The following is a 71,223-nucleotide window of genomic DNA, read 5'->3' as shown; positions in this document are numbered from 1 at the left end:
CAGAGAAAAATGTATTTCCCTGCCATGGAAAACTTGTGGAGCAAATGCTTTCTGTGCTCAGCCTAAGCACCAAGCTCTGGTACAAATGTTCCAACTGACTTCAGCAAGTGTTGCTCCCACACTGGCTGATTTCCTCTTAGGTTGAGCTGTGTCATATCCTTACTGCTCTACAGAGAACTCTTAACCTAGTTTTGGTATTTTCAAGCTAAGTTTGCAGCAATCTTCTAATTCTCTCCAAGCTAAGTGGAGTATGCCATCCAGAACTTCTTTCTGTGTTTTGTGAAAATTTATGTTACCCCTGGCTTGGGAAGTTCCTGTTTATCCCCAGCATGTTCTTCCAGCAGCATCAGGACACAGCTTTTCCTCATGACTGGCCTTAAACTGCCTCACACTGCTAGGGTGCCCTGCAAAGCCATTTTTGGAGTGCTTTATCAGCAGAGAGTGTGTTCCCTCCCATCCCTACACCTGCTTTCAGATCCACTGCAATGCACAGAAGGGCAGCTGTAAAAGTGCCCTGTTCTGAGCAATTTACTTCAAGATTTTCTTGAAACTGGAGCAGGTTCCCACTCCTGCAGAAAACACCATGAGGGTCCTAAAGGTTTGACTATCCCACTTCTTTTCACTTTAGGTCTAAACAGCTTGGGCAGCTTTGAAGGCCTTCATGCCACTGTTTCTCACCAAAAGTGGTGCTGGAGCAGCTGATTTCCCCATGCAGTTGCATTGCAGCAGTGATGTCTGTGCTGGTGGCATGAACACAGTCCTAAGGCTTGGGCTGGAAATGCCAGGACAGTCTGTCTGATCCTAACTGGAAACCTTGCTGGCATATCAATGAGCTCTGCTGCAGTCACAGGCTGTGACTGTGGATTTATAGGGGAAGGGATCAGATTAATTGAGCGGCAGTGGGAGTGTTCAATTACACTGGCTTCTGATTAATCACCCTTTGTTGAGCCATGTCAGCACACGTCCTGCTGCCAAAAGCATTGCCCGAGGTGTGTGGAGCAGCAAGGCCTTTAATCGATGGCAAAGCCGTGCACTCCTCAGCACCAACAGTTCCTCTCCTTCCTTGTTGGTTCTGTGGAGAAATTTGCAAAAGTCTCAGCCAAGAATTTGAAACCATTTTGCTTTTGATTCTAAAGAAGCTGGGGTGATGAGGGAGATCTTTAGGAAATCAGATGGCAACTTGGACTCGTCTCCTTGATACGGAGACATCAGCTTTCATCAGAGCAACACTGACACCTGAAAGTGATCCTGCTAGTGTTGCTGTGCTTTCCTTCCACACACATCACCCCAAGGGATGCTGATTTTAGGGGATCTCTGGGGACGACACTAAGCTGGCACCAGAGCCTCTCCAAGATGCTCCATCTCTTCAGCCTGTTTCTCATGGCATCCCTTCCCTTCTTTATAGGGCTGGAAGCGATATAAGCTTGTGTGTTGGGACTGAGGACTACTTGCCTTTCCCACCTTCAAAGGCATCTCCAGATGCCATGAAAGGTTTGGGCTGTTGAGAAGGTTCCATGAAAATTTTGGGCTGTGATTGTTGGAGGAGAGCCTGAAGGAAACATCAGAACACGTTTGTAGGCTCTCTACCCCTTAGTCCATGCAATAACCTCATCTTCCAATGTAAGCATCTCTACTTTTCTAAATGTTACTCCTTGTAATCACATTCCTTCTGAGCCCTCGTGTGTCCAGGTAAATAATCTCAGGCCTTTGAGTGGGAACCTCCCCATTCTTCTTCCAGCTGTGTGCACCAAGGCAAGTCACTGCCTTACACACTGCCCTGGTGCCTCCCTGCTCCACAGAAAGCTCTCAGCTGACTGTGTGGGATTTCTCTGGTATCCTGGTTTCTACAACCACTGGCTTGCTTCTGTTTATCCAGTCCTTTCCTCCCCCCTGGGAGCAATAGACCAGAGGTCAAGTTTTCACAGCAAAAATTCTAATTGCTCCCTAAAGAGCAGGGCTGGCTGCTGTTGACTTTCAGCCCTGTTAATTACTGAGGTGCTCTTTAATATCATGCTTGTGATATTCCTCTTCTAAGTGAGTACTCAGTGTCATCACCAGATCTGACTGCCTGGCTTCTCTTTCTGTCTGGGTCATCAGCTAAAGTGATTTAATTGCTTCCATTCCAATGGAATTCGATTCCGTTGTTCCTTCTTTCTCCTCACTTGTTAGATCCTGTCCTGTCAGCATGACCATGGCATAAAATTCTGGCTTCTGTGCAGATTCCTCTCAGGGGCTCACATCACTGAAGTTACTTTTCCACAAAATGTGTGTATGGACCAATCTCCTCACAAAAATATACACAAATCTTTCTGGGTGAAAGGGAGAACCTGCCTGGGAATGAGTGTGTGGGTGGCAGCCCACTGCATAAGCAGTGCTGCTCTTCCAGGCTCTGCAGTAGCTAAAGGATGTGCTTTCCTGTCCTCTAGACTCAGGTTTTACCTTCCTAATATTATGTGCCAATTAAAATAGATGCCTATAACTTATGAAATTTTATAAAACTCAATGCCTTTTGCTTTATAACAGGAAATTATATAAGCTGTAAGAAAAGTCAGAGATCTCTGTCCTCTTTTCTTCCCAATGTTTGAATATTTTTGCTTTGAGAAGTCCAAATTCCTCCTCCTTTTGATTACCAGTTGATGCCAAAATCACACAGTCCCTATTTGTTCTTCAGCTCTTACCCTTCTCCCTGTCCATGTTGCTTCTGGAACAACAGTTGTCCATGCTCTTCTGTGCCATCCAGTCTGAATACTGACTTCTGCAGGGGAGGGCTTGGTCCATAATCTGGAGGCATTTCCAGGTTACCAGCTCTGCTTTAGCTCTCATCTCTCTCAGGAGTTAAGACTGAGGCCCCAGGTTTTCCCACTTGCATGCAGCTTCCCAGCAATATGAGGATCCTCAGGGTCTTCACCACCCAGCTTAATTCTGTGCCTGAATCAAGCACTTTCTCTTTTTAGGTTGCACAAGAACAGATGCTGGGCAATCTCGACTTTCCCATCGGATTTTTTGGTCCAGTTCACATCTTTGTTGTGGCACAAGATCTCACATGTCATCTCCTCTTGCCACTGGCACATGTGAGGCAAGCCTGTCCTCTGCCATGGGTGGTTAAGCTCCCCTGAATTGCACAGTATTTTTTGCACAATAAGAACACACACAGACTATTACTGTGACTCCTCATGGTGAGTTGCTTCAATGCTTAAAGCCTGTGGCTGCATGTGGAAGATTTCCAATGCCACCAGTTACTCACAAACTGCACACAAACAGATCCCTTACGTTATGGTTTTGGAAATATTTCCCCCTTGGGCTTCTTCATTATCAGTTGAAGGCAGCAACAATACAGTCCTGTATCTGAATTATGAATGCCAGCCTCTGTCTGCTGCTGTGCAGCCTTTCAGCCTTGCTGGAGCTCCTTAGATGGCTTTAATCTCAAAATGAGTTTTGAGGAATGCTGCCAAACTTCTACAACAGCACCAAAGTCGATGGACTGCCCTTCCCTCCCTACTCTTGTAGCTTTTTATTATTTTTATTTGTCATGTGTTTTTTTTTTAATTCTGTTGAATAATTCAGCTAATAGGCTGGCACTGGAGCACTTGAGAGCTGTTCCCTAATGAGGGAAGCAGCTTGCCAGCTTTTTATCTTTCCAGTCATTTGACTGCAAACCCAACATTATTAACAAATCACCATGGAAGAGCCGTGGCAATACAGAACAAAATGTTGTCTTAACTTAAGGGCAAGGAAGAAAAAATAAACAAAATGAAAGAAATTCAAGCTCTGGGAAAACAAAGTGTGAAAGTGAAGCGTGCGTGGAAGGAAGTGATGGTAATAGAAATCTCTTTGCAGCCTCATTCTGTCTCAATATCTGCAAGCAGGAAAGCTGGATGGGAGAAAGGATGTTAACTTGCTGAGGAGACCGAATTCAGAGGATGAGTGTAGGTGTAGCTGTTGGCAGCTCTGTTTCTTGCCATGTTTTAATGAATAAAGGTTTGTATGGAAAGCTTTTTATTTTCATTGCCAACTTTATTATTTTTTAGAAAGCTGGATGATTTATGGTCCATGTGATAGAGATGGGACTAAAAAGAAATAAGTATGTGATGCCTTTTTTGCACATTGCTGAATCCCCTTTAAAATGACATTTACATCACTTTGCCCTGAGTTTGTTCAGATTAAGATCCACACTGACATGTTTCAGACAAACAATTTAACCTGTACTCCTCTCTGCATTTGTGCTTTCCTGGTTGCCCAGGGTTCAGCAGCTCTGGGTACCTGAGGAGTCCCACTAGGGAAGACTTTACAAGGTCCCTCATCTCCTTTGCAGGGCAGTAAGTGCCACAAGTGGGGAGCAGGCAGAAAGCCAGGCTGAGGTGGCTCAGATGAGTCCTCTCCCAAGCCAGCAGCTTGTCTGACACCAAAACTCCCATCTCAGACTCCTGCCCAGTGAAATTCTGCAGCAGAACTAAAATTACACTGAATGCTCCTTCTGAGTTTGATGTTGTTAAGGTTGTGCTGTTTTCTGCCACACAGGGAAGATATTAATCTTAGGTCTTGGGGTCAAATTCTCACCCATGGATGTAGGATAAGATGCTTAATTTGATAAGAGGATTTTATCTCAAATCCTGACCCAAAAATAAACATCTGAAAACCTCATAGATGGCAAGGTCCCAGTTTATACTGTACAAACATGGGTCCAAGAGATTGTTCTGATCTCGGGAAGTGTGTTCTTGTTTTCTCGTATCTTTCCTGTTATGTTGCCAGCATTTGCAAAAAATGCAGAACTCTAAGCTGAATGGCACAGATGGGTAAAATTTGGAAGTTCTGAATTGAGCTAACCTGGCTTGACTGGAAAATAAAATCCCACTCATCTGGCCTGTAATTGCTATTACAATTTGGTCCTTTGAAGACACAAGGCTGACTTAAATCAACCTTGCTGCATGGACATCCAGGGAATTGCATCAAATTAGAACAGTTAAAGATCTGACTTGTTGTGTTTGCACTCAAAGCCTGGAGAAGGGAAATTGAGATGAGAAAAAACGATGATGGTAAGGAAAACCAGGGGAAAACAGACAAAAAGAGTGATTGAGAGCTCACAGAGCATTGTTCAAAATGGGCCCTCAGGGAATGCAAACTCACAATTGTTGCTTCTGGAAGACAGATCCCCTTTTGTTTGCATGGATGTATTGCTGAGCACGCTCCCTCTGCTTCTTGCTTGGTTATAATCTGTCTTCTGTTTCACATCAGTCTTGCTCCTGTCTTGGTCCATCCTTCAGCTATTGGTGGCAGGAGATGAAATACCCTTTGCTTTGCCTGGCAGGGATGTGTGTGATGTGAAGCCAGATGGCTGCCAAGATGAGCATCTGAGAGTCTCCACATTATTAAGTTGCAGCTGCTGTATTTGCAGTCAGAGGTGATGGGAGGGTTCCCAGCAGCAACCAGGAGCAGATGGATGAAGAGGGACATGTCTTGGTGGGGTGTGATTAAAATCCTCTGGGATAGGGTGTGCTCAGTCCCACTGAGGCTTAGGCTTTCTGTCAGACAGTGGGATCATAGGAATGGGGTTATTCTTCCTGCCCTTAAAGGTGGTGACCAGGAGCTTGCTTTGATGCACCAGTGTGATCCCAGTGTAGCTGGTTGAAGTCAAACTGATTTCTGTTGTTTCTTGCTCTTTTTTCTCTCTTTTCCTCTTACTGCTGCATTACCTTACTAAAAATACCAAAAATAATATCATTTTCTGAGCTGCTTCCTCTGCTTGTTCTTGTTCCAGGCACAAACATCCATCTCTCTCTAAACACCTCTCTCCTCTGCCCAAATTAAGTCATTGCTTCAAAGCAGAACTTCATCTTCAGGAAATCATAGTCCTGACTTGCCTCCTCCTGAGCTAACAGGAGATTTGGCCCTCAAGATAGGGGTCTAGCTAGGTAATAGCTGAAGGGAAGGTTGATAATGCATCATCCTCACTTCTTGCTGAGAATTTGAGGGGCTGTTTTGGGTCAAGGTGAATCCTATGTAGCTCTGGATCCTTTTTCAGTCAGAGGCCAGGAGCACATGCTGAAAGACAAAATGTAATTACTGTACTTCTGCTGGTAGCCCCCAGCCTTTGGCAATCAGCAGCTTAAGGACTTCATGTGGGCTGTGCAGTCAGGAAAAGGCAGAGATGTTAGTTGCCTTTATGAAATTTTAAAAAGTCCTCCTATTCCATGTTTCCCTCCTGTCTGATTCCCCCATGGCACAGCCCCTCTGCAGTCTCATGGCTCGGAAGACAAGGCTGAATTTTAGCTGATGCTGTTCTTGAATCAGGATGTTTCAGGGTGGGTCCTGTTTTGCTGTGTCCTGTCTCCTGAAGTTCTAAGTTGGCAAGTTGCCCTCTAGATTTGGACTGATAGCAGAGGTGTCAGAATGTGGTGTTTTCTGACTGGGAAATTTTCATGGAAACTCCTGCTCTCAGGCAAAAGGAAATGACAACAAACCAAAAGCCAGCCCAAGAGTCATTGTAAAAGGAGCCTTTGATGAAACTAAGTTTATGTAAAACAATGGAGTTTTGTTGATGATGTCATGGAAACTATCTCAGTTCAGAGCAGGAGAGGATCTGGCTTGTGACTTTGGAAGCCAATAGTGGTGGCTGTGGCCTAAGGTGGAGCCTGACTGGTGACCACTGTCGTGGTTTAACCCCATTGTGAAGTGAAGCAAAGCTCCATGCAGCTGCTCACTCCCCCTGTACCACTGTACCACTATAGCAGACAGAACTGGAGGAGTAGAAGTGAGGAAACTCATGGGTTGAGATAAAAACAGTTTAATAGGCAAAGGAAAAAAGCCATGAACACAAGCAAAGCAACACGAGTAACATGTTCACCACATCCCATGGGCAGGCAGGTGTTCAGCCATCCCAGGAGAGCAGGGCTCCATCATGTGTGATGGTAACTGGGAAAGACAAACACCATCACCCCAAATATCTCCCCTTCCTTCCTCTTCCCCCAGCTTTATATGCTGATCATGACTCATGAGCATGATGTGGAATGTCCCTCTGGTCACTTGCGGACAGCTGTCCTGACTGTCCCCTCCCAGCTGTGCACCCCCAGCCTCTTTGCTTGTGGGGTGGTGGGGAAAGCAGAAAAGGCCCTGACTTAGTGTAAGCAGTGCTTGGCAACAACTAAAACATCAGTTAGCAACATTATTCTGGTATCAAATCCAAACCACAGCACTACATCAGCTACTTGGAAGAAAATTAACTCTATCCCAGCTGGAGAGAGATACCTGGATCCCAGGGAACATGCTTAAGGGATGATTTCAGAGCTCTTGCATTAGGACACAACTGAGTTTTCCCTGTGTTTCTTCTACAAAAGAAGCCTTGTTTCTGGAGTGGGATGGAGAATGAGCTGACAGGCTGTTCAGGATGGGGTAAGATCCTTCTTCAAAAGGAAGGTATGAAATCTGTACACTGTCCTTTCCCTAGGATGTCAATAGGCTCAGTTACACTGCACACAACAGCTGTGCATGGAGCTATCTGTGTTCTGTGTGTCTCTGAGATCACATCAGATTTGGTTCTATTTCCTCAAAAAGTGTATCCTCCATTTTAAAAGGTCTTTTTTTGACATTAGTTACAGCCACGTATGCAATTGCATGTTTTCCATGCATGTGTTTGCACATACAATCGCTCTAATTCTGAGCGTAGCTATTTCCTATCTGCTGTGATCTGACTACAGCAAAAATTAAAATAAAGATTAGATTAGTTACCGTGGTAACAGCTACCCTTACTTCATATGACGCACAGATTCTGTGAAGCAAAGGAGCACATATCAATTTGTGCTCTTAATTTTTGGGACACTCGGGGCTCAGCTCTCCCCAGGAGGTTCTCTGATGACAGCAAGTGATATCTTCCCATTCCCAGCAGGCTTATCCTCTTTGACGTTCAGCTCATGAAAGCTTCAGAGGTGCTGACACCATCTCTTGGTAGAAACAATCTCATTTTGGTTTCAATTTATTTCTTATGACAACAAAAACAAAAAGAGCAGGAGGATGAGGGAAGGAGTCTGGCCTAGGGGATAGTGAGGCTGTGAGAGGTGTATTTGCTCCCTTGGGAAAGGGAACAGCCAGGATCTCACAGGGCATCAGTGAGGAGGCTGAGAGAGCTCTGTGGCTAATAAGGAATTGTTAATGAGGGGGAGAATTGTCACATTACATCAACAGGCATGAATTAGCAAAGTGTGCAAAAGAGGGGAGCTGTCAGATGTGCTGGGCACGCAGTTCACTTGTTCTCATGGCTGCACATCAAGGTTTTGAATGTTTCTGCTTTGCATTGAAGAAAAATAAACAGCCTTGAGTGGATGCAGTCAGACAAATGGTGTCTTGTGGTGTGAGATGTCACTTGTTGCATCTCCCAGCTGTGGGATGTTTGAAGGTGTAGGATGAGATGAATTGTTGGGTCTGCAGGAGAGGAGCACATGAGGAGATAATACTCTGGGCTGCAGATAATGATTGCTGCTGTGTGTCTGCACACTCCATGGGGATAATGGCTCTTTTTGCTTCTTGCCCATCGGGCACATATTCATGTTGTCTTCCAACCTGCATCCTTGGTCCTTCCTCAGGATTTATTCCAGAGCTATCTGGTGCCAAGGTTGCATCTTGCAGCGCAAAGGGCACAGCTGTGAGCCTGCTGGTAATGAAAAGGTGAGAAAGGAAGGTCTGGGGGGTGCCTCTGCCTGCGCTCTTCACACATTTCCTATCCACTGTTCCTTGCCATTTTTGTCTCTGTCACCCTAACAAATGTATTTTAAGCCCCCCACTTCCAGGAAAAAACTGCTACCCTTGGGGACATCAGGTGTCTTGTCCAGGCACAGATTAAAAAACCCACCAACCTAAAAGCCCACAGGCCTTGGCAGGGTGTTTTGAAAAGGGAAGTGGAAAATAAGTTTAATAACTCTTCAGCTCTCTGTGTCTGGCTTGCTCATACAAATCAATCCCTGTTGATCTGTCTAGCAATGTGTGAACCTGCCTGATAGCACACCTCAGCCCTCTCAGCTGGAAGCCCAGCTCAGGGCTTCTTGCAGCTTTTTCCAGGGATGCAGACTGTGGCACCTGCTTGTCCACTTCAGGGAGTGGGAAACATCCTGGGGCTCCTCAGCAGCGTGGTCAGGACTGGATCTAACAAGGCTGTTCCTAAAGCTGGGATGGGGAACCAGAGGCTCTTGTGAAATGTTAAATCTTCCTGACTTTCCCTTGAAGAACATTTAGGAAGAACTTCCTTTGGGCAGTGGCATAACATGCTGAAAAAGGACAAAACGTCCCAGCTCACAGCACAGAGGCAGCAGTGTAGATCGAGGTGTCTCTGCTGTCACAGCTGTAAGAACAGAATATATTATGAGTGCTAATTATATTAATTAAAGTTGTGCTGCTGTTTGTGGGAACATTTCCAGAGAGGAATGCAGATTTCCCCCATTGTTTTATTTCCAGACAGAAGCTGGAGGCCTGACAGGGGCCGGGTCTGTACAGCACAAGAACATACGTGCTGCGATTTCTGAAATGTAATAAAATACCCAAAATGGTTTAAAAATGCAGTCACTGAAAGCAGAATTCCTTTCTTTTAGATTGATTCCCTAGAGATTTTGAGGCATGAAGCACGTTTGCTTTCTCTACCACCCTTAACTTGAGCTGTGCATGCATATGCCCGTCCTGGGAGCTGCTTTGTGCCTCAGTTTACCTCCAGTTTCGAGAGAGGAAATGCGATAATTAATCTTCCTCTTTGTTTTATTTGGGACATCCTCTCTTCAGCGCCTTAGCCCGTGTTTTTACACAGCCTGTCACAACGGGACTGTGGCTTTTTCACTCTGACAAGGCAATGTCAGCACTAAAGAGGTGTTCCTCTGTACGGTGTGGGAGAGACTGGCAGTGTGGAGAGCCCCTCCGGCTCCAGGGATGAGCTGTGATGTTCATTGACCTTGCGGTTCCTCCTCCCTTCAGCCTCTCCAGCTCAGCTCAGACCCCAGGAGCATCTCATGGGCAGCAGGTTTCACAAGCCCCCACCACTGTTTGTTCCTTTTTCCCCCTCCCCGCTCACCAGGGAAGCCGAAACAAGGCACCATCTCCAAGGGGCAAGGTCCTTCCTGCGCAGCGCTGTCGCCTTGGGGAGGAGTGGGAGGAATGGGCTGTCTCTCCGCATGTAAAGAGCTCTATTTTGGGGCTGTTAAGGGCTCTGGCAGCGCCGCAGAGCCCCGGCTGTCTCCTCACGGGAGAGAAAAGCATTGTCTCTGCCCTCGGCTGGCCGCCAGGTTAGCTGCGGTGGGGACTGCAGGCTCCCTGTGCCAGCTCCTGCCTCCTGCTGATGCCATCGCCTGGGCTGCCTCAGCTCCGGGCACTTCCCCAGCAGCCTCTGACCCGGCCGAGACTCGGCTCCCATCTGGATTCACTTCACAGGAGCCAACTCTTGCCCTTTCTTCAGCAAGAGAATTTCTCCCTCTCTGCCATGCAGCCTGTTTCCTTAAAACCTTGTAAGAACACAAGCTCTCTCCCAGACTGCCTGGGGGTCTAATGAGCTATCACAGAACCTCGTCCTTTTCTGTTCTGAGCATCTGGATAAGTTAATGCAAAAGGTGAAACAAGTGGAGGGGCCAGATCTAGTAAAACCTGAAAAAAAACCCAATATCTCAAATGTCATTTGTAAGACTGGCAAAGGAGGAAGGAAGATGTGTGTGCTGTGTGCAGGTCAGCAGTGCTTGCGTTTGCCTGGCCTTGAATTGGCATTCCCTCTTTGTCTCACCAGAATGAGAAAACCTGCTCAGCTCCCTCCCAGCTTCTGACTTAAGAAACAAGAGCAGAAATAGATTTTGGGACTGGAAAAATGGCTTTGTGAAGACTCTCCTGCTGCCCCAAGGTAAGCTTGGTGCATTATTAGGATCAGCACATGTACTTCTCTACATTACTAGATGCAATAATAGTTTTGTGTCTTTACAAGCTGCAGATACAGATCAATTAGTTGGTATATGGCTTGCTACACAGAGAGAAAATGAGGACTAAGACCTTACCAGTATGATCTGGCTGAGGGAAAATGGTTGGGAAAAGAGCAGTTTTAGTCCTTAGCCCTACTACAGCCAGATGATGAGATCCAACAAAAGCCATTTCATTTCAGCATGTGAAACAGGGCAGGGGGATTTCTTTTGTGGCACATCCGAGCTGCCTGTCAGCACCTCTTGGAGGGGCTGGATCCTGTCCTGAGGAGCAGATACAGCTGCACTGACCACACTGCTCGTGCCCACCCCAGGAATCTTTGCAAGGCCTCAATGTGGGACACAGACCTTGCTCATCAGAGGCAAGGGAGAGGGTAGCAAGGTGTTTAAGATGTCCCACATGCTGCAGCCCCTTGCTTCCACTCCCCCAGCAGCTCTGGCTTAGCAGTGTCTGAAAGATGTAGTGCAGCCACACTCGTCTCTGTTCTCCCTAATCTTCCCTGTTTCCAGGGACATCCAGCTCTCTCTTTGTTTTGCTGCTGTTTGGTATACCAAAGATTTGAGCCTTTCCATCTTTCAGCTTGATACCTTTCTGGGCAAATGTAATCTAATGCTTACAGCAGCTTTTCTGAGGCACAATGTGTTGTCCTCTCAGTACAAGCTGTCTCTGTTGGCTCAAAACTGCAATAACAATTATCTTTAATAGTCTTTCTTGTTCAGCTTGTATAAGGCAGCTTAACTACAGAAGATGAACTTGAGAATTTTCCTATCCCACATCTGATACGATCCCAGGCTGGCTTCTGTTTCCTACTCCTTTGTAATAATTAGTTGTTGGTGAAACCTGAGTGGAAGTTGTCTGGGCTCAGAGAGCTGATGCCTGCTTCCTATGACATATGAAAACAGGAGGACAGTGGGTAAAAAACCCCGGGTCACTCTGCTCTCACAAGACTTAGAGAGACAAACAGAAGCTCATCTTCATCCTGAAATAATCACTTGCAAAGTTAGAGCTTTACAGGTGGGATGTGTCAGCTGCAGTTTTGGCAAGAGTTCCTGACTTCTGAATCAGTGACCAAACAGTTCAGCTCAGCAGGTGATGAGTACCTGCTTCCATCTTCTGCTTTCTAGTTGCAGTTCTTCACCAAAACCCATCACAAAGTGTTCCTCTCCCTCGTGGCCCCCTTCCCCAGGCAGCCTTGCTCTGCTCTCACAGCCCAGAGACCCAGGATTGTGTCATCCATGCATGAAGCAGAGGTAGGAGACCAGTGTGGGGTTCTGGGAGGCTGTGGGTGGGGAAGAGAGGAGGGAATCACGCTGGTACCAAAGGCTGCTGGAGCCCCTGAGAGCTGTCAGGATGGGCTGGGATGGTGTTCTGGGGTGAATGCTCTTGGTAATGCCAGAACTGTTTCCCCCATCCTCACACCTACAGCTGAAGGGGTTGCTCTGGCTGGAGCTGATGGGAGCTGCTGGCCACAAAACTGTCTTGTGTCATTGAAAATCAGGAAGAAAGAGGTGACAAACAGCATTTCTCACACATCTGGAGAGTGCAGGCTCTGGGGACTGCACCTGGGCTATGGGAACATTACAGGATCCTGACTGATATAGGGCTTGCAGGCTGACCACAGGTTGCCTTTACTCCTTTGCTTTCTGTGTGTTCACCTGTGGGTGAGCTGAGCTGTGCTGTTTGACAGAAATTGTTTCTGACACAGTTTATGTCCCCTCTGGACCCAGGAGACCCGAGTGAGTGCCCACACAGCAGGGCTGGGGACGGGAGTGCAGCGGGGCTGGGAGCCTGCAGTGCTGGACACGTGGGACTGCTCTCCAAAAACCACAAAAAACAGCTAAAAGGGATGTCTTTAGAAGGGTCTAAAACACAGTAGCGCTGCCCAGACAAGGGAATTTTACAGAAAGGAAAAAAAACCCAAGGTTAAGTGTGGGCTTGGGCTCATTTTGCAAACTGGCCTGAAGTCAATCTGTGTCCTTCACATCCCAATGATTCGCCCCCAGGCTCTGGGTCTCTAACCTGTAACATTCACTGCTGTCCAGGGGCACTTGGCAGGGAAAACAAGGCTTCAGCAGGTGTCAGATACCTTTTTGTGGATTCCTTTTCCAAACAAACCGAGGGCTGTTCTGGTCTCAGCCATGCTGATTTCCTCCCACCACAAAACATCTAAGCAACCACACAGATCTTATTTATGTTGGGGGATTGCAGCTCTCCTTGAGAGTCTAAAGCAAGCTTAAAAATCCAATTTTTCTTCAGGATAGAAGACGTCAGCTTGGAGTCAGTTTTTGTGTGAGCTCGATGCTCTCAGGCCTGGTATCTGCTTGGGATGTCTGTGGGTTTTACAATGAGTGTGGCTTCCTTCAGCAGCTGCTGGAGCCTTTTAGGGGCTGATGCTTCTGTGGGATCTCTGTAGCCATCTCCAGGCTCTGAGGTCTCTGCTGGAAAGCTGGGAACTCTGCCCTGTTTAATCCACATTCCAGCAGGCTGTGGGACCTGGTGCCAGTCCTTGGGCAGTCTAGGAGGGGAGCAGGCATCCAGAGTCTGCAAAAAACCCAGCTGAGATTCATGAGATCCAAGATGTTTTGCATGGTTTTCTTGGTGCAACAAGGGGTTGAAAGGCCTCTGATCAGCTCTGCCTGGCTCTGCTCCTCACATCTCCACCTGGTATCCAGTGCTGCACTGCAAACACAGAGCAGAGAGCTTCCTGCCTTGAAAAACTGGGACTTTCTGGTGTGGGTTGGGCCTTCTGGGTCCCAGGTGGGTCCCCTGTGTGATCTGTATCTCTGCATTGCTCCTGTCATGTTTTAGCTTTGCTCTGTGGACTGTCCTGGCCGCATTGGGATTTTTAATGCTGCTGTTAGCAACAGGAAGCAGGACATGGCTTATGTTGAGTATTTTCTCAGTGAAATCAGCAGTTTTCTGGGCTGTGCCCCAGTCTGGGTGTTGATGTGTTTCTCTCTGCTCCAGGCTAGAAGCAGCACCTGCACAGCAGTCAGCTCTGAGATGATACTTACTGGGCAGCCTGCTTAACAAATTATAGGTTGAGCAAATTAAAAACAAATGGAAAAGGAGTGATAACAGGCAGAAGGGGTGGTTGCTGGCACTTACTGAGGGTATTTAATTCATGGCTGATTCCTGCTGTTTTTCTCCACCTTTCACGCTGTCTTCCCTGTCTCACTTTGCTGCAGAGGGATCTCTGGGTGCCTGGTGGGGCTGGATGCAGCCATGCCGGGGCAGGGCTGGGTGGCCCCTGCTCACTGCAGGGTGAGGAGGAGGCTCAGAGCATCACCTCTCCCTGGTACCATCCCCAGCACACCTGGCTGCTCCTTGATTGCCACAGACCCGTGGTTGGTCTGAAATGAGAGCTCTGAAATGCCCGGGCAGAGACACGTGCCTGTTGTGGGGTCCAGCTGGCAAGGGTATGAATAGGTCTTAATTTGTTTTTTGGCCAGGTTTCCCTCAGAACTGAGTGCTGCTCGTGTGTCTTTGTGTGTCTCCCTGCTTTGCTTTTGTTTCTCTCTCTGTTCATCTCTGCTCTGTGCTGAGGGTGCCCTGCTCCTGCCTTTCCTGCCTCCTGCTCTCACAGGCACTGGGGGTACTGTTGGGAGGGGTCAGCTAAAACACTCATTTGCCTTCTGCTCTGGCAGGGGAAAAAAGCCACATCAAAAGCTGATTCAACGTGTGGGGCAATTCTGCCTGCCCTGGAGGGACCAGCAGTCAATCCAAATGCTCTGGTACCTAACTGGCATAATGCTAAATCCCACAGAAACTCCTGCCACCCCAAAAGGGGCTTCTCTCCCTTTATTTTTCTCCTCCTGCCTGGAGAGCTGAGAGATCTTCCAGCCCACCCAAGAGTCTCTCTTCTGGAAATGAGCCTCAGTACTGAGAATATAAAACTTTGCATCAAGCCTATAAATTCCCATGTAATGTTTCCTATGAATCCTCCTGGATTATACTGCAAGTTTTATTAATGCTTGCTTACAAACCCTCCACTTGTGGTACAAGAAGTCAGCCATACGCTGTCTGGAAAAGTGCATTGCATCAATTTTTAAAATTTCTTTATTTCTCCTGCAGTCAATCTTTCTGCTCCTCCCTCCCCTCACAGACACTTCTGCCACTAAAGGGTATCAGAATCAGCTTTATGTTGTCTATAAAACCAGGTCATTGTCAGTTCAGTCCCTCTGCAGCTGTTTCTCTTCCTCTGGTCATGCTGCAGACTTGGAGCAAGATGCAGAGCAGCAGAGTTTACTGCTGGACAGATGAGCCAGGGAGGTTGAGAGGCTCAAAATATAATTATCCATGTGTTGCAGAAGGGGTGAGCAAGGTGCAGAGAGATCATGCCATTCCAAAGGTGTGGGATTCAGGGCAGAGGCAGGAAGAAAAGGGCACATCTCCTCACTCCCTAAGTCCCAACAACCTTTTCTCAGTCCCTGTCTGGTGCAGGAATCGCTGCTCCGTGCTGTGGGTGGTGTGGAAATCAACAGGAGCTGAGGAAAATCTCCTGACCAGGAAAAACAACCAGAACTCTGTTGTATGATGAGCACAGGGAGGGCTGAGGTTTGCAAATGCCTGTTGGTCCCTGGGCTGCTCCAGAGCCCCTTGAGAGTTTTCCTGCTGGGAGCTGTGGTGATCAGGAGCCCTGGTCCTTGGCTCCCTGTCAGGAGTGGGCTGAGGCTGTACAGGAGCAGATTTGGAGGAAGCACAGCAGTGAGTTGGGTGAGAAAAGCATCTCTGTGTGTGCTACACCCCCTGGATGACCTGCTGGCTGATCTCTGGAGGGAGCAAATGAGTGAACTGAACCCAAAATGCCAGAAAACAGCGCTCTGGCTGAGCCAAGGGCTGAACTGTTTCCTTAGCAGCGAGGATGTTGCTGTGTTATGGGGGATAAATAGTTACACCTGAAATAATGCTCATAGATTTCCAGGCATTGATCTAGCTTGGCTTGCAGGTGTCAGGCCTGGAAAAAATAGGCTTGAATGATTATAAAAGGTATAAATTTCTTTAAATTAATCATTGATTTAATCTGCCTCTCCAGAACCTGGGATCACCATGCTATTGAATCAGGAATAAGCTGCAGTTGCATAAAGAACTATTTGAAAAATGCACATACCCAGTACTCTGGCTCTCTGCTCTTTCTGTGAAGCACACACCAGTTCCCACTGAGATGAGTAGGTGTACAAGCCCCAGCAGCAAGCAGAAAATCTCACAGGGAAGTGCTGGTACACTTTCAATCCACCCAGCACCAAATTGCACCCGTTTGAACAGGCAGGGGAACCAGCAGAAGATTCCTCCCAGGTGAGTTAGGGATGGGGAGAGAATTTGCCTCGAATTTTACAAAGTGGGGTTAAATGTGACAAGCACCCAGGTGAGCCAGTGATCCTTCTGTGCCTGGGGATGCCCTGACCATCCTCGTGGGTGATATGGTGGTAAAAGCCTGGAGACAGAGAAGATGGGGGGCCCTTGGTAAGGTGGTATTGTCAGGATGCTGGAGGCCTTGGAGAAGATGCTGGAGACCATCTGATGAGCTTCTTCCCTGCCAAAGCAGTGCTGACTGCTCTTGTGGGCAGCCTGGGAGCTGGGGGAGCAGAGGGGGAAGGCTGGGGACACACAGTGAGTCCCCCTGAATAATTCCACTTATTTTCCACAGAGGGGGAAAGATGACAGCAAGGTGGTGGCTAGGCTAGAGCACTTGCTAAAGGAGCAGAAAGAAGCAATAAGGGAAATGCTTAATAATTTACAGATTTTTGTAAAAATGTGGCAAGTCACTGAGCTACTGCTCTTAATGAGGTAGCAGTCATCAGCAGGCTCCTTTCAGCACTCCCTGAGAATGCTCCAGGCCTCTGCCTTGGGTGCAAAGGGAAATACATCAGCTGAAAGCTCTCCCTGAGGCACCTAATGAGGTGCCCCCTTGTTAGCTGAGTCTCCAGAGCTGCCTCTGTGTGTGCTCCCAGCCTGTGCCATGCACAGTGGAACTGATGGATGGTGCTGCTAACACAGCTCAGCCCCTAATTGGGAAGGGATGGGAGTGTGCAGAGTCAGATCCTGAGCAGGGATGAGAAGCAAGTCTGCAGGGAAACCAACAGCAGTCATTGAGAAGGGGGTTTCTTCAGTGGAGAAAAACTGCAATGGCTGGGCAGGGGCCACAGGTCAGAACTGCAAATGAACTCTAAGGGAAAACTCAGATCCCCATCCCTGTTTCTGTGGAGGCAGGAAATGTTCTGTCCTCATCTTACCACAAAGCCAGAGGAATGCTTCCATACCCCCTGTACTCTTTTAGAGCAGTGCATCAATTAAAGAGCACAGGTGAAAGATGGAAGGGGAACCTCATGTTCAGAGGAGACCTTTTCACTCTTTCTATATAGTCACAGAAACAGTCTTCCAGTGTCTTTTCATCTGTTTGGTTTATTCATTTTTCTTTCTCTTCTTTAATCATGTTTGCAGCATCTCAGGTTTTTCAGAAAATGGCTGACAAGTTCATCCTGTGTCCAAACACGTTGCAGTATTTTTAGGGCAATCTCTCACTTGCTGGGTGTGAGAAATGGTTGCAGTTCCACCCTGGCTTCATTAGGTCCTGCAGATCTTTCCCCAGCAGTTTGCTTTAGCACCTGCCTCAGTCAAACCAGTGCCAGCCAGGCTTTCTCTCCCAGCCCCAGTTTCTTACCCTCAGCTTGAGCTGCTGTTTTTTTCTTTTTTGCACAGTTTGATCTTCCAGATGTTGGATACATGGACTGCTCTTTTCCAATTTGCTTAAAATGGTGGTGAATAAATTCTAGGCTACTTCTACTGCCCAAGGAATAGATGAACAGTGACTCCTCACACAGACATGTCCTTACTTTCCTTTTTACAAATGATTTAGTGTGAAAAAGTGTGCAACCCTTTATCTTCTGCCAACCTTAGAGAGTGCTCAGCTGGTGGCTGCCAGTTCCCTTGGCAGTGGGATTGGGTGTTCACAGTATCTTTGCAGTTCTGCTGTGTTTCTGGATGATGCACAAGCTCTGGGAAGCCTCTGCCCCTCGCTTTCCTCCTGTTCCAGATGTGTGTATCACCATTCCCCTGTGCTCTTTGAGACAGAAATCCCTTACATCCACGTGTTTATGTAGCACTTGGCACACAAACACCCATTTGGTCCCTGAGGTGCACCAAAGGTGCTGAGGGAAGGGCAGTGTGGCTGTGACCACATCTGTGCTGCTGGAAAAGTGCTCCTGGTAAACCAACATCTGCTTTCAGTAGCACTTTATGATTTCTCAGCTCTACACATCTTGCTAAAGTGTATGCCAGATTTCATCAGAATTTCATGTTATGCTGGAAGTGATGATAGCTGAGCACCCTGTGTTTGATTCTCACCTGGTTTGAATCAGTCTGCAGGGTGAGGAGTTAGCAGAGTCTCACTGATGCTCAAGGCAGCTTTCCCCTGCCTGCACTGTCTGCGTGTGGGATGGGAGAGGAAAATAGTGCAATTTACAAAATTAGATAGCACTAAACAGTGTCTGCAGAAAGGTGTCTCTGTCCTGCCCCATCAGTATTCTCTCAGCACTTCCTTGTATCAGCTGGCAGAGTTACAGGCTGGTGGTGCTCATCCAGATCCCTCTGCTCCAAACCCACCTCCTGGCATGTCTCTGAAATGGTGTCACGGGAGAGAGCTGCATTTCCTACCTCACTGCTTTATGGACCCCATCACTCTGTAAGTGGTGTGGTGAAACAGGAACCTCTGCTGTGTTGTTTAAAAGAAGAGGTGACTGCTCTTTCCAGGGTCTGGGACTTGTTTGACTTGGGGTACCTCACCTCTCTCTTCAGCTACTGTAGATAAAACTCTGCAAGAGTTATCGGATCACAGTGCTGCTTTCTGCCGAGGATCTGATGCCAAAGCCTGCTGAGTTAATCATGTATGAACTGCCATCATCTTCATAGCACAGAATTATTATGGGATTTCTTTTCCTTCTCTGGATCCTGCCCTTGAAGGCTCCAGCTGCACGTCTACCACACGCAGCAAATCCCAAACCTGTGGGAAGCAGTTGCTCCCTATGGACCAGTGGTTGATTACTGGGTGGTTATGGGGACTTGAGGGGGCTGCTCTTCTCTGTGTCTGCTACAGACAAAAACAGGACTTCTGGCCCGTGGTGTCTGAGGCCTGAATCCCCCCTGACAGCAGGTGCTTGGAGGGAGAGGATGTCTCACTGTGTCCGCTGATGACGCTGGGAGGGCGATGTAGGAACTGAGAGGCAGAAAAATTAAGTGTATTAGGGGAGAGGCTTTGTGGCAGAGCTAATGAGTTGGAGTCAAGTGCTTTAAACAGATGCTTCCCTGGGCTCTGTGTAAAATAAAACTTGTGCAGGCACAATGGTGCTAGGCAGGGTTTGACGTGATGACCTTATTACCACTTCACTGAAGGATGTGATTAATGACCCGTGCTTTGTCATGGTATAACTTGATAGCCCATATTGAGGTGGCAGACATCTGCTCTCTACCAGAGGGTAAATATTCACAGGACAGCATCCTACAGACCTGCTGAAATCACTGCAACCACCTCCATGAAGTTCTGTGGGATCTGGATAAGCCCCAGAATGATGTGAACAGTCTGGTTCTTTATGAACCCCGCAGCTGAGGAGATAAGATCCTCACTGAAAAGCTTTTCAGTCATTCACATAAGGACTTCTAATTCTGATCTTTAATTTTTGCACAATTCTTGCCTATTTTTCTGCGTTGAAGGGTCAAGGACTCACCTTGGGAAGTGTTCTCCTGTTGTACTGCAGATCAAGCCATGGGGGCCCGAGAGTTTTTGCAAGCCAAACTTAAAAGAGACCACACCTGTGTCCAAGCTGTTAGATATTTTGAAGAGACACGGACTCTATCACCCTGATATTGCTTTTCTGCCTGTATTGCCAGGTCCTGTTCATCCTTGCAGACTCTGGGCTGCCTTGTAAAGCCTCAGCCCTCTGGTGAAGACTGTTGGGTGAGAAACAAAAACGTCAGCGCCCTAAGCAGTGACAGACTGAACAAGGACATGTCTCCTCTTCAGACAGAAACACCATCTGTTCATGATGTTGAGTCTGACATCCCTCAAAGCGAGATTTTCCAGGAATCCAAACTGGAGAGAGTAATGTGATTTGTGCTGCTGGTAATTAGTATCTCTTGTGGTCTGGCATGCTACAAGCTGACCATCAGGTGGATATAACAGGCAGAAATTCAGGGATTTTTTTGGTTGGCTCACAAAGCAGCAGCAGATCTGTTCCAAATGGGGTTTGGTCTCCAGGGACAGGTTGAATGTGGAAAGTGATAATCCCTCATTTTACTCATAGTATCATAGCCTGCTTCCACTGGGAAATCAAGTCTGTTGGTCTAATTACCATGTGGCTGCTTTTCCCCATGGGGATGAGGAATGAAGGTGTTTTCATCTGAGGCACCTGAGAGCACGTTTGCAGTCAGGCTCTGATGTTGTCCATGGCTCAACTGGGCAGCAGTGCCTTGCTCAAAGGGGTGCTGGAGTGCCTGGATGGACAGGAAATCTCTGTGGGCAGGACCATGGATCCCTGGGTGGATTTGGTTCCCATGTGGGTGATGGACTCAGGTGGTCCATCATCCACAGGCAGAAAGTGGCACAGCTGGCTGGCTCTCCCTGTGTGTAGGGCTCAGCCCTGAGAATGGTTATTGCTTCCCCTCACATTCCATCATCTTTGTCTTTCTTCATCATCAAAATTCCAGCGCTGGTTTGTGATGCTGCCTGAATCCCATCCTCAGGAATGTCCTCAAACTCACCTAAGGCATACTCCCAATAGCAGAGCATAAATCCTCTTGGAAGAGCAGGTCCTTGCTCACGTGATGCCTCATGTTTGGGGCCTGACTCTGCTCCCACATACAGCAGTGGTTCTTGTGGAAGAAATGCAGATCAGATGTGTTGGTGTATTCTTCCTGGAGAAGCAGGGGAAAATAAGGAAAACTGTTCTAATATGTAACATGGAACATCCAATGTGTAATCTCTAAGATGGGAAGCACATTCTGATTTCAGTTTACGAGGAACAAACAGTCCTTCAACTAAAATCTCTACCAGCACTTCTTTTAAAGAAGATGTAACACTGAAGTGCCTGATGAACAGCATTTGAAATGATGAAGTAGAGCTACTGATGGGCACAGTGTGTGGTTTTGTCTCTTCCAGATCAACTGCACTTTGGTGTGATCTGCCTGGCAGAGATGATGTGACAGAGGAGGATGAATTGGGTGTTTGCCTCCTGGGTGAATAAAACCATGTAACTTCAGGCCTTCTCTTCCAGTGATGCTGCTTGCTAATTAGACTGTCAGTGGGAACCTTTGAGAACTAAACAGAATAGACCCAATCTTCCCTGCAAGGTAATTAAAAATATTTGCCCCTGGCTGATAACTAACCCACTGATTTCCTCCTGTTTGAGAAAGCTTTATGAAAAATTACTAAGCTGTTTGTGTAACAGGACAGCCACTTGCACAGATGTTTCCTGTCCACTAACCTTTCAGTGTCATGAGAAGATGTTATAGGAAGGAGAAACTTGTTTGAAATTCTGGAAGCCTGTTTAGTTAGTTTGTTTGTTTGTCTGATAGGGAAAAAAAAACAATCTCCAGATTATTTAAAAACCCGTAACAAACCACAGAAGCGTTTTGGTAGACCAGATCATAGGGTAGAGACAAAGCTTTAGTGATGCTGAGTGTCAGGCTGGTGGTACCTATTATTCTGCCTCAGTAGCTGTCAGTATCACAGATTAGGAGGACAGTGGCAAACCTAGAGCAGGCTCTTCTCCCCAGGTCATTCCCAGTGATAACATCGTGTGCCTGGAGCTGCAGCTGCAGGTCCAGCTGTGTCTGTGTTCTGGGTCTGAGCACATTAATCCTGGTGTTGTCCACAGTAGAGTTCTGTGATTTTAATTACACAATGTACCAGGAGGTGTGTCCTTCATGGGTTTAGATCTTCTCCATAGTAATTTCACAGCTGCCTCTAGGAATGACAAATACTATTTTTTTGCCTCCTTTTTGAGGCTATAGACACACAAACATTGCAGAAATTGGCCTTTGTCTCTTGTGAATTCCCAGAGGCAGCACAGAGCACAGCACCACGAGCCAGTGAGGATCCTGATGTAGTGCAAACTTTCACACAGGCATGGTGGCATTTAGAGCTGGCTTGGAGCAGCAGCAGGTTCAGCCTGGCATTTCCTCCCCTTAAGAGGCAATTAAACTGTAAACTCACAGAGAGGTGCCAGATCTGGAGACCTCATGGAAATCTGCAGGGGGAGGTTGCAGCAGTGACCTTTGTCTAATGATCTTGTTAAGGGACACAAACTCCCTGATGCTGTGTGTCTGTGATGGGCATGGCTCAGCAGGCAGCAGCATGGGCTGTGCATCCTCTTGTGAAGAGGGATTGGGCTGCTGGCCTGCTGCTGTTCTCATGGATGCTGCTTGCGTGCTTTCCCTCAGGCATCAAGGCCCAACCAACATCCTTTGAAACCTCTGTGGAACACTCTCACCCTTCCCACCTTTTTTCAGTCACTCCCACGTGGAGAAAAACCCCTCATAAGCAGTGTAATGTCTAAAGGCTTCGTGCTGTGGCACTCACCTTGCTGACCTGCTTCAGGGCAGGACGTGGTGGCACCACTCAGGTGGGTGCCTGAGACAGATCTCTTAGGGCTGAAACCAGGGTCAGGAACTGACAGTGGGAAAGGACAAGAAGGCAAGGTTCCCTCACATTCAGGAATTTCTGACTTCAGCTAATTCCTGAATCCAGCAAAAGCTGGGAACAGTTTCTCCCAGAGGAATATTATTTCTAGTCCGCACAGGGTTGGGATCTTTCCTCTAAAGAAGGCAGGGCTTCCCAGTTCCTGGCAAGTTTGAAGCTAGAAACCATCAGTCTGGCAGAAACCCCTTGGCAAATCATGAATGCTCATGAGCTATCAAAGCTCTGGAAGGAAATGAATCTGCTCTGATTTATACCGGTGGGAAATCTAGCCTTTAATTTTAGTTCTTGAATTAGCAGTTGTTTTAATCACATGGATGCAGTCTGCCAGTTGTCAGGGCCACATATGCCAAGCACAGAATTACTGCTTCAGTGGAGCCCAAAATATGTAACGTTTCAGTAAAGCCTTTTTTGGGGGTTTATGGACCATTAAGAAGAAAAGTGTGATGGAGAGTCATGCCACAGCCAAAAGGAAGCAGGAGCAGCCTTCTTCATGGCTGCTTTGTGCAATTAGGGAACAACTGACAGGTCATTCAGTATTAATTGGCCCCCTTGGAGCCTGAGCTTTATGAATGCTATTACACAGTGTGAGAGCAGTGGGCTTGAATCAATGACCCTGATGGTCTCTTCCCCTCTGACAGACACTGTTCCAACATAAACATGGCTTATTGGACTGTTCCTGCAGGACTCTGGGGTGTTACACCAGGAATGAGTTCAGCCACTCTGGTTTTCTCCCCAGCAACAGTCAGCAAACACTGAATACCAGTTCTGCCACACGTGGAACTGTCTCTCTCAGAGGTGCCAGGGGGGGATTTTCTCCACAAAATCTTTCATTGTACACTCTATCATCACTTTTCTAGTAGGGTTGAATACACTGAGCCATTTTGGACTTCATGTTACTGGTCCAGGGAATCCCTAAAAGAGATGCTGTATCCCTGGAAATTGAGATTTCCCAATTATTTCTTTCTATAAGCCCAGGCAGTCAACACATCTGATCAGTGCTGCTTTTCTGATATTCTCCTGCCCTCTTGCTTAAGCTGTTCAGTGTGCTCTTGGCATTGTTCAAGCTAAGGAGAAAACAGAGTTGTCTTCCTCAGCAGTGATTGAACTCCTTTCTGTGAAGTTTGTTTTTACCTGAATTTCTAGGATGACCTGTAAGGTGAAATGCAATATGGTGCAGTAGATGATGCTGCTGTTTTAAGAATCCTCAGGCTGAAGTGGTGCCTGGAGAACCGAGAGAAGTGTTCATTCCTCCTCAGTGATCTCTCTTTTTGACCTTTGTTTTTCACTGCCTCTGTTACCTTTCTCCTCTCTCTCTCATGAAAGCAACAATCTGAAAGAGAGGGGAGCATGATTGATGTTCAATGAGCTCCAGCCTAGTTTGAAGAAGATTCTTCAGCAATAAATTGGAGAAGAGCCTGTGCCCAGCTGTCACTGGCAGCAGCCAGGCTGGTTACAGCGGTGTGGCCATGGAGAGCAGACGAGGACAGCCGAGTGTCAGCATGTCCTGAGCTCTGGGAGAATGATCTATACTCCATCCAGTGCACAGCTCGCAGTTTGCCATGTTTCCTGTGCTCACCAGCTCTGCAAACAAAGATTGGCCTCTTAATATGGGAGTTAAGATTTGGCCGCGCTTGCAACAGGGTCTAGCATGAGGCGTGGCTTTAGACCAACTACCTCTAAGTGTGCCATAGATCTGATTGCTTCTTTGAAACATTAGTTTTACATCTGGGGACGGTTTGTTTGGGTTTTTTTAATTTATTTTTTAGCACCTCCCCGCACTCTGGACGTTGCACCTCCGGAGGTCCTGTCTCAGCACCTCTCACTGCCGGCCGCCCAGCAAAGCCCCCCCGCACGCATCCCTCCGGCATCCCCCCGCCATCCACAGCACCGCACACAGCTTGGATTTGTGGCATTTTTTATTCGTTACGGGCGTTTCGAACCTCTGAGAGATCCGTGCTTGGCTGCAGCATCGGCGAGCATCGCTGCATCCCATTCCTGGCGTTTGGCGGTGTCTCCGTGTCCGCCCCGCTCCCTTCCCCGCCCCGGGGCCGCCGGAGCGCGGCTGGCGCTCACCCTCGGCCGGGATGCGCTCCCGGGATTTTCCTCTCCCTGGGGGAAAAAGGGGCTGTTCTGCTCCGGGCACCTCTGTCAGCTGAAGGGGGCGGGAGCTGCAGCCTTGAAGTAGAAAAGGAAGAAGGGAAAGCAGCGTGTGAGCGGTGCCGGACAGCGGTGGGCGGTGGGCTGAGCCTCCCGGTGCCGCGGGCTCGGGGGCAGAGCGGGAGGCAGGAGAGGATGCGGCGGGGCAGGGATGCTGCGGCTGAGCACCCACCTGCCTGAGGAGAGCAACATCGTCCTCCGAGGGGAGGGAAGAAAGAGGGGGGAAAGCGGCTGAGCTCGCACGGAGCCCGCTGAGCTCTGCCGAGGACCGCCCGCCTGACACCCCAGCAAAGTTTCCTGAGCTCGGTGGCAAGAGGGGAGGAGGGATGTGAGATCCTTCTCCCCGCAGAGCACTGCTGGGCTTCCAGCCCCCGTTCTAGCCGTGGCTTTGTCATCCCCGACTGAAGGGTGAAGGTGAGACCTGGGTCAGTCACTCTCTCCATCGCCTTCCCTGGCTCCACGCTCCAGCCCAGGTAAGCATCCTCCCCTTCCAGACACCGAGGTTTTCTCTGGCCCTGCCAGAGAGTTTCCCAGCAGTTTGCTCAGGGGAAAAAAAAAGTCTTGTGCTTCTCGTGGTAGCTAGATGTTACGTGCCTGTGTGTTTGTGAGCCTGCCTGTGTGTGGGGTGATTGTAGCTGTCTGACTGCAATTTCAGTTTGCTGATCACTGTCATTATTTTTCTGTACCATCACACCTCTGAAAAGGAGACTCATCTGTGGTCTGTCAAATATTTTCATTGTGCTGCTTCACTGAGACGGTGTGGAGGGATGACAGCTCAATTTCTCTCCACTACAACTAAGAGGGAAGCGTGCTTAGCTGTACATGCTGCTGGTGCTGCTGCTGTGGCTTTAAACAATGCTCCTAAAACACTGGCTGAATATGTCAGTATGCCCTTTGAGCTCTAGGAACTCTCAGAGATATGGATGAAAGTCTGTCTTTGTCCCCCTGAGATTACAAGGGGGGCTGGCTATTCCCCTGGAAGGAATCATTATTGTCACTGGATTTCCATCATGCCAGCTTGAGTGTGCAGCTTTTATTTTTGCATAGCAGTGCTTGCAATAGTGCATTTCAAGCTGAAATATTGTTTGGAGGAGAAACCTACACTCTAACTGATAAGAAAAGAACCTGTTTCAAACAAAGAGCCCAAAGAGAACTTTTTCCACTCCTGATGGAAGAGAAGTTGGTCATTTTGAACAGAATCATTTGGTTGAAAAGTTGATAAATCTTTTAGCCATTGATTTCACTGTAGTGAAGAGTAAAAGCTGCCAGATATCCTCAGGCAGGTCAGCAGTGTTAGCTGACCCACGTCAGCCCACCCTTGTGGCTAAGAAGGGGATGGAGAAGCATCAGCCTGTGCTTTAGGAGATGACAGAAGAGCAAAGATGCTTCTGTTGTACATATCAGAATAAACATGGACTTTATGTTGTCATGGGGCCTTGTTAGGTAGAGGATAGAGTAAGGCATTCTGTGGCTTTGGTTTGTTTCTTGCTTTATCCTCCACTGCTCTGCTGGCTTTCTCATCCCCGTGTCATCTCATCCCTGTCTAACAGGGATCTGTGTATAATCCCTGATGTTTCTTATGGAGATCAAGACAAAAGCAAGCACTGATCTAGTTTCTAAGTGTTCCCAGTCCAAACATTCCTGTGTGCTGTGAGCTACCCTGTGGTGCTGTGGTGTGTGTGCAGATCACATTCTAGCCCTGCAATCTTGACTTCCAAGACTTTCTGCCCCCAGGCTGATGGGAGAGGTTCCGGGCAGGAATCTCCAGTGAGCCCATTGCTTTTTGCAGGGAAAGGGCCATTACCCCCTGTAGGTGCTCCAAGCCAAGAGGATTGGAAAGTTTTGCCTTGGACATAGCCTGGCCAGAACACTTCTGGTACAGCTGTAGAGAGAAGGTGTGACAAGCTTAAGCCCCTGTGCTCAGGGGTCTGTAATGATGAACAAAAATTGCCAGACAGAGAAAATAAGCTGTGAGGGACCATGTTGGGTGATATCACTGCAGCCTTGAAAGCAGCCAGATACCAGCAGGGTCTCCTTGGAGAGCCTACAGGTGCCCACTGACAGATGGGATGGGCAACAGGTTGCAGTTCCTCTTGAAAACCTCAGTGGCAGCCAGACCTCTGGTGATGCCTTGCCCAAGAGCAGAAGCAGCTGGAATGTTTAGTGTCCTGCTGGAGCCCAGCTGCCTGACTCTGCCAGGAGGAAGAATTCCTTCAGGCTGGAAGCAGATGAGTGCTGGGATGCCAGGAGGAAAAAAGCTGATGGAGTGAATCTGTGATGTTTTTTAACCACGAGAAGCCACACAGTTCCCTGGTGGGCACTTTGCAGTGGGAGAATGTGGGGCAAACCAAGGCAAAGAGCCACACTGGGGTGTCTGCAGCCTCTGTGTGCTAAAGGTTTGGACTGGTATCTGCAGGAGCTGGTCTGCAGATACTGGTGCATGTGTGTCTTTAACCTTTAATCTTGCTGCTGGTCCAGGGCTGGTGAAGGAGGCAGAATCAGGGCTCCAGCTCCCATCAGCATGCCAGGGTTCCCAGGCAGAACAAAAGGACACTGCCAGGGAAACATGCATATGTGTCAGCCTGGCTAATGGAGGAAATACCCTTTCTCTCTCACAGGCTCTCAGTATCCTGACAAATCTTTGCCTCTGAGAGACCCCTCCCCAGTCAGGCATCCCCAGATGAGGAAGGACTTAATCCTCTGATGCACCTGTTCCTGCTGGCTCCAGCTGATGTCTCACTGATCAGAAACTCTGCTGAAAGTTGACTGCTGCACACATTCAGGTCAGCCTAAGCCAAGGAAATGAGATATGACACCCAACAGAGCAGCAGAGAGCTTTGCCTTAGCTGGAGGTGCCAGAAAATTTTATAACCTAGGAAACATGGTGAAAATGCCCAGCTGATCCCACTGGTGTGTTTCAGTATGATGGGTGATGGCTTAGTATTTGTTGCTCAGGTTTATTTGGTTTTGTTTTTTTTTTAATTTAGTGGCTACAGAGTGTTGATAGCACAACAGAGATTCTTGGCTCTTGCCATAGAAACTGAGTGGTGTCAGTTTTTTGCTGACAACACTTTTGAAAGGGATTTTACAGGAGAGGAGGGAAGAAGCTACAGAGCTAGGCAGGGGAGGGAAGGAAGAGCAGACTGCTATTGTTTGCAATCAGGCTGGGAAGAGAAATGCTCTCCTGCCTGTAAAATCAAAGACATCACCAGCAAACTGCTGACAAATTGGCTTCTGGCAATTTGACTTCCCAGCAAGTATGGCAAACACAAACCCGGCTCTCATCACATCCAATAATCTCCTCCGTGGAGAAGCTGCTACTGTCAGTCTGAGTGTTTCTGCCTTGGGTCCTAGACAGATCCCCACACAGGCTGTTTTTCAACTTCAGTGTCTCAGTTTCCATGAGCCTCCATCCTGGAGCTGATACTGCTCATGCTCCAACCTTGCAGAAGTTTGTCTTCACGGTTGCCAAGATTCCCAATCCCCTTCTGTGGGGTCTCCTGTGATCACACCGAAGACGGTGACAAAGCATGGTCTAGCTGACAAAACAGCCACATTTGCTCCATTTTATTGTAGATTTGTGTGACTGACAGGGTGTCATTCAGTGTCTGTGGATGGCATTTGTATCACTGAGCATCCAAGTGTTTTGTGCTTGAGTGATCTCCAGGGCTACCTCTGTAGTCAGCTCCCAGTGTAGACACCTTTTGGGGATGTTCTGGGTCATCTTCTGGGACCTTCTATTCTCCACTGGCTGGAAAGGCAACCTGGATGGCTCTTTTCAATTATTGGAAAACTGAGACATGGTGGAGCAAAGCGTCCCCCCGTCTGTCACAAGTGTGGGCCACTGCCTATTCAAAAATACATCATCCTCAGATTGCAGCAAGGGATGTTCAGGGCAGCAGTGGACCCTGTTACTTTGGGCAGGTGGTGTGTGGGTGGTGACAAACACTGTGACACCAGCTCAGGCACGGGCTCTGGCCATTGCACGCTGGGATTCACTTGGGCATCATCCACATGGATAGCAAAGGACACGGAGCACAGGGCTCCACCCTGAGGGTGACCACATGTGACCACCACAGTCAGGGAGAGTTTCAGCCTTGAAAGCAGCCTTGGATTTGTGCTTGGCAATCAGCAAACCCCTGGTGCTGAAGAAGATGCTGGTCACCAGGAATGGTGGGGGAAAGGTGCTTTGGTTCATTGCTCTAACAGCTGCTTCTTCATTCCTCTCCAGGATTTCAAGGCAACAGAAGACTGGATACGGCCTTCTCGACACAGCATTCACCCTGTGAGCACTGAGGTGACCTCCAAGACTCTTCCCAGCATGTTCAGTGAAAAGAGCAGCGCCTCTTTGTCCCAAAAACCCACCCAGAAAAAGACCCGACCCCAGGGCCTCCCCTCCCCTGCTCTCTGCTGCGCCTGTGGACTCTGCATCATGCTTGCAGGGATCAACATCACCTTAGTGGGAGCATTTGCCTTTGGGACCTTCCTCCCTGTGAACAACCCTCCCATCATCATCGGACCCATCTTGCTGGTGGTGGCCTTCACATTCTTCGGTGCCTGCTGCATCTGCAGCCGGAGGCCCCCAGCCCACGGGGCCAGGAAATCCAAGCCAGGTTCTAACATTGGGCTCATCAAACCTGGCAACACAGCCTTTGAAATCGAAACCAGCGAGCACACGGTGCAGGACACCACTGCTGTCCAGCTGAGCCCCACAAATTCCCCCATCTCCTCCAAAAAGTCCACACCGGTTCACGAGAACGCCAAGGCGTGCAAACTCTTCACCATGGAAGGCAACGGGCCAGTGGCCAAATACACCCCAGGAGGAGAGGCCATACAGCTCAACCTGCCCAGGGACATGGCCACATCCTAAACCCGGGCAAAGCTTTTGTCAGCAGCCAGCCAAACCCTGCAGTGGGTGGGCTGGAGATGTACCATCAGTCAGAGGTGTGGGGAAGGTGCTTGTGAAAAGCCAGCAGACAGCCAGGTCTCTCTGAACCCCTCTAAGGGAGATGGATGCTACAGCAGAAAAAAAAAAAAATCCAGATTTTTGCTGAGACATGCCCATTATACAGTTTTAAAAAGAAAACTGGTAATGATGCTGCTGTGAAAAGATGATCTCAGTTCCTAGAAACATGCTGCCATTTTTGGGGAGCAGATAGGAAGAGGGGAATGAATTAATTTGTCTGCTATAATGTGGAAATGTGTTATTTGGAAGGAGAGGCTACATGGGACTGACAAATGACAGCTCTTTCTTCTCACAAGTGAAGCAATTCTTGGACATAAAAGAAGCAGGAATGCAGTAAATTACAGCTTGCTGCCACTCAGTCACAAGAAGATTTCAGCATTTTTAGTGCCAGACTTTTTGGCAGTAGGGACAAAGCCGTGTCTTTGCTATTGAAAAAGCAGTAAAGGACTGCAAAGGATTTGTGTTCTTCTCTGGGTGACTCTGGCTGGGAACACAGTGCTGTGTTGATGGGCTTTGCTCTGACTCCTGTTCACATGTGGGACCTGGGACCAGTGTGGGGAAGGACAGCACTGCTAGGCAGGACATGTGTGTGGGGAGGCAGCAGCAAGAGAGTGGATTTTGAGTAGGAATGGCTGCTCAAGTCCTCTGTTTATGGTCACTCTGTATTTGAAAATGAGGTTTTTGGGACTTTGACAAGGAAATCATCTGGACCATACCACATCACTACAATGGCCCAGCTAGCCCAGAATCCAATTTCTGACAAGGCTGAGAGCAAGGTCTGGAGAGGAACATAAAGACAGGATGCTGCTTGCCCAAAGTGCTTTCCCAGCTTCCAATGTGCTATTGCTTAGGGGCTTCCTGAGCTGGAAGTGGTGCCTGTATGTAGTATCCCTGGATGGATTTCTTCTCCATGAAACAATCCATTTGCTCCTTGACTGTCTGTCAGTTCTCATCATTTGTGATCCTGCAGCAGGGTGTTGCACACTTTGGCTCATTTTCATCCTGCATCCTACTACCTCCCTTTGATGGCCCAAATTTCCCAGGTTAGAAGGGTCAGCAAGCAGTCCATGCCCTCACCTCCACTTGGGTTTTCTGAGCTGTTTTCCGTGTCATGTTCCCCCCAGCCACCTCTTTCTTACACTACTTTACATCTCTTGTTGCCAGAGGGAGGCAACACTTCCCACCTAGCCCAGCATCAGCTGCTTGCTTGACTGAGGACAACACAGCCCTGAGGTTTTATCCATCAGAAATCTGTGTAGAGAGAGGTGGGAGGGTTGAAGGGGAAGTGCTGGAGGAGAGAGGGGGGTTGTGGCATGGCCAAGGCTCCCCTGGGCCACCAGGTACCTCTGTGTGGCCAGGCTGTGAGAGCCACATGGATGCTGTGCTGTGAGCCACGTGTGGGAGCTGGAGACAAAAGCCATGGTGCTGTACAGGAGATGTCCTGGCTGCTCTGGGGGGACACTGGGCAGCTGATGGTCCCTGATGAGCTCAGGTAGGGTGAGGTTGAATTGAAATAATTCCTTGACAAGAGGTTAACCAAAGAGTGAGTTCTTGGCTCCTTGTGCAGTTCACTGTCTTCAACACCTCCTTCTCCACCGAGGAATTGCATCTTGATTTTAGCAGAGCTGGTCTATACTGGTTAGGAGGAGAAGAGGCAGCTTTGGGAGAAGGGTGTTTGTGGAGGGCTGGGTAGATGGGGGTTCAAATCTTTGGTGCAGCCTGCAGGTCCTGGGCAGTCATTGACTTGTGGTGTGAGAGGACAAACAGCTGCTCCCAGCTCCACAGAAAGCTGCTTTAGGGATGAGCATTGCCAGGGAGCAGGGCTGGTGTTGGCACAGCTGAGAGATTGCTCCGAGGTGGATGGGTCTGTACATCCTGATCCCTCTGTTATTTCCCTTGGAGCTCATTTTCTCGGGGAGCTCTGCCCCCAGCACTGCCTGCCCTTTGGAATGCAGGAACTGCTGTGCTGAGAAAAAGGCTCCCACGAGTCTTGCCTGCCCATGAGTGCAGTAGCAATTAAACAGAACAGCTTGATGATGTAGATTTGATTCCCAGCTTGCTGGCCTCACTAGCAAATAACAGCTTGGAAGTCTTTTAGAGGCATTTCCCATGTGAATATGGTTACTGCAAGACTTTTCTTTGAGCACTTGGAGCCAAAAAATTAGTAAAATCAAGTGATAACCATACAATTCCTTTCTTTGTTCACTGAAGTCTTGAAAACCAAGTCTGGAGAGCATCCTGGAATCACTCCTTATCACAGCTGCCCTGTGAAATGCTACCAGAGATGGATAATACAATGCCTGACCAAGAGATGACAACAGAGATGGCATCAGGGCAGGCAGAGAGGTAGGACCAGTGAGATGCTGATCCCCTGGTGTGGTGGGTGTGCCACCAAGCTGTGACCCCAGCTGCCTGCCCAGCAAGGTGACCATGAGAACTTCCACTGCCCTCCTGCTCTTGCCTTTTTCTGTCTTTTGTAATTTCCATGTCTGTCTGTCTGTCTGTTCACCCCCATGACCAGCTGTGCCTGATGTTGTTGTGAATCTCGTGCCTCCTTGTGTAGTGGGAGATAAAGAGTTCCTGGTACTCCAAGTCAGCATTTCTGGTGTGAGTCTTTTTGTTTTTTTAAATTGCTATTTCCGTGTGTGCAATGTGGAATTTGGAAAAGACAGACATATTAAAATAATTGCACTCAGAAAGCATTTGGCCTGCCTGTTTTTTCCTTCTATCAACCACCTTTTCCTTTATCCCAGACTGTGTGTGCCCCAATCCTGTCTGTGTTCACTTTGACTCGTGCTCCTCACTCTGCTGCTTGTTTTCCCAGACACTGCAAGCAGTTTTAAGGAAAAGGTGTCCCTAAGAATTCACACTGCCTCTCAAATGCCACTTTTCCTTGAAGTCCTGGTTGCCTAAATCCTCCTCCCACTGCAGACTCCCACTGTGATTGCTTTGACTAACACAGGAATAACCAAATTCAGCCTTTTCTGCCTGCATGTGTGTGTTTAACCCCCAGCTGGGTGCCTGAACAGGCCAGATGTGAATTGTGGGTTCTCAGGGACACGGGAGGAGCAGGGCTGTGGGCTGGGGTGGGTGAGGACTGGGGGCCTGATTCAGTGTCCCTGCTGATGGAGGACTGGAGTGGATTATTTCACTGATCCTCCCCAGTCCTGGGTGGAAATGATAATTAATTTGTGGTGCAGGGGAGGGCTGGGAGCTGTATCTGTGTGTCTGGGATTGGTGCTGTCACCTTTCTGTGCTCGTTCTGGGCTTAGCCCAACATGGTCTCTTGGAGATGAGTCAAGGAGGGATAGCACAGCGAGAATAAAGAGGATTTAAGAGCCTTGCAAATTCACCTCGTCAAAGGGCTTCTCTCCCATGTGCAGCCAAGTGATTTGAGATGAGAGGAAATCTCTCCATTCCAGGCAGCCTGGCTGGTTAAAGACCTGAGAAATGAGCTGGCTAAGAAGGCTCCAGTGACAATGTGTGTAAAATGAAAACCTTTTCCCTCCAGAAAGGATTTTTTTTTTTGGCCATTAGGAAAAACTCCCAGGAAAGGTTTTTCTTTTTTAAAAGTGAGACCAGAGAGAAAAGCACAGAGGAGGTTTTGCTGAGCATCCACTGCCACCCTCTCAGACTTGCAGCCTGTAGCATTCCTGCCACAGCAGCTGCTCTGCACTAACCTGGGCTCCTCTTTCCATCTGGAAGAATAAACCAGAAACATTATATGAAATGTAATTAGCTTTTTCTAATTTCCAGCCCAAATTTATCTGTGGCTGGTTTATTTCCTTTTATCCTTGTACCAACAATGGTTTTTAACCAAGATACCTTTTAACTTCCTGGAAATTTTTATCCCTGAAACATTTTAGGTTTACTGCAGATCTCCTAGAGCTTTTCTTTTGTTAGGCTGAGTTGGCTGACTCCTTCCATTCTTCCCTCCCGTGAAGTGCTCACCTTTGCCCAGGAGCCCTACTCTGCTTTATTCCTCTGATTTTGGCTCAGCAGCTCCAGGAATGCTCCTGAACACCCATTCTTCTGCAGGACTCTCAGGACCACAGCAAAGCACAAACCTCCCAGGTCTGTCTTGTGCAAGAAATTGGGCATTTTCCTTGGATAAGGAAACGAAGAGGAAAAAATATCCCTGAAAGAGCGAAAATACCCATGAAAATGTGAAATTTCCATTTGCAGAGTCCCTCTGCTAAAAAAGAAAAAAAGAAAAAAAAAAAAGAAAAAAAAAAAGAGAGCTTTTATGTCATTAGTCTCCATTGAATCCATGGCAAATGTGCTCAATTTAAAGGCTGAAAGGCTGTTTTGCTCCAGCTGTCAGATGCTGTCAGCTCAGCTGAGCTTCCAGCAGCCATGGGAGAGACCCTCAGACTCCACCAGCAGCCCCACTACAACCTGCTCTAGGAGAGGTTTGAATATTTGTTTACAACTCCTGGGTTTCAGCCTGATGAGCTCCTCGTTTGGGGTGGCCTCAGAGCGATGTGCAGCCACAGCAGATGTCCATCCTCTCCAGCAGCACAGCCCTCTGAATGCATCAAGGACATGGGGCATCTCCCTGCTGCTGTCTTGCACAGTTTGCTCTCACACTCTTCCTAAGGAAGCCAGGAGCTTGGCTTCTTTAATTTTAAAATGAATTTGAAGGTCTAGGTAATTGAGCCCATGCAGTGGAGGCCAGTCTAGAGGCTGGTGCTGTCCCAGCTGCCCCCAGTGCTGCCCCAGAGAGCTCCAGCAAGGAGGTGAGCCCAGCTGACCCAGTGAACCCCCCAGGCTGCAGAAGGCAGCTGAGCCATCAGGGCTGGGCAGCAAGGATTGCTCCATACAGGCTCCTTCCCACAGCTCTGTTCCATCTCATTTACAATGCCTGGGCGGAGGAGATTGTGCTGTTTCCACCAGCAGACCTCCTGCTACTCATCATCACCCTCAGCCTGTCTCTGCAGGACCTGCACACACGGACAGCATCAGGCCTGGGAGGACAGATGATGTTTGTCAAGGCATCCATGAGCACAGAGTCCCCAGGAGTTTTTCCAGGGAGCCCAAAGTCATCTGGAAATTTTAATTTCTTGAAATTGGCCTGTCCTGAGAATACCCTGGTTCTCATGATGCTTTTGCCAGGAAATAAACTTCCCAGGTTCCCGATGAAATTTCCGATGCAAACACGTGAGCGTTGCTCTATTACTCAATCCTCCAGGCACCCCTAAAAAAAGATCTTGCTGAACTCTGTCTCCACATAGGGACCAAGCTTCAAAGGCAGCTTTGGGACTACAGCTCCTTATCAATCAAATCCAAAAAACCCAGATTTCTCCACAACAGTGATTTTAATGAGCCATGCCTCTGAAGATCTGTGTACCCTCCCCAAACCATCACAGTAGGTCCCTCCTGCTGAAATCTTCGCTGGAGTTTCCTCACATCCATCTGCTGTGACAGTGAGTACAACTCCATACATAGTGCTCTGGCCTGGTGCCAGATGGATATTTGATGAAGTTATAAAGTCAGACAGAAAAATGATTTCTTTTGCTGGCACGCAGGCAGAAAAGATGCTTCTTTTGGAGACAAATCCCTCTCTGTTGTTACCTTGGCATGAGAAATCAGTATGATCTATAGTTCATCTTTTTATCTCCAGCTGAGCCAGGCAAACATGATGCTATCATTAGGAGCTGATCCGCCTTCTCCCATGGCAAGCAGCTGGTGCTTTATCCCGTTTGTTGTCTCCAGGTCTCTGTGCTCTCCATTAGGAGGCAGATTTTCCACGTGGGAATGACGTGCTGCTGGCAAACCCAGGGGTTCCAGCTTCTGCAGCTCGCTTAGGGGTGGGCACCTCACTGCTGCTTGCACCCCAGGCTGTTTCTGAAAATCAGTAGCCAAATTTGTTTTCTGGGAGCCTTTCACAGGGCCATGGAGTTCACTGGATAAAATGAACATTTACCTGGCAGCTACAGCTGCACCTGGGAGTGGCAGAGCTGTTTGCTCCAGAGGTAAACCCAGAAAGCTGCCTGGGGCTTCCTTTCCAGGTTCATCCCTCATGGTGATCTACAAATGGCTTTGCTTTCTTATCCTTTGTCTGAAAACACCAACCTGCCCCCAAACTTTTTCTGCATCCTTGCTGGATAAGTGGATTTTCATGGCCATAAATCTCTAGAAGTTTCTGAGTGTGGTCTGACACCATGTAGGTGACCAGCAGCCCTCTCCATGCCCCTGGTGTTTTGTTGTGTGGGTGCAAGTAGAGCAGTCCCTGCTCTGGGTAAAGAGAAAGACAACAGGCAAGAAAGGAAATTGAGACACAGAGCTGAAAATGGGGAGCTCAGCTTCTCCCAGGGAAAGAATAAAGCCACAATTCTCAACATCTGTAACATTCCAGGGCAAGAACTTCCATGCCTTAATCCTGTGTTGGGTGGGGATCCACCTGCTCATGTGTGCTGGCTTCCTCTGAAGGAGAGGGAGGAAACACCATCTCTTTTCCTGATTAAACCCCAAAATACACCTTTTGGGTGGGCCAGATTCAGACACTCAATAAATGCATGTAGATTCTCTTGTTCAGGGCAGCAGTTTCTGAGGGTCAGAAACACAGAAGTGGGTTTTCTCTGCAGGGAAATGAGGGATGAAGTGATAGGATGACCCTACTGGATGTTGTTTTCCTGACTTGATGCATTTCTCTGGCACAAAGCTGAATTTCCCAGCAGCTCTGGGCTACATATGTTTTCATAGAGCCTCATTAAATACATAGCTTCAGTTCTGAAAATCACATTTGTTCTAAATAAGAGCTGTCTGCTGGGAGAATTAATTCCTCTGACTTAAGTCACCTCCCTGGAAGTGATGCTGTTGTCTTCGATTTCATGGCTTGGATGATTACACTTTTCCAACATGCAAGAATAACGAGATTAGGGAATTTGTGGCAATGAAGGCAAAGAGGAGGGACTGGCTAAGGAAAAGGGAAGAGAAATTGAATTTTCCTGTTAAAAGAAAAGGAAAAGCCTACTTCACAGAAACTGTTTTGCTTTGGGGCATAACAGTGGGGAAAACTCCTTTTGAGCCAAAGTCTCCTATTGAACTTATCAGGTTTGTTGCCACATTCAAAAAGCTTTGTGATAATTACCAGCTACCCATCAGCAAGGCTGTGGGTAATCCTCTGTCCCTGTGAAACAGGGAGGAAAATCCAGGAGTGTGTTTTCCCTGAGGATTTAGGCAAGCTAGCAGTGAGCCTGTGGGCTTCTGGCAGGGTGTGGTTGGTGGAGAGGCATTCCAGGATGTAGGGGCACTGGGGGGCTGCCAGACCACACTTAAACTGAACTTGTCAGAGTTTGCTGGTTGGGAGCAAAGGTGTTTATCAGAGTCGCTTTTTACACAGGCAGATAGCAATAGAACAGGGTGGAAATGGTTTTAAAAGTCCTTTTAAAACTAAAAGAGGAGAGATTTACATATTATTATTTATTTCTTCTTCTTCTTATTATTATTATTATTATTATTATTGTTATTATTATTATTATTCTTACTGTTGCTGTTGCTGTTATTAATCCTACATTATTATTAAGAAATTCCTGACTCAGAGGGTGATGAGAAACAAGCTGCTCAGGGAAGGTGTGGATGCCCCATCCCTGGAAGTGCTCGAGGCCAGGTTGGATGGAAGATGGAACCCTGAGCAACCCAGTTTTGCAGGTGGCATCCCTGCCCATGGCAGCAGGGTTGGACCTGGATGGTGTTTAATGTCCCCTCCAGCCCTGGAATTGCAGCCCCACAGATTCTATGACTATTCTGAAATGGGGATGATCTCTGCCTGTGCACACGTGGGCACCCCACACTCCTGCTGCCAGAACTCAAAGGACCAGCCAGCTGACGTTCCTCTGTGACGCCAGCAATGGGAAGAAAACAGCCCCTTGGGAGGGACAACTGCTAAAGGGAAAGGCTCTTCTTTGGTGACACTGGGAACACTTTAACACTCGCAAAATCATTAGGTTTAATGTTTCTGTTATTTTGCTGTCAATTCTCCTAATGGCGCTCCAGCAGCATGGAGTTGAGTGAGTCATAGAAGTAATTATTAACTAGGCAATGGCACTGAAAAGGCATTCAAAGTTCAATTCAGCACCAGCCCCAGTCGATGTGCAGGGTGTACATTCATTAATGAGCAGGTGCTAAGTGTGTTGCTGAAGAGAGAAAAGGAGAGAGCCCATTCCATATGAAATATTTTACCTCATTATTCCCCACAGGGAGGAAAAGGTAGCAGCAGGTGGAGGGAGTGAATAGGAGTAAGGGCATACATCTTGTTCCTCACATTTTTAAGGGCATTTGAAAGACAAGCACTCTGGGTTTTACTACATCAGTGCTCAGACTGATGCAGGGACCCAGAGGTGTTGGGATCCGTAGGAGCAAAGCACGGCAGGAAGCTGTTCCAACAAAACTTGGGAGTCTGAGTGGAAGTAAACAGGCAAAAAGGATGTTTTGGAGCTTGGGAACTGGATGTACCAGGAGATGAAATGATGTGACTAAGGTCACATAAGGATTTGGAGGCAGAGGAGAAAACACTGCTTAGAGTTAGTTCATCTTGTGACTCACCCACCAGACTTCCCCTTTTCCTAGATGTGCTTTCTGCTGCAGGCACAAGGCCACCCTTCCAGACAGACTTGTAGCTGGGGTGACAGAGGTACATCAGCTCCCTCCCAGTCATCTGTCCTTCCTCTGCCCAAGGCTCAGTACCTGCAGAGCAAAAGTTCACAGCGACAGTGCCACAGTCTAGCCTGGGAGGCTGGGCTTGTGTAGGGCTTCTTTGTTCTGTTTTTTTTTTCCGAGTTCTGGGGAAAAGGTTTTGTTTCAGTTTGGAGAGCAGGAGTGATAAAACCCATTTCTAAAGGCAGGAAGATGGTATCTGCTGAGATGAGCAGCAGCTGCCTGGAACAGCAATTACAGACCCTGCAGGTGTGTCATGGGTCTGGGTAGGGCAGGCTCCAGGTTTGCATTTCCTGAGCGTGGATCTGTGTGAACAAGAGTGGAGTCACTCAGAGGAGGTGATGGGCTGTCTAGAGAGAGAACAGCAGTGATCTGTCTTCTTTCATGAAGTGTGAAGCAGGGTGATGGTGATGGGATGGAACTTATCTGTATCAAGCCACCAGCAGCTGGACTGAGTCCATCCCCACGGATGAGGTGACCAGCTCGTGTGTCCACGGGAGCAGAGCTGTGGCAGACAGCTGTGGCTAGGGCTGGACAGCCTTCTCCAGGGCCTTGGGGATGCTGTCCACTCTACCACAGGGCTCTTGCACATCACCTGGCAGCCAGGGAGGACCTAAGAGCCTTCTTGCTCTGCCCCTGCAGCAGGTCAGCCTTTGCACTGGAGGTGTCATCAACACAGGTGGGCTCATGGTGAACCCAGCTCACATTCACAGATCCCTGATGCTCTCTGGTGCTGTCATGGGGTGAGGGTGCCCTGGGGGAAGGGGATTCACCGAAATGACGGATTGAAGGGTTGAACTGATTTTTTTTTTTTTTTCCTGTTTTTCACATTAGTGAGCCACAAAATACCTCAAGCTCAATTGACTGTCACAGTTTCTTCATAATCTTCTAACCTTGCCTTTCCCCTCTGTGTCCAATATCCCAGACCAATGATAGTCTTGCAGAAAAAATGTAGTGGAAACCAAAGAGTCTCACCAAATATGTAAGTCTCAGGGAGTCAACATATTCTAATGAAACCTGCCTTGGTGATGGGTTCTAGACAAGCTCTGAGCAAGGTTTCACATTTTAGCTTCATGGGTTATTTGGACTGCTGTGATAACTCTGCTTTTAATTGAAAGCAAGCCTGTGTGGGCTCCTCAGATTGTTTCCATTCAGACTGACACCTCCAGTCACCCCTAAAAGCCGAGTTCCAAGGCAGCAAAAAGAGCTTTATAGCCTTGGCTTTAATTAACTCCCTACAGCAAGAGACACTTTGGCTGTAACGCACCAGTGGCTTTCAGATACGTCATTTATCAGCTCCCTAAATGCAATCAGAGCCAGTTTGATCCAATTAGGCAGTGGCAGTACAGGATAGCACCCTGCAGCCTGTGTGCAGCAGCCTTCAGCACAAGGAAATGCAATGCACTGCAACCTCCCCATCTAGGACACAGTGCCATCATCCTTCCATGTGATCCCATCAATCCCTCTCTGTGATTAAGGTCAAAGTCCTCAAAAAGCACTTCAGTGTCTACAAAAGGCTGAGCATGTAACTCTTGCATGTTGTGTAGACAAGCCCATTTGTCTCTTCCAACCTGCAAGGGGGTTTATGGTGCCAAGAAATTTCAAGGATCATCCATATTCAACCCCTTGCCATGAGCAGGGACATTTTCCACTACACCAGGTTGCTCAAAGCCCAATCCAACCTGGTCTTGAGCATTTTCAGGGATGGGGCAGCCACAGCTTCTCTGAGCAACCAGTGCCAGTGCAACCAGTAGCCTTTTCTCATCACTATCTGCCCATGTAAAGGTCTCTCTTGCTCTGTTTTATAAGCTCTCTTCAAATACTGGCAGGCTGCAGTGAGGTCTCCCCAGAGCCTTCCCTTCTCCAGGCTGAGCCACCCCAACCCTCAGTCTCTCTTCCTACCCTGAGCATCTCCATGGCCTCCTCCAGATTCACTCCAGCAGGTCCCTACACCTGCCCCTTCTGACCTTGAGGACTTACCTGGGGGACATTCTGTGAGCTGGGGAGGGTTTTCTCCTCATCAACTGAGGCTGCAGTGGGCACACAAGAGGTGTTGGAAAGGTCTCATTGGTGCATGGATTCTCCCTGTTGTGTTTTTAATGGTGCTCATGGAGGGACCAGTGAAGCTGCTGTTCCCCCATTTTCTGTGTGCTTTTGTCTGCACAAATCTCTGCTGGTCTCAGCCTGGGTTCTGTCCTTTTCCCAGAGTCCAATCTCTACCATCTTAGGCCAAACTTATAGGGCCAAATTGCACCCAGAAACACCCAGCACCACCTCAAATGATGGTGTCACCCCTGAGCATCTGTGGTGACCAAAACTGTCAACCCAAAATTTCCTGCAGCTATTCAAATATAGGAAGCCTTGCACTACCTTAGATAAAGTTGTGCAATTTCCCCTCTTCTTACAAGAAGGAAATCAGCCACCACAGATCAGATGTCTTGCTTCTCTTTTTGGTTTTGGCCCTGGGGAGCTGACTCCATCCTACATCATTCTGATGGGCCACTTGCAAGTCCATCCTCTTTAATGCTGAATTAATTTGCATTTCTTTTAAGTGCTTGTGTTTGCTTCAGCAGACAGGCTATGAGTTATTGCCTGATCTGCTTTTCTGTTCAGGAGGTTACAAGGGCCTCATTAAACAGGACAGAATATGCAAAATGAAAGGTGACTTACCCAGTGAGTAATGCTGAAGTTTAGAAGCACCAGGCACCAAGACAAGAAGAGCTCTTGCATCACTGCCTGCAAAGCTTTTTGCCCTGAGTGAGGGTTTAGATAAAATTATCATTAAGCCATGAATTTACCTGGAAACTGACAGCCTGAATGACTGACACCCCAGCAGTCAGCACATGAAATAGATCCCACTCAGGTGAGCACCAGCTGTGCAGAAAGTGGGTTTTTTCCAGACTGATTGATGAGGAGGTACCAATACCAGGAGCTGTCTTTGATTTGATTGAGGGATGAGGCTCCTTAAAGCAGTGGCTTGTTTTTGATGGATGTCAGAGATCAGATTGTGAGGAGCAGAGCAGATCAGGTGGGATGTGGGCAAGGAGAACCTCGATGCTGCAGGAGATGCACTGGCAGAAGAGCTGAGAGCCAGCAGGCACGGCCGAGGGGCTGAAATTGGGGCTGGGGATTAGACCAGAAGGGTTTTCTGCTGCCTCTGATACATCAGGTGGGGAGTGTACCCAAGAGGACCATTTAGGCTGGGTGGTGCCAAGGTCTGCTCTGAGCAGCTTCACCAGAGGTTAAAATCAGATGCACTGAGCACCAGGGGGGCTGGAGTCATTTTGGCACTGGGTGCAGTGGTTCTTGCAGCAGCAGTGCAGCTACCAGTGCCTGAGAGATGCTGTGAAGGCCCTGGGGCAGTGAAGGCAAACCAGCACAGTGCTGGCATTTGGCAGGAAGAGACAACATTGATTATGAGACTCTTTTCCCACTGAGTCGCTGCTTCCCACCAGATGAAACCCAATTTAGCACCCTTGGAACTCCTGGGCTATTGGGCTGCTGTCCTGTCAGCCTGGCTAAGCCTGTGCCAGGTCTGTCCCTTCCCTGATGCCCAGAACAAATCCCCAAGTGTCACCTCCTTCTCCTCTGTCCCTGCTTTGTTCCCCTCTGCCCACAGCTCAGGGGACAGGGCAATGAGCTTGTGAACCAGGGATCTGCTCTCCCACCCCCCCACACACACCTTTTTTTTCTTTTCTTTCTCTTTTATATTCCTCTTTTAGCTTTATCAGGCAGTCTAATAAAATATATTGTCTCTCCCTATAAACCTTGCCTCCAGAGACTTAGCCGCACTGAGGTTGCTATAACAACAACCGAGCTCTCTGCCAGCAAGAATTGAAGGGAAAAGGTAGTGGGAAAACCAAGGGGGAGTTCAGCAGAGAGACCCCCCTGCACGTGTCACTTTACCCCTGGAGGGGCAGGATGAAGCAGAGGAGCAGGAAGGAGAAGCAGCACCTCTAGGGAAGGAGGGATTAGAGCCCCAAATCTGCTGGGGATGTGCTGCAGGAGCCTCCCCACCGAGCACACAGAGCAGATCTCCCGAGTCAATGTTTGCCCTGTCCTGGTGGAAATCCAGGCTCAGGAACACCCTGACATTGGCAGTGCAGGTCCCTGGCCACTGGGCTGCTCCCAGCATCATTCCCAGAGCAAAATCCCCATTCCAGCCAGGAAGGAGGTGGGTGTCAAGGACTCTGATGGGCAAACCAGGCCCTTTCAGAGGATAAATGGATGCCACATCCTCCTGCGACTGCAGCTGGCCAGGAAAGGTTTCCCCTGTCCCTGAGCAGGGATGCTGAAGCAGCAGGAGAGGAGCCAGGGAGGGCTCAGGTGAGGGAGAGGGTGTGGAAGTGGCTGGCAAGGGCATGCAAATGTTTGTAGAGGATGCTTGTCCTAGAAAGTAGTAACTTAAAATCATGAAAAAAATGGTAGGAAAGCTTATCTGGAGTAGTTACAGCTGCCTAAAGGCAGGGACACTCTTCTCCATCATTCTCTGTTATTTTTAGCTGATTGCAAATGCCACAACGAAGCTCCTCTAACTCCATCAGCCAGGGATTTATTCTAACCAAATCTTAATTTTTCCCTCCCAAGTTATGGATTAGGGGCTCTGAATTGTTAAACATCTGAGGATTGCCAAGAATAGTGAGTTTGTTAAGCACCCTGAGAGCTGGGCATTAAAGAAAGTTAAGTTATTGTTCTCGGATCCACTGCAGAGATGAATATTTATGGCTCAATCTAGTTTCCCAGAGTCTCATCATTTCTTATGTCAACTGTATTTTATAGAGATGTCCACAGGGAAGGAATTGACTTTTGTCCTGGGCCCAAACCAAACAAGCTAAAGCAGCGATTATTTGGGTTTTGAAACAGTGGGATAATTTAATCTCAACATCTATTGATCTCCTTCTGCACTGGAATCCTATGGTTAAACATCTGCAAGGCAATTAATAGCCTAGAGCCCAAATTCATTACAGAGTTATCAATAGATACTGAGTTTTAGACTGAGAAAAAAAAAATCATAATCTGCTTACTTTGGAGTAAAAAAAAAAATAAAATGCAACTTCACTCAGCTAAAGATACATCTAAGGCCATGAGGGAGCTGCTCCCTCTTGTTAGCAAGGTTTGAAAAGCAGATCCATTTCAAGCCACATGGTTCCCAGTTTGGGACAGACATGGGTAAATCTTTCAGGAAAATAGCTGGTGTTTCCCCCAAAAATCAGACCTTGAAATAATAAATTTTAAAAAATAGTTAAAACTTGGGGGAAACAGTGGCAAAGCCTGGTGTGGCTGAGCCTGATCCCTTTAGCTGGGGACGAGTTTTGTGAGTCCTTCCCTGGCTGAGCTCCCTCCTGGAGGCCTTGGGTGGTGAGCAAAGTGATTCCCATATCAGTTAATTAATTGGTGCAATCTGTTAATGAGCTTTATAATGTACTTTGTGGGCCATCTGGACAAAAGATGATTTTGAGGATGGCTGCAGCATGTCCCTGCCTTTTATTAACTGTAATGGTTAAATATGGAGTAATTAGGGGGGACACACAAACCAGTTGGAAAGGGCTGGGGCTCTCACTGGTGGATCAATCATCGATGAGGGGGAACTGCAGCTAACAGGGAAATGTGTGCCTTTCTGAGCAGGATGGGGGAATCAATCCATGCTGAGCAGCGTGGCAGAACAGACCTTGCAGTGGACACAGGGCAAAGCCCAGGGTGCAGGAGATGCAGGGCAGCAGCAGAACTGCTCCTCCTGGATTCAGGCACAGTGGATGCTTCACAATCCTCCCCCTCAGCAGCTTCTCAGGATCCTCCTGCCAAAATCTGGCCCATACTTCACTGTTGTGGTTGGAAATCTAAAGGCAGAGGGCTGTCAGTTGTTTAGAGCATTACAGTGCAGTAATACAACAATCACCAGGTGCCTGGAATATTATTTAAATGTACAAAACAAATATTACAGAGCGGGGATGTAAAAAAAAAAACCAAGTGAGAAGAGATAGACCCAGGCAAACCCAGAGAAATTTCTTCTCTCTGGCCCCTGCCCTTGTCTCAGCCCCGAATAAAGTGATGTTCATCTCATCCCTGTTTGTCAGAGCTCATTTCCATTGCAAGGAAATAAAAAGTGCTCAGCTCTAACAAGTAGCAGGGAGGTACTTGAGCATCTGGAAGGGAATCTTCTCAGTCAATCATGTGCAGTGTAAACCCTCGGTGAAAACACACAGGATCCACTTTGCAAAATGACTCCAATAAATGACAAAACAATATGCATGCACTCTTAAGGAAGTAAGAGATTAAACAAAGACCTAGAGCTTATAATCATTAGTGCTTTGGGGCACAAATTATTCACAGTAAAAGACACCTGCCTGATGTGTCGTTTAGCAGGTTTGCAAGTTTTCTCATTTCCATTTCCTAGACAATGCTTCAAATTTGTTTGTAACCAGAATAATTTGAAAAAAAACTGGGTCCCTTCTATGTACATCCTCTTCCACTTAGCAGTGCATAGATGTGCATCCACAGCCCATTCGAGCAGAAATGGCTGCAGAATGGTGGCCACCCAAATTAACAGCTATTTCTTGCAGTTGTAACCCAAAACCCTCTGAGCTGAGCAACTGGCATCCTCCAGAAGACAGCCCTTTTTAGGACTTGGATTTAAAGCAGTTTGGTTTGGATTTTTAGTGTCAATATCCTCCCCTGCAGAGGAAAAAGCTCAGTAGCCTATTGTCAGATTGGGTGTGGGAAGTGGTATTTGTCAGCAGTGAGAATGCTGACCAACCTGAGGCATGGTCCTGAAACCTTGGGATTGGTGAGATTCCTGCTTCTGGAGGCTCATTCCCTGCAGGAACATCATCTGTAAGAGAAACCAGCATCTGCAAGGACTCCACAAATACGAGAGTTCCCGCACCCCTCAGGCTCTGTTTTGCCTGCCCTCATTCACCATTTGTTCCCAGTCTCCACCACACAGACTTTCATTCAGGCTGTGAATGATGAGCTGCAAATACAAATTGCCTTACACCACAACTCTAATGCCTGTTTTTTATACCTCAGATTCTCACCAGGCTTCCTCTTAAAGCAATAGGGATGCTTAATAGGGGGCTTGATAATTCTGTGAGGGGTCGAGTGATTGGAAATGAGCACCCCTCCCTGTGAAAGCAGCACTTCCAGCTGGTCACTGCCTCTTCCCACTGCCCTGAGAATGAATGGTGCTTTATTTATAGGCAAGGCACAGAGCTGAAGGCCCAGGATGAGAGCTTCCAGCTCCAGAGAATAGAAATAATATCTGTGATTGACCTAAATGTCCAAGGCAACCGCTGACAGCCTAAACACAGCACAGGAGCAGAGCCTTTAATGAATAAACGGAAGGAAATTTATACCCAAGGCTGCAAGAGAAGTCCTTGGGAAATAAATCCCCTCAGCCTTTCAGCAGCAATTGCTGGAGGTAGATGACCAGATCTCATCCTGCAAACATTCACAAAAAATTACACAAACCTCCCTGAGCATGGCAGAGCTTCTAGACCAAAGCCTCTGACCTGACAATTTGCAAACTGGCATTTCAGTTCCCAAATCTTGCCTGGGCCAGGTCAGAAATATCTGGGACACGGCACTGGGAGGCTGTGAGCCTGCAGGGTGGCCCCAGCAGCTGGGCACAGCACAGTGGGGAGCTGCCATCAGCCAGGGGAGTCCTGAGCTCAGCCTCTGGTGAGTGATGGGTGATGCCCAAGCATTTGATGCCTCAACAACCTCATGCATCAAGGTGAGAGCCAAACACTGCTGGAAGAATTTTCCTGGAAGCAATTTAGAGCACAGCAATGCAGATCTGGGGATGTCAGGGAGTTTCTAGACTCACAGAACACCCCTGGAGGTCATTTATTTTATGGAGGTCATTTATTTCCCAAATCCCACCCTCATCCCTAAAATCCTTCCCCAGACTTGACAAAAAGCAGCACACCCCTGACACCCCCAAGCCAGAGAGCTTTGCTGCAGTTGTGAGGTGGAAAAGCCCCTGGGGCTGAACTGGGACCCTCAGACTCAAATACAACCTTGGCTAAGACCTGATGCTGCATCCTGGGCACGGAGAGCTGTAGGAAATGTAAATCCTCCTCAGAGCAGAGGGAAAGGAGGCAGTTCTCATTGCCTGTGCTACCAGAGGGAGCTGGTAGGTGTCACCAGCCAAAAGCACAACAGAAAAAAGAAGAGCAGGAACGTCCAGTTCAGATTTCCCATTCAAGCCTTCACTGCAGGGTCGGGGTGTGCATTTTTGGCACAGCACAATACTGGGGGAAGCACAGATATTGCACCAGGCCGATATGGCTCATGATTCAGAGGTGGCCAGAGCACTGAGGTGTCTTGTCTCCAACTAAAGTTACCACAAATGATATTTGCTGGTTGCTGAGAGCACAGCTAAAAGCAGAGGGCAGTGGGATGGGTTCTGGTGTCCAGCATTAGGATAAGCAGATGTAACAGCTGTCCTTCAAACTTTGCAGAAAACTGTGAGTGGCTGCTGACAGAGTATCTGTGACAGACACACTCTAAATCCAGCCCAGCCTGAGCTGACAGGAGCTGGGCCACAGCCTGACAGTCACTTCCAGCTGGTCTTAGTCCGCCCCACTGCCATGAAGAGGGTCCTGCCTCCACTGTCATAGCTGACCCCTTCCTCCTATCAATACCAGAAACCTCATTCTGGCTGAAAAGACTCATCTGATCTCCTTTTCTCCCCCAAAAAATGTTAATTTCCTGCTGGATCCTTTAATGGCATCCCAGAACCACAGATTACTCTGAGTTGGAAGGGACTCAGAAGGATAATCGAGTTCAACACCTGAATGAAGGCAGCTCCCTGCTCTGTCCCTGCCATGTACATCCACTGAGGAAAACTCCAGCCCTGGCCACCACAGAATCCATCAGGTCTTTTTTATTCCCATTTTTTTCCCCCTGTGCCATCTCACAAGCTTGCACTTCTGCAGCCTGTGCTCTGAGCTGTGGTTATTGCACACAACTTCCCCCTCAAACACTCTGACAAGTAATAGAATTATCCTCCTTCCCCAGCTCGTCAGCCAGGAGCTCTCCAGCTTTAATGCAGCGCTCAATTTTTGCTCCCTGGAAGAAGAAGGGCAAGAGAGGGGGAGACAGAGCAGTGCAGCCACAAAGGGGGATCTGATAAAGGCTAATGAATTTATAGGGATTATAGCAATCCTTCAGCCAAAGCCAGGGACCCACATAGCTACACAGACCCATGTGATCTGCCTGCAAGAAATCACTCAAAACACAGGCTCTTTTTGCTCTAATTATTAAAATACACCCTGTTGCTCTAATTAATTGTGGCTGGCAGCAACAAGAAGAAGACAGGATAAATACTTCACTTGGCTGCAGGTGGACAGATATGCTGTGACCCCAATATGCTGTGACCCCAATATTCTCTGACCCCAATATTCTGTGACCCCAATATTCTGTGACCCCAATATTCTGTGACCCCAATATTCTGTGACCCCAATATTCTGTGACCCCAATATTCTGTGACCCAAATATTCTGTGACCCCAATATTCTGTGACCCCAATATTCTGTGATCCCCCACATCTTGAAAGCAGAGGAGCATTCTGCCCAGGCCAGGCTGAGCCCTGCACCCCCAGCTCCCCAGGGACGATGCTGGGGGCCAGCAGGGGCTGGGAGAGGCCGTGCTGGTGGCAGGAGGATCCCAGTTAAGATGATAAAGCTTATGGGATGCGGCGGGTCCTGCTCGGATTTTGGTCTCCAGAGCAAAGGGCTGGGGCTGTGCCTGATGCTCTCATGGATTTGGGCAGCAGATGGAGCTCGCTCCGCTGCTATGAGCAATTCCTGGCATTTCCTCACCCTGGGCTGGGATTTGGCTGCTCTGAGGCTGTGGGTGCCCTGCCCCTGGCCAGCTGAGCGCTGCCAGCTCGCCCACAGCTGGGACAGGGGTGCCACCCCTGCTGCATCTTCTCAGTTTGGGTAAATCCCGGCCATCTCCGTTTTTACCATGTTTTTTCGCGGTGTGGTTGCGCTGCCCACTAAGATTGGAGTCCCTGCCCCACTAGGCAAGACCTGAAGGAGATTTGGCTACCAAAATACCTGGCCCAAATGGCAAACTTGAGGTCAACAGGTTAAAAGCTGAGCTCCAAATGTTCCCACTGAGGTGTCCCACCTGGCAGAGGCACTCTGGTCTCCGGCCACCTCTCGAGGACAGGAAAGCTGTGGCCATGGGTGATGGATGTGACAGTGCTGGAGAAACCCTGGCCTCCTCCTCTGGCCATGAACTCACTTCACCACCACTGGGGTTTTGAATCTAAGAACTGTTTTTGTGTGTCAGGTCATCATAAAATGCCTTGAGCTTAAAGGGCAAGTTAATCTGTTATTTTGTCTTTTAGTCCAGTGAAATTTTTTTATTATTATTATTTATTTTTATTTTCACACATTTGCATGAACTTCAAGGCACAAAAAAGCACAAACTTTTTTTTTACTTTTTTTTTTTTGTTTGTTTGTTTTTTCTTCTTTTTTCTTCTTTTTTCTCCTCATCTCTGCTGGTTTTGTCTGGGATATAATTAATCTTCTTCCGAGTAGTTTGGCTGGTGCTCTGTTGTTGGATTTGTGACCAGAGCTGTGGTGATAAGGGGGTGTTGTAGCTATTGCTGGACAGGGCTTACACAGACACAAGGGCTTTCTTGCTTCTGCCACCTCCTTCTGAGGAGCATGGGGGTGCACAAGAGGTTGGGAGGGGACCCAGCCAGGACAGCTGACCACAGTGACCACAGGGGTGACCCTGACCATGTGATGTTGTGTTCAGCAATAAAAGCAGTGTGAAGAAGGAGGAAAGAGGGATGTTTGGAGGGATGGTGCTTGTCTTCCCGAATCACTTTTACACCTGATGGAGCCCAGCTGTCCTGGGGATGCCTCAGCACCTGCCTGCCCATGTGAAGCAGCAAATTAATTCATTATTTTGCTTTACCTGCACACACAGGTGTTAAACTGTCTTTATCTCAGCCCATGAGCTTCCTCACTTTTACCCTTCCAGTTCTCTCTCCCCCATCCCACTGGGAGGTGGTGAGCAGGCGGCTGTGTGGTGCTGAGCTGCCCACTGGGGTTAACCTCACATTCTCTGGGAAAAAACAAGCTCCATTCACACCGTTTTCGGTGTTCCTGAGCAGACAATTGAGTTTCTCCCACAAACACCTGTATCCAGAATTCCAGGCCAGCTGCTCCTGGGGGCTGAGCTCCTCCAGGCTTCGTGGCAGTCCCTGGAAGACGCGGTAGATGGCACTCCGGATATGACATTCCGGGCTTAAAACTTCACTCCTGAAGTTAAACTGAAATTAAAAACCTGGAAAAGTTCAGGAGAGCTTTAAGCCTCTTAATTTAAATACAGATGCTGAACGTCTGGAAGAAATTCCTGACACTGGAAGCTGCTTTTCCCACCTTGCTCAATAAGAAAGGTGCCATCCCCCAGTTATCAGCACAGGCTGAGTGTGGGATCCCTGAAGCAGCAGGTAACCAAACAGAGATTTGGGGGGAGGCAGGTGGAGAAAAGGGCATGGCTGATTTCATTATCACTAATAATAATGAGCCCTTCTCTCTAAAAAAAAATCTCATTGCAGGAAAGACCTGATATAAAGCTGGGTGGAGAAACGGCATTGGATGTGGGTGCTTTTCTGGTGCTGGCTTCAGAGAGGTGCCACATCCCTGACCCATTTTCTTGGCTGGATGGAGGAGTCTTCTGAACACCTCAGCCCCACACAGCCACTGGGACTGCATTTCCCTCTGTGGAAATACAATAGGAGGCACTGCTGGTGATAGAGGTTTGACAAAAAGTAGGCAAATTATGTCTAATTGATTCTTAAATCCTGCTGAGCAGGACCATGAGGGTACAGAGCCATCTCAGGGACTGAAACAGCAGGACAGAGATTCACTTGAGTCAGGGTGCAGCTGTTGACTCCAGAAAGAAACTGCTCCCATTGCAAGTGCTTCTCCAGGTATCCTAACTTTTACTGAATTTCCACTTCTTTTTTTTTTTCAGGAGGTGCAGTGATCTTCATGTGTTTCCAACAGTGTAGGTCAACAGACTCTGTTCCATACTTTTGGGATACAAGAGTTAAAACTAGTTGTAGATATTCCTTAGAATGTGACACTTGAAGATTTTTTAAAGCAAATAATCTCTTTTTAAATGAAACAAAAGGCAACTATATTTTTTAGTCTGTTACTAAACTCTTTCATCTCAGGGGAAAAAAAACGAGAAAAATACTATTATCCTTGTAGTATTTTGACTTTTTTCTCTACATTTATTTAGCCAAATATCAGGCAAAAGGCATAAAATCATCTGATACTAAGCTTAGGTTCTCTGAAGGTGAATTTTTCCCAGGTAAAATCCTCCAGGAAGCAAGACAGGGAAAAGTCTCTTTGGCTTTGAAGGCTCTCACTTGTTCTTCACTCAGGCTGCATTTGGGGAACATTTTCAGCAATGTCTGGTCCAAGATGGCTTTGAGGTTAGAGGCACCCAAATCCCACTGAAAATCTTAATAAAAAAGAAACATGGGAATAGTTTCTTCATGGATAAGCAATATCCTGGTTTGGACAGCTTTCCTTGGATTCCAGCAGAAGAGGAAAGATGCTAAAAAACCATAGAATTTGCATGCTCACACCTTTCCTAGCACTGGTGTCATCGATGCTCCAGCCACCTGAGACCTTTGTGCACATTTTCCACAGAGCTGTCCAGCAGAACATTCATTGGTGCCTTTCTGTGGGATCCACCAAGGAAAAAAATCCACATTTCTGCATCTCCATCTGAAACATGAGCGGCTAAGCCACGGGGAGAGCAGAGCAGCAGCCCTGCTGCAAAGGTGATGTACAACCTTCAGGTCTGTGCGTGCCTCAGCAGGTCTGAGGGAGGCTGGGTTATAAATGTCTGCTCCTCTCTGTTCTTGCAGGACATTTTATATTCTGCAGGTTGCGCCCTACTTCAGCGAGCCAGGTGCGAGAAACCTGATATTAAGTAAGCTGGGGAACTTGTGTTTCTTTCCTAATGGGATTCCAGCTGTCATTAATCCTTTCCTGAGATGTGTGTTTCCAGAAGAAGGCGTGGGCAATCAGCAAGACTGATGTGCTGCTTCTTGGATGAACTATGCTCAGTTGCCATGGTGTGGAAGGCCCTGCTGGGTTAATTCTCTCTGCAGAGCCAGATCAAGGAGCCATCCCCAGCCCAGAGGTTGTGTGGGGAAGGCAGCATTCCCTCATCCTTTGTCTGGGGGATGGAGGCTCAGGAAGAGAAGGTGACTGGCCAAAAATGCTGTGCTGAAGAGGGCTCTTCAGTGGCACTACATGGACATGTCCCACTGTCTGATTCATTTCTGATATGCAGGTTTTAGAAAATTAAGATCCCCAGAACAAAGAAGTGAGTATTAGTGGGGATTTTTCCCCTCTACTGGGCAAAACCCACAGTGAAATTCTTCCTGTGCTGCAGGCCAGGAGTGGTCAGGACAAGAAGAGCCAGTCAGTGTGTGAAGGGAGACAGGACTGTGGCTCATTGCTGACCTCATGCTGTATCCCATTGTCCCAGGAGGACCCAAACAGGATTTGGCACCCGTGCATGGCCTGGCACAAACCCACCAGGTCCCTCTGTGTACCCTAAAACCTTTGTCCCTCCCCTGCCATGTGGCTCAGCCTCACCTCTGTATAGCAGTTCAGCTCTTCAAGCTGGAGTGAAGGATGCTGGTGGAAACCCAGAGGTAAAAGCGGTGTCCTGCCTCTCCCAGCAGCCACTCAGGTGGTCCCTGCAGGTTGCATCCATGTAGGATCCCAAATCTCACATTTGGCCGTGGTGGTGAGCCCTCTGCCCTAGGCAAGGTCAGAGGGGAGGCAGGTGGCTTTTGATCTTCCCTCCTATTTTCTTTCTGAGCCTCGATTTACTGACAAATGCTTTGTGGTTGTTTTTGGCAAGAAAGGGGTCGTTTCACTGAAGACAAACCTGCCCACAGGGATGCAAGTCTCCAAGACCATCCTAGCTGGAGAAGAGAGCTCCTACCTGAGTGGGAGGAGGGGAATAACTGGGTTGGGATCTGCCTGGGAGCACAGGGCACTTGTCAGGTGGCAGCAAGAGCTGGAGATGTTCCTGGGTGCTGCTCAGTGGGTGTCTCTGCTTTTTTTTCCCTGTATAAACCTGCAGAGTCTTGGGGAGCACAGGTATCTTTCAAAGAGCAGAAAGATTTGCAGTGGCAGAAATCTGCTTCACATCCCTTTTATACACATCAGCCTTCTCACAGGGGTTGTTAAGACCTCCCAAAAGCTTCTGTACAGCAGAGTAGCTGCTGAAAAAGCGCTGATATCCAGGAGGGTGACATTTGCACTGAGATGTGCTTACCTCTTCATTGTGTACCAGAGCAGAGAGTAACTAAATCAAACCCACAGCAAAATTCCCAGTGCCACGTACACCATGATCAAGGGGAATTTAGGGGCTTGCTGCACTTCAAATAACACAACAAACCTGCATGCCCCACATAAAGATCCTGAATACAAACACAATAATTTGCTGAAATTCTTCTCCAGCACTCTCATGTTTCATCCACCACATCAGCAAATATTTAACAAGTCTGGGAAAAAAAAAAAAAAAAAAAGACAAGAAAAATTAATAGGATTTAAAAAACATCTTTAAGTACTTAAAGAGCAGCTTACAATCAATTAAAGACCTCATAAACACGAGAATATAAACAATATCAAAAATTTTCTGCACATTATAAAATGATTTGCCATAGAGTGGCTTGCGTGAAGAGATTAGATATGCTTTGCAGCATAAAACATTATTCTGTAAAGGCATTATGTTTCAGCAAATACACCACGCTAATTGTATTAGAGGAAGCTCAGGTGAAGCATAATTCCTGGATTAAAAAATTTGAGACACAGGTTAAACAATATGTGTTGGTCAGGCTGCTTGAAATTTGCTGGCAAGTCTGAAATGGGATTTTATTTTTTTTTTTTTACGTTGATTGAATTACTGATATTTTTTTGGTAGTCTCTAGGGTTTGTTTTTTAAGGGTACTAAAATTTTGAGCCAATATAATGGAATATATTATGTATACGAAAGCAGGAAAAAAAAATTGTTCTTATTTCAGTATTTAAACAATCTTACTAATGATAGAGTTGGAAACAAGTCTTAACATTGCTGTTATTCTAAAAACATTTTCCCACTGGCAAACTCTTTTAATTTACTTAATTATTTCTCAGACTTGAAAATAATTAACACTTTCTACAGTGGACTTAGGAGGAATACAAACCCTACAACCATCCAGAAGACGTTTTTGGCCAGCAATGGATCTGATCCACAGCTCAGGGCTGGGACTGGGCGATGCATGGTTGGTGTCAGTGAATTTTTCAAGCATTGGTGTGTGGCAGCTCACTCATGTGTGCAGAGCAGGTGTTTGCATGTGCTGGCACTCACTCTTAGTGCTTTTAGATGAGCCAGCCTTAGCAAACCACTTTTTAAGTAAAACCTCTGCTTCACCCACCCACCTATACTCTAACTTCATCTCAAACTTTCTCAGATGGAACAGAAAAAAAAATCTACAGAGTGAAATAATTTCTTTTTGTTAAGTGATGTGCACTGAGTGTAGAAGCTGTGGGATGCAAAGAAGAAATTCATTAGGGTTCCTTCACCCCTATTTTTTGACGGGGAGCACAAGCACAAAGAAAACTCCTCACTGAAAAAAAATTTCCAGACTTTGTCTTGTCAAAACGATCCTGAGCTGGTTTTGTACGACAGGAACCCACAATAAATAAAAAAAAAAAAGACAAAACACAAGAAAGAGAAGAAAAATGGCAGTCACCCTGGGAGGAAGCTTCCCAGCATATGATAAATTGGAAAATGGACATACAGAACATGCTGACATACATTTTTAATGGCCCAATTGCTCAATTAATTCTTTCCCTTTTCCCTTTTTAATGTGAAAATCGTCATAATTCCTCCCAGATTAGTATAGATACAGGCCGACAGTCTCTCCTGCTCAAGGTATTTGCAGGACATAATTCATTCATAAAGCTGTAATGCACTCATCTATCATCCGAAATATTTCTTTTTTTTTTTTTCTTTTTTTTTTTTTTTTTTTTTCCCTTTTCCTTTCCCTCTCTCCCATTTGTGCTTGGGGCTCTCGCTGAGTCTCTGGGCACTGATGTATTAGCTGGCATATGCAAGCTATGAATTATCAACTGAAAGGAGTCAATTATCCACTCTAAAAATGAGTGTCTGGGCACCAATAGCCTGAGGGGCCTTTTTTGTATTTACGAAATGATTTCATGGCAAGTAGAGGTGTGTGTGTGGAAGGGGGATTGAGGGAGGGGGGGAGAAAGGAAAAGCTTTTTTTTTTTTTGTTTTCCTTTCCTTTCCTTTTTTTTTCCTTGTGTCCACCCCGAGAAAAAAAAATAAAATTAAAATGAAACAAAAAGAACATTTTGAACTTTTAATGCAGTAATCCATTTTTCTACAAGACGACTTTTAGGAGCGGTTTCAGCTGGCTGGAAAGGAGCCTCGCCTGGTGGCCATGTTTCCTGGGCTTCTCCTCCTCTATCTGGTCTCAGCTAAGCCTTCAATCAAACCCAGAGCCCTGGCTGACTTCAGCTGCTAATAGACTGGATAGGAAATGGGATATTGGATAGTTTCTTGGTCCCCAGTCTCCGGCCGTGTGCCTTGTCATCTCCGCAGACATTGATTTCTCCCTCTCTCCCCTCCCGCCCCCTGCTCTGCTCAGGGGCTGTGGCCCACCAAGAGGTAACTCCGCATCAGCAAACCTCGTGCCGAGTTCTGCTTAGGGAAATGAGGTCATTAGATGGAATTACAGCGGGTTTTGATAGCTCGGTAATAGGTTTTAATGATGGAATTTAACACAGGACCCCCACTAGGGACAAGGCTGATATACATCCAGACAGGTCACTTAATAAACCTCCACTCAGCACTTGAGTTGAGGAATTTAGGAGGCTCTGAAAACACAGCCCTTCTTAACCAAGCCAATACATCACTGGCAAGTAGTCTCTTTGGAAGGCTTTTTATTATTATTTTTGAGGGGTTTGATTGACTTAAAACATGATGTTCCTCTAAATATGCACATTCATTTCGCCAGACGCATTTTTTGAGGAGGGTTCTTTTAGGCAGCAGATGTTTTCCTTAGATGTGAACAGACTGTTGTGCTCTTGGATGCTAAAGAGCCCATCTGATGGTGTGGTAAATTGTTTGGAAGTTTGAAGAGCTTAGCCTGCCTTTTATGTATTTGTTACTGACAGGTAAATTGCAGGTTAAGTGCAAAAGCAGCATTAGCTGAGGAGTCCTGGCTTCCACAAATCTACCTTGGCCTCTAATCTGAATACAAAAGGAAGGAAGGAATTAAATTTGACCCCTCGAATACGCTGTTTGCTCAATCCTAGACTTACTTAGTAAGCTCCTTTAAGGTGCTTTCTGTTTGTTCTGGCCTCATCTCAAGCAGGTACAAGAATGCCCACAAAGGAGGACACTTTACAGGTAGCAGAGTGGATCAAAGGCAGAGCCACTGCTTTGTGTGTCCCAACAATGCCAAAGGGGCAGGCCTGAGGCTCTCCTGGAGGAGGATTCATTCAATTTGTTCTCCAAAGGCTGTGACACCACGGTGGCTGCTGCAGGTCTCCCCAAGCACGGGAGTCCCATGAGAGCCACCAAACCTCATGGAATCACAGAGCAGTTTGTGTTGGGAGGGACATTAAACATCACCCTGTGCCAACCAGGGGGGGTTGGCATGGTCCCATGGGCAGGGACACCTTCCACCAGTCCAGGCTGCTCAGGGCTCCATCCAACCTGGCCTCGAACAGTTCCAGGGATGGAGCATCCAGAGCTTCCCTGGGCAGCCTGTGCCAGGGCCTCCCCACCCTCACAGACAAGATTTTCTTCCTAACCAAGGGGAGCAGAGGGTGCAGCTGTTGAGCCGTGGTGATAACAGACTTACAGATCAGTCCTTCCTTGTTTGTTTTTGAAGCTGAGCTGCAAACCCCCAGTCAGCAGCAGAGTCCTCCGTACACTGCAAAGGGAGTGGAGCACTCCCTAAACAGGAGAGTTAAGAAGAAAGGGTCTGGTGACTGGGGACAGTCTGCTGGGACAACAAAGATGGAGCTTTTATTGACTGCTTCACAGGCAACTCTGTCTGTTATGGATTGCTCTCCTGAGAAATACATTTGGAAAGCAACAAGGTGATCTCCCTACAAGGTCTTCGTATTTTATGGAAAATCAGAGAGGCTATTCCAGAAGGTACTCTAGAGCCAAAGTAAATATCTATGCATCAATGTCAATGAGAAATGTGTCCTTCATGGCGTTTGATGTCCAATTTAAACTCATTCCAAGGCTTCCTTGACAATCAAGAAGGATGGTTTGATTAAAACTGTGGTGAACTGATCCAAACCCACCTTGAAGAGTGTCCACACTTGACCAATAATGGAAAACTGGTTTATGGTCAGCTGCTAAAGGGTCTCAGCACTCAGTATCTCTTCTAGATTTTTTGCCTAGCAGTGCTACCAGCTCCCAAAGGCAGATCAAGAGTCTTATTTAATGTCTGTGTTACAAGCAAGTCAAAGACTCAAATATTTTCTGGGACACCAGCCTGGGGAGCCCAGGCCAAGAAGCTGTGGTGCTTCCCCTCAGCATGTTGGGGTTGGTGTAGTGGAGATGCACATCCCAAAACAATTCCTCAGAACAGAGGATGACAACCTCTGCTCATGGCAAGTCAATGGATCCAGCAGCAGAAGACCAGGATTGTCCTCACTGCTCTTCTTCAGCCTTCAGTAATCCCAACCACAAGAGGATGACGAGTGTTTTTACGGGTGTTTTGAATTAACTAAATTTGGCTTTGTCTCTCTTGTTGTTACCACCTGCTAGCAACCCTTCCCCCCTCCCCCAGCCACAGAGACTCTGATCTTCTCTGTAGTCTAACCTTTTTCTTCTTTCTTCCCGCTTTGCTCGAACAAAGGTGTCATAAGTGATTTGCCAGCTCAGATGATATTTGCTCCAAGTGTGAACTATGTGGGCTGTGGAAAGCTGTCTGTTTAATTTTGAAATCCCTGATGAAGCTAAGAAACAAGGCCTGGAACAAAGAAGGAACTGCCACTTTTTGGCAAGAGTGTGCTGATTTACAAAGGGCATCCTTCAATTATTTAAGGAGCAGTCAGCAGTGCCATAACTTTAAGTATGAATCAAGTGGCATGACTGAAAAATTTGTCACAGTGTGTTAGATCAATGGTAATTACCTTACTGACATGAGTACTGTTATTATTTTACAGGGCTGCAAACAGGATCATGGACGTGAGGAAACACAAACTGCACTGTGATCAATACTCTCTGAAATATGACTCTCCGCGGCCCAAAATGGAGTTTTCGAGCCAGGCAAACCATTATAGCCTGATTCTCTCTCCCTGCCTTTAGATGGATACCCTGAAGTAAAACACAGCAGCAATTGGTCAACTTGTTTCTGGCTTTGAACAGGCAAATAGTCACTTATTATTTTTAAGGACAACTGTGTGCAAATAAAAAGTCTGTGCAACCAAACTGTGGGTGAGAAGAGAGCTATGGAGGGGGCGTGGGGAAGGAGGGCTCTGGCTCATGCTGTGCCTGTTGTTTAAAACCTAGGACTAATCTGCTGCAGCACACATTTGGCATCAAAGGTTTTCAGGTTCTCCCCTCTTCCAAAGGGTCGTGGGACTCTGATCACTTGGCATCACAGTTGGGATTTGCACATGTACATGGCACAGCCACCCGCCACACAAAGTGTGTACAGCACCTCTTGTACAACCCCTGGAACATGCTTGGACTCTGGAGCTTATTGGGGATGTTCTCTCCAGGCAAATTCTAGTAGTAGGGATGGACTTGCCAAGTCTGTGTGAGAATTTGCCCCTCAGATGTGAAGGAGATGAAGAGGGATTGACAAGAGACAAAATGGACACGCATCAAAGCAGGGGGATGGCTGGGCAAACACAGCTCCAGGGAGGAGAAGGGGTTAAGTGAAAGGAAGGAAGAGTTTTGCTTGGCCTCTGAAGAATGAGTCATTGTCAGTAACTGAGAAAGGAGCTCACTGAGAGCTCAGCTCTGGAGGTGTGATGGGGAAAACAGCTTTGGCCACAGCTTGAAAATATCCCAAATGCTGTGACAGGGCACTCTCAGAGAGAGGAGAGAACAAGACCAATGGCAGATCAGAGCTGAGTAGGTAATGTGGGAGTCAAACACCTGGAGATAGCCAAGTGAAACACTCCTTATGAAGAACTGGAGGAAGGGAAGGACAGTGGTGAAGGTCACCAACAGAACAGGGGAATGTTGCATCTGATCCAGGGCTTTGAAGAGCAATCCTCATGCTAAAACATGAGCACAAGGGAGTCTGATAACAAATAAAGATGCAATACTCACAGTTTCAGTGCTTTTAATAAGTCAAAGAGTAAACTGATGAAGGACACAAGGAGAGACTTGGTCTCATGCTGCCCAACATCCTAAACATCACCTATAGTACAACAAAAAAAAGAGAAAATAGAGGAGGTTACTTGGGACTATCTGAATTCTGGAATTCCTATGGTTCTGTGAATGCTATTAGGAAATCTTGGTCTTCACAGCAGGAAGTCTAGAGCATGTCTTTGGGTTATTTAGTGTCACTTTGTCATGTTATGTTCTTGTTAAATTCCAGAGTTCCATAAGGAATGGACTGGATACAGGAAAGTTTCATGTCATTAATGATTTATCCACTTCTCTGTGTATGTGTTGAGAGGATGAAACAGTTGGATGGCACATGATATTAGGACATTGTCTGATGACAAACAAATATTGAGGGCAGTAGGAAGCAGCAAAAATGAGCAGTGCCTCTTGTGAGGTGAATAGTTCAGAAGTGGCTATGTATTATTTTGGAAAGGGTCACAAATTAAGGTGTAAATTCATGTACACCTTAAGTTGTGACCCCATAAAAATGATCAATGGTTAATGGTGCAGATAACAGGATTCATAAGAGAAATTTATTGGCCACTTTTGTGAAATAAATATATTTATACCATACCAGTGGGAAATAAAAACACATCAATAAATCACATGATATCTACAACTATACTAATAGCATGAGTAGCTGTTATAACCAACATTTTTAGACCTGCAGACACCCCCTCTGGCATGGTACAAATATAATACATGTTAGCAGCAAAATGTGGTTCAGTAAGAGACAGGCATGTATATCCCACTTGTGAGTTATCTAGGCAGGCACCCCTCATGAATTATGGTCCCTCCTCAAAATATGAGCCACAGAACAGAAAAACAGATACTCCACAACCACATAAAATGGGTCAGAAAGCACAGTGGCAGAACAGGCTTGTAATCATAGAATCATTGAACATCTTGAGTTGGAAGGCACCCGTAAGGATCATCGATCCCAGCTCCCGTCAAGTCCAACAGTTGCACTTATCTGTTCAAAGCAAGGAGCTTTGAAACAAAGCTCCCCCTGCTTGCTCTAAGCAGAAGGAGATCTGGGCAACAATACCCATTTCACTGCTGGATTTGTATTCTTTTGTTTTTCCAGCCCGCTACCAACTAGGACAGAGCTCAAGGTAAAATCTTGCAGAGCTGTCCAACAAAAACAGGCCCTGGCTGTGTAGGACTCTCCTGTGGTGTCAGGCAGTAGAAGTTCCTATTTCCTGGGAGTTCTCAAGCAATTTTCCCATGTTCCACGGTGCTGCAAGGTTTGCCTGACCTTGCCTTCAGCTTTGACAAGGTCTCCCAAGAGAGACGTTCCCATTCCAGGAGCAAACCTGAGCCTGCCCTGCTGGCTGCACCCACAAGCCCCATTTGTGCTGAAGTCCAGCAAGGACAGGTTGCACAGTCGAGCCTCCCACATAAACCCCATTCTCTGGTTTCAGGCTGCAATTTCAGCTTCTTCATGGCTTGTCTACAGGGCCTTCATGAGGTTCCCACCTTGCCTTAAAGCTCCTGAAGTTCAGCTCAGCCTTGTTTCATGGCTCGGACCTCTCAGCTTAGAGGTAAAAATGTGCAGTTCCACGTGGCTCCCCCGAGGCACCTCCTAAGCAAAACTCTGCTGAAATCCATGCCAAAAAATAAAGAAAAAAATCTTGGCTTCGGCAGACTCTGGAACTGACACATCTGGAGAGCTCAGGTGTCTGATGCCACATTGTTGTATCTCTCCCCAGCACCAATTCACTTGGAGTCAGATCAAATCAAATACTTCTTAGGACTATCTGCATTTTCCAGTGAGCATCAGCTTCTGCCATGGTGGCAATAAATTCATGCTGTAATGCGATGTGTAACAATATGCTGCATTGGCAGGGTGGAGACGGGCAGAATTAAAAAAAAACAAAACCATAACTCCAAATATAGCCAAAAATTGTTGGTTTGCATGAATTTGGGAGGCAATTATTCAAACACCAACATGACTGAGTTTATGAAGGGGAAAAAAAAGTCTCTTTTCCACTAGCAGAGAATAATAAATTGTCCTTGTGGCTTTTTGTGTATTTTCAGCTAAGCTGCCTCCTTTAAAAAAAAGTAGTTATGAATTTGCTTTCCAAATGTATTTTTCATTGTGTATTTTATCATCTCTAGTCCAATAAAATTTTCTTTAGAAACAACACATTATTGTGTCAGAAGGGGAGGAGGATAAGAATACACCAGGGAACCTTTCAAAAATGTTTAAGTATTAATTTATTTCATGATGAATTTTCCACTGTCATTTTCTTAATAGCATGCACATGAAATAATCATGTCTTAAAATGCTCCATAATTGAAGGACATTTTCATTTCCTGATTACTGAGGGAATCCTTCTTTGAACCTTTATGACTAAATGATGTAAGCACCAAGCTTTCTTTCTATTTTTTTTTTCTCATCTTTTAATTTATGTATTTATTACCTCTGCCAGTTGGTCGAGACAGTTCCATTCAGTGATAATTTTCACAAGCATGGACCTCTCCTTTCAGCTGAGAACAGATCCTGGTAAGTCCCTCACTAGTACAGAGTGAGGGCTCAGTGGGAGCTGCCTCTCTTACTGATTTTATTTTGGTTTACAGGCAATTTTGAGGTCACTTACAGGTAGGTTGGTTACAGGGGCAGCTTCAACTGCTGGATTTTGGATGGTGTAGGCAAAGTCTGCCTGATGGGATCTTCATGGTTGTTGTGGGGACCTCCATGGAGTTGTGTATGTCAAGGTTCAGGAGTCAGAGCTGGGCCACAACCACTTTTCCCAGATGATCTCATTTCTCTGTTGCCCCAAACACTGGCCCAGGTGGCTCTCTGCTAGCCCTGGCACACTCATGGAACCAAAGATGGGGCCACAGTGAAGCTCTGAGATGAACATGCTGAACACACCCCTCTGTACCACATCCCCCCTCCCTCCCCAGAGGTTAAGGGCCAACCCCAAAACGCTGGAAGCCCCTTTGCACTCCCGGGCTTTGGGAGGTGGATGACCATCACCACTCGAGAGAGGTGAAACGGAGTCCCCACTCAGCCAGCAGCAGACCTGGGGGTGGCAGGGCCGGTGGGAGGCTCTGTAAGCCCCTTGCTCAGAGGTTTTCCCCTGCCAGACCCCTGCCCATCTCAAGGCTTGGCTCCCATCCCCATCCATCTCCCTGCACCCTGAATCCTCCTTTCCTCCCTCTCCCCTCGCACCACCGTGAGAGGAGGAGAGACGGGGGGCTGGGGAGGCAGAGGAAGCACCACTTGCCATGACGAAAAGGAAGATTTATTAGTGTTTATCCAGAAATACCAGCTAGCCTGCTGCTGATCCAACCGAGCCCAGCAGGCTGCCGATTGGGGATTTGCACCGCGCCCGTTCCGTGCCAGCCCATCCATCACGGCCGGGCCAAGGGGCCGGGAGGAGCGGGGTGGGAGCCCCGGGGGCTGCCAGGGAGCGGGGCTGGCGGAGCTGGGGGCGGTCCCCACGCCTTGTGCCCCGCCAGCATCCCCGGCCCCCTCCTCTCACCCCCCTTCCCCTCGCCCCCCATCCCCAGCTGGCTCCGGCCCGCACCACACAATCATTTTTCTCTCCCGGACTCGCTGAAGCAAGCGAGACGTGTCAGTGCCTGATGAAACCCCATTTTCACTGATTAGCTCCCTTAAAAATATTTCATTTATCAGTGCCAAGATTTAAGTACTTCCCACTTGCAGGCAGCCAAGTGTGTCTTGTTGACTATGTAGCATTGCCATTTACATAGGCAGTGACAACGCCAGAGCAGCGCTAATGTCCCCTCTCCCCCCGCTCCCCCTCCGCCTCCCCCCGCAGCATCTCCGGGCCGAGCTTAGACCTGTTTTATTGCAGACCTGTCCTCCTCATCTGTGGGAAGAAGAGAAAAAAAGGGAGAGGGAGGGGGGGGGATAAAAAGACATCTCTGATGTGTGTCTCTCTTTGCTACAGGAGTCATTTGCAAAGTCATAAATTTCAATTTTCTCCCCTGTTCTATTATTACCTGGGTCTCAAACAAGTTTTACATTCATTTATTCCCAAACAGAAATGCAATTTCCCCAGCAAATGATACCTAGCTAGAACTCCATTTGTGCTCCACCAGGAAGACTTATTTTCTTCTTTATATTTCCTCCCTTCCTTTTTTTTTCTTTTTCTTTTTTTTTTTTTCTTTTTCCTTTTTACACCTTTATTTGCACGTCACCCTTTGGGATGGTCCTTCCCAATCCCAACCCCTCCCTTGAGGGCACATAAAGGAGACAAGACATTTTACTTTCTGTCCCAAGCATCTCACCCAAGGTTTCCGCTGTTCAGGACCTGAGAGATGGGATTTGGGATGTACATTTTTGTTTGTGAATGACAAAAAATGGTGGAATTTGGGAGAAACAAACAGAATTAAGGACAGCTGTGTGCCTCAGGGTTTCTGGCAGAGCATATTAAATATTTTTTGAAGCCTCATCTTAGGTGAGAGGCAGCACTTACATCAGGACATCACCTAAACGTTTGTACCTAGTCCCTAAATCCACTGAGAACAATAAAATGGAAAAAAACTTTTCACACTGTGGAAAGGACAAAATCTAGTGTGTTGGGAAAATTTAGAAGGAAGGAGACAAGGTGGATAATCCAAAATTTCCATGGTTCCTGGGAACTGATCCTCCCACTGGAATAGAATGAATTTCACACTGGTTTTTGATCCAGCTACAGTTGTTTAAGTACAGGTCAGCAGAAATGCAAAATGAAATTTAAAAAAAAAAAAAAAAGCAATACCATGGTTGCAAGGGGATAAAAGGTCTGATAGATAAGGCCCCTTCTTTTGTTTTCTTTGGGCCATGTTCTCATGGCAACAATCATGGCCCAGAGCAGAAGTCACAGAGCCCTGGGAGCTGGTGGTTGAAATGTCTGGGGGAATTGGGTGATCCCAGAGGTACAAGTGGGAGATGAGGGAGATGAGGAAGATGATGAGGGAGATAAGGGAGATGAGGGAGATGATGAGGGAGATGAGGGAGATGAGGGTCCCGTGGCAGATGACAATTGCTGCACGTATTTGATGTGTGCAGACCTTAACCAGCTCCCGTGGGCTGGACTGTTAAAGTCAGCTCTGGAAGGGAGACGTGTTGCAACTTCAGGAGAACAAACTCAGGCCTGTAAAAGAGTTTAAAGTGGGTTTAAAGAAAGGATTACCTGTGGGACTGATTAGCTGGACATGAATGGTAGGAACCAGAGAGGTGGAGAACCTGCTGGGAACATGGTAACTGGGTCGGCATACACTGTTGTGTATGCCAAGCTTCTGGACAGGAACTTACGGTCTCTGCCTGTCCTGTTGGAAGAAGGAAGATTGCTGTCTCCACAAAATAATCCCCACAACTCCTTTGAGACTTTGGAGGGTGGTGTCTGGAGGGATTATTCAAGATGTTTTTAGAGTCCACACCCCAGCCTTGAGCTGTCTTTTGATCTCCTTGGACAGACCAGGAGGCTTGGCTGTGTGCCCTGGACAGCCACATCACCTGTGTGAGGGCTCCTTCAGCTGCAGCATCCAGCTCAGGTGATGCTCCAGACCTTCATGCAGCAAATCCCAGTGTGGCAGTTCCTAACTTCACCCTGAGGTAATCAGTTCCTAGGCTGGATTGAGATGCCGCTTGTGTGACTTTGAGGTCTCTCCACTGATGTCAGGACATTACCCTGGAGTTACTTCAGCACAAACAAGGGCCACATCTGGCTTATTCAGAATATTCCCTGTGGATGAGTGACTTGCTGAGGAAGTCTGACTTTCCTGCTAGTGCCAAGGTAGTGGTTTGGCTGTGAATTTGCCTTTGGTTCTGGCTCTGGCTCTGCTTCCTGCTACCCACCAGCTCAGCAAACTTACACAAGTGCAAAACTTGTTTACTGAAGATTTTCTGAAGCAAGGCTTATTCAGCTTTTATTTTTTCCCTATTCATCCCACATTTCACACACTGCTGAAAGTAAGCACTGAAGAAATACCCAAGCTGAGATCCCATCACATTGACATTTTGACTGATTGTGCAAGACCAAAGCTGCACTCAGTGCCACTGCCCATAAAAACACTACATACATATTCTTAGGAAGAGAATAAAGAAAATCAGCCATCCTTTTAACTTCCATCTTCCAGCACTAGATTTCCCATCCCAAGATTAAGAGCCTAGAAATACTACAGGATAAATGCCAAGGAGATTCCTTTCATTGGCTCATTGGCGTCCTGACATCTCTGCCGAAAACAGAGTGCTCTGATAGAAGAGAACACAAAATGCCCAAGCCAGCACAGCAGGGGTGTGAAAACCAATATAGTCTTATGGCTTTTGGCACGTTGCAAGTGACATAGTCAGGCACTTCCCTAATACAGGATAATATTGCTCTATCTGCAAGAACATATGGGGGAAACATTGCATTTAGCGCTGAATTGGCTCCATGCTGGCTCAGCATGGAGAGGTAAATCTGGACGGGGGGATCTCCACCTCAGGTGCTGTAAAAGGGCTCAGGTTATGTGAGGATTTAACTGTGCAGAAGATCTTTGGCTTTTGAGAGATGAAGCTGCCCTGGCTGCATTCACGTGGAATGTTGGTGAAGAAGGCAGAAAGAGGAGGTGAGCCTTGCAGGTGGCAGTAACACCTTTTATTACACAATTTTTAACTTTATCTGCTTTCTAAGGTGTAATTTTCTTCAGCAATATCAACTCAGCACACAAACAGACTACACTCATTCTGCAAGCCAGTCTCATTTGACATTTCTGTGATTTGTTTGAATTTCCTGAGCACAGTTGTGTGTGAAGGATTAAACAGCCTCAAAACAAGGCTGGAACAGGGAATAAACAGGACTAATGTATACTGTATTTGCTTCTCTGTCTCTGCTGGCAGGACATCAGTCCAAAAAGTCCTTCTGGAAAGTTCTGGAGACAATCTTCAGCAGTGAGATTTCCATGCATAGAGCATATGGTCTGACCTCATTCCCATCATCCCAAAAATGGAGCAGGAGGATGGGGCCAGACTTCATCTTCTCCCCAGGTACCAGTGACCAGCCACAGACAGTGCTTCAGGCAGCATGAAGAATATTTGTTTTGTGCAACAGCCCATGCTTCTCCTCTGCTGTAACTGTTTCCATCCTTTCTTTGAAGATGTCCATACAGGAGATGTTCATTAATAAATTCCTCTTCAGCAAAGCCTTGAGTGTCCTGAGCTCCTGTTCTGACTCCTTTACTCCTTGGTGACTCTATTGCATGCAGCACAAGGAGCCTGGCAGACATTGTACAAATAAATACAAAGGGTGTAGATATCAATACAAATAAATACAATGGGTGTGGATACTGGACTAGACCAAGCTGGCCATGCTGCATGGGCAGGCTAGATATCTCTGCCATGAGATTGATTCATTCACCTGGTAAAAAAATACCAAAAAATCAGCAGCAAACCCCAAACCCATCAGTCCCATCTTCAGGACTGGCCCTACCTTGGAGCTGAAGTATTTCAGACAGCCCAGAGCAGTGACTCTTTTTCCATTTATCTCCTAACCTTGCTCCAGCCTCTCCTGGATGAGCACAGCGTTGGTCCATCCCTCACCTCCCCTCTTCAACACCCCTGGCCATTTTGATGGTGTAACCATCACACCACTGTGCAGAGATCACTGTAGAGCAAAGGCTGCAGTGCTGCTGAGAGAAAGTCAGAGCGAGTTCAGCTCTCAGCTGCTGTGCTCAGCATCCCCTTCAGCAGCCAGGATGCAGCATCCTGCAGGCAAAGCCACACACACCTCCTAAAAAACCTGTTAGCAGCACACAGCTGAGTGCTGGGCCAGCACACTGAGGATTTGGGGCTACCTCAGAGACATAGGGGCTAAATTCAAGGTGGGGGAACCACAAGATTTGGGTAGGAACGGGCTCCATCCCTTCTGTCACTCACAGAACAGGGAGCTTTGCAGTCTGTGTGGGAGGAGGGTGGTAGCTTTAATGTAGTTTTGCACCTATTTGCTTGTCCGTTTGTTTTCCAACTCCCTTAGAAGTCATGATGTTTAGTGTGACACGTTTATTTACTAAGCTAGTAACCACAAAAATGAGCTGTGTGGCAGCTCCATTGAGCACAATGCTAATAATTGACAGGGCAGTCCAGATGGTGAAATAGAGGTGAACAGAATGGATTTTGCCAGATATTAAACTTGACCACAGATGTAGGTGGCTATTTTTATTACGAAGCTCTGAAGGGGAAAAGCCATGCACCCACATTTACACTGCTATAACACTTCTGCTTTTAGCTTCTATGAATCTTATTTTCCTTCCACAGATCTGAAAGGGCTTTATAAAGAAATTGCACCGAGGAACAGAAACCAAGTTGCTTAACTCCTAGATCGATGTGCAATCTGTTGAACAACATTTCTCAAACACTTCAGCCTTGTTATCTTTCTTGGATCTTGTTGACTTTCTTTCAGTGATGCCTTGGAGTGGCTACCTGGAACGGGCTAGACAAGATTAAGAGAATAAAAGCAGGTATTTATTAAAGGCCTTCAATAGGTGCACCTTGGGCTGTCAGAAACCTCTGAGAGGCTGCACCTGAGATGGAGTCATGAGATTCTTAGACAGAAATAAGTTTGGTCCATTTACATATCAGGGGTTAATTCTCCAATTACAGCTTCAGGTAATGAAGTCATATATCCCCAGTTTGCTCCCCACCCAACTCGCTTTTGTTTATACTTTTCAGGGCCTGAGACAGTAAGGTCCTTAAGTTTCAGGCCTAGAGAGGAATTGTTTTGAATAAAGCAGGAGAACAGTAGCTGACAGGCTATGGAGTTTTAAAGTTACACACTAAAGCAGTACAGGACCTGAAAAATATAAAAGCTAAATCCTAAGGCATCAACAGGACAATCTGGATCACAGGTAAATGTTAAGATTTTGCACTGAGGGATGATCCAGGTCCTGAAGGTTTTGATGAAACATTTAGATAGGCATATGGAGGGAAAGTTTGAGAAAACTATGTTAGGCTGCATTTGTTATACTCAGGGTTTTCATGAGTTCATACACTAGGCCTGTATCACTTTAATCTCATGTCTCTAAGAATTTTGAATTTCACCTTGGCACAGTCACAAACAAAACCAGAAATCAGGTGAACATCCATCCACTTGACAAAGAGGAGAAGTGAACCTGTAGCAGTGCCACCCTCAAGTGGGCAGAGGCTTGCCTGGGGAAGAGTCAGAGCTGCTGTCCCTGCCAGCATCATCTCAGGGACTCTTTATCTGAGCCAGCTCCATGCTGTTGGCTGCTGCTGGTTTGACCTCTCTCAAAGCCATGACTTGCTCCACGGCTGGGAAAGTGGAAGCTTCTTGTGAGACATTCCTGTTAGCACAGCCTTGGCTATGACTTCATGCTCTTCCTTCTCACGAATATCTGTGAATGTGACATGGCTGGGATGTTCAGGGAACAGCAAAAAAAACATCTCTGGTGTCCCCACAAGGCTAGAGGGTCATCCCTCCTTTTCCTCCTCCATTCCATGTTCTCCATTCCTAATCCCTCCTGCAATACCATTTTTTATTCCAATGTCTAAGTAGACTTATTGCCCATGGGTGCTCCAACCTCAGCAGGACACAATGCAGCCACCAAAGTCGCTCTGCCACACACAGGCCCAGCTTCACCAGCAGCACTGCTGGCACAGAAGTCATTAGTGTGGCCAGTGACAGCACTGAGAGATCTCAACACATCCCATGTGAAAATTACTAAGTAGCTGCCCATGGCAAGGAAGTTAAAATAAGGTTGGATGGAGCCCTTGAAAATGATAAGAACTGAGATTTAGCTGATCTCCACTAAATCCCTGTGGGATCTGGGGAGATATTTCCTTCCTCAATTTTTTTTTTTCTTCCTTTAAGCTTAAAACCAAAGGTAAATGCTTTCTCTTCTTTTGTTCCCCCTCCTCCTGAAATCCATAATGTTATAATTAAAATGTCATAGTGAGACCATTCAATATTTATCAAGAGTCGGATGCTGGCAGGTACAGTTTGGGATCCAGATCCAAAGCCAGCATAAACTGGTAGAGCTAATTTACCCTAGAAAACAGTCTGGCCTGAGGTTTCACATTTTCTTGCCCATCCCTGAATATATAAACACCGGATCAAAACTGTGTTTTCAAGAAGTTTCCTGTGAGTATTAATTTGAACAAGAGCAATCAAAAATCCCTGGTATTTCATGGAGGCTGCATAGCTGCAGTTTCCCACTGCAGGAGGGCAGTACGGTTTCATTTGCAGCATCTGTCCTTTTAAATGGAAGAATAATACTTGTCTTCATCTGTTTTTATTTATCTTACTGCTGTTGTCATCCAGTACTTGCAGACTGTGGCTCACCATTTATTGTTCACCCAACCATTCCACTTAGGCAAAACGCCTCTTAATATGCTCCATAAAGAAACTTTACCCATTTGGCTCATGGTGCTGTTAATTTGCATATCATTACAATCTCATTAGATTTATGGTTCTGATCGAATACTTCCACCACCCTGTTACTCTGTGCTGGGAATCTACAGGCTTTTGTTAATGCTCTGCATCTCTGAAATGCCTCTTTTCTCTCTGTTTGGCTTCTTTTTTTTTAATTTTTTTTTTTTTTTTTTGCTTTTATTATCAGAAGGATTTGTGCAGAAATGCATATTCAAGGCTGGGGAAGTCAGTGCTGTATGCTTATGGGGATAGGAAGAAGATAAAAGAGTCAGGAAAGACAGAAAAAAATGTGTCCAATGATGGTGTGTGGCCCCTTTGAGTTGCAATTTAATAAAGCACCAGCCACATGTAAATTTAATCTCCAGACCCTCATTTGTCTTTAGGCTTGATCCTTCTTCCAGACATGAACCACACCAAAGGTAATATTTTTGGCTCAGGTATCCTTGAAAAAAAATAACACTACAGAAGGGCAGTGACTGGCACCTCAATGCAAACATGTTCATGCCAGCCAAGCCTGGCAGCCAATATTCCCACTAGTGAACATGTGCTCTTATTTAAAATATTTGCACTCATTTAATTCTTCATGTCTCTGGTGATCACATACGAGTGATTCACACTGCACACTCAGTCCCTGAAGAGCCTGTGATGATCATAATTCAAACAGATCTATTACCTTTTAGCTTTCCAAATGTAATTATAATCCAATTAATTAGGTACTCTCAGTTGATTCTGGGTTTCTTCCTCCAGTCTCAGCCTATTGCTGTATGAAACTGATGGCTGTGAGTGCTTAAGATCATTCTCCATTAGTGCTCATTCTGCAGGAGAGGTTAATGATAAAGTCAGGCAGGTATTTGGCAGTCAGTGGCAGGAAGCATTTTTTTAACACAATACTCAAACAAATTTTGCATCCCATTCCAACTTTCTGTTATTTGATTCAGTTCCCTTTTCTGTGTGAAATGCTTTCTCCAGGAGTTGCAATGGGTTAAGAAGAGGGAAAGAAAGGAAAAAAAGGCTGTTCCATTCTGCAGCATCTGTTGATTAACAAAACTCTGTCCCCATTAACCGTGCCTCAAAGACAGAAAACTGCAAGCCACGGGGAGAGCAGCATGTGGAATATCAGGTGAGGGCACAGCAAGGCAGGAGATGGTTTCCACTGTAGCTAGAAGGAAGGAATAAGCCCTCATCCCACCTGGGAAGGTGACCCAATTAAAGTAACCAGGAGGTAAAAAAAAAAAAATTAAATGAAAAGGTACAGGAAAAAAGGCATAAAAAAATTTATTTCCTTCTTTTGCCTTCTATATCAAAGGTTCGAGGCATCCTTGTCAAAATGCAGGATAAGCCCAGAGGGAAGATCCAGGACTGGTGTGGCCATAGCCATGAGGATGTAACCTTTCTCCTCAAAAGCAGGCTGGTCACAAGCACCAAACATCAGTCACAGAGGGTGAATTGTCCCTGGATAAGCTCCATCCATCTCACCAGGTCCTGGACAAATCTTGCAAACACCTCACTCAGCAACTCCAGGTGCTGCAACTTGCAGCTCACAGAACCAGCATCAGCCAGAGACCAGGACAAGGGAATGTCCTCATGGAACCATCTCTCCACGAGTGACAGGGTCTAACCCTGCAGCTACAGAAATGCACATCTGTAACCTTCTTGAGCCTCAGCAATGCGCCTGCAGTCTTTGAGCCCCTGGGAATGGGTCATCCAGCAGCATTTATTCAGAAATAGTGTGTGAAAATGGAAGGAAAAGCCATGCATCAGCTCAGCTCTGCCTGTGACATTGGACAGCTCACTTTATCCCTACTGCTGTACCCATCATCTCAGTTACCAGTTCTTGTTAGATGTGGAAAATTACCAGTGCTCTGGGACTCTGATTTTCACCTGAAATTTCTGAAGGCTTCAAAACAGAAATTATGAACATTAGAATGCTCTGGATTTCACTGAGGATGCTCAGTAAGATCACTTGCTAATTATAACACATCACACACAGATCTC

General features: G+C 47.1%; 1 protein-coding gene across 2 annotated transcripts; it reads left to right on the top strand.

The window, feature by feature from the left end:
- Positions 1-24,922: 24,922 nt before the first annotated feature.
- Positions 24,923-32,437, top strand: TMEM275 (transmembrane protein 275). 2 transcript variants are annotated; one of them, XM_033516508.1, is made up of 3 exons: positions 24,923-25,251; positions 27,397-27,561; positions 29,010-32,437. In XM_033516508.1, exon 3 carries the CDS (start codon positions 29,100-29,102, stop codon positions 29,646-29,648), a length of 549 nt encoding a protein of 182 aa, XP_033372399.1. In that variant the 5' UTR covers positions 24,923-25,251; positions 27,397-27,561; positions 29,010-29,099; the 3' UTR covers positions 29,649-32,437. The 2 variants fall into 2 exon arrangements, with proteins under 2 accessions (XP_033372399.1, XP_033372398.1); XM_033516507.1 differs by lacking the exon at positions 27,397-27,561.
- The last annotated feature ends 38,786 nt before the right edge of the window (positions 32,438-71,223 follow it).

This window comes from Parus major, chromosome 8 (assembly GCF_001522545.3).
Source record: "Parus major isolate Abel chromosome 8, Parus_major1.1, whole genome shotgun sequence".
Taxonomy (NCBI): domain Eukaryota; kingdom Metazoa; phylum Chordata; class Aves; order Passeriformes; family Paridae; genus Parus; species Parus major.
Note: the sequence above shows the minus strand (reverse complement) of the source record. Positions and strands in the feature narration are given on the sequence as shown.

Excerpts from the sequence above, each read along its gene's own strand:
- TMEM275 (XM_033516507.1), top strand. The coding sequence starts at position 29,100 with ATGTTCAGTGAAAAGAGCAGCGCCTCTTTGTCCCAAAAACCCACCCAG.